This window comes from Lethenteron reissneri, chromosome 55 (assembly GCF_015708825.2).
Source record: "Lethenteron reissneri isolate LAM-NWPU_2019-01 chromosome 55, ASM1570882v1, whole genome shotgun sequence".
NCBI lineage: Eukaryota > Metazoa > Chordata > Hyperoartia > Petromyzontiformes > Petromyzontidae > Lethenteron > Lethenteron reissneri.
In genome coordinates this window covers 3,408,641-3,480,729 of record NC_083833.1, presented here as the reverse complement: position 1 = coordinate 3,480,729, position 72,089 = coordinate 3,408,641, and positions in this window count along the sequence as shown.

The following is a 72,089-nucleotide window of genomic DNA, read 5'->3' as shown; positions in this document are numbered from 1 at the left end:
CAAAGTCTCGAGATCGAGCCCAAGTCTGCTGGCGTGTGGCACCCCGATGTTTATCATCTGAATTCAATGTTTGAATTCACGTTTCTAGTCTCGCATCTGCGGCGTCCTTTCACGATTGTTCGCGACGGCTGTTGTGTTACCTCTGAGTGTTGTTTACGGGGTGAAGAGGATACGTGTTTACAGGCCACGGAGGGTAAAGTCAGTACTTTATTGTTGTTGTTGTTGTTTTTTGCTTCAGAGATTTAAGGGCACATTTTATTTTATTTTCACTTCAAGCGAGCTGCTTCCCAAGGGGAACACATTTACGTATTTTAATTTTACCTTTTAACAGTTTAACGTGGGCAATCAACAGGACATTGTCTACTCTTGTCAAACGCTAATTTCCCAATCCAGCTTATTATTCCACAACATATGATGATCTCACTTCCCAATTAATTGGCCTTGATGGAATTCCGCAGTGTAAGAGATACTGTGGTGAATATGACTTTTATTTTAAATTTTTTTTATATTAAGTTCACTTGCTTGCTTGCTTGCTTGCGCGCTTACGACCATGCAAATCTTTCGGTCGTTTTGTAACCCACTTCCCGTGATCCAATCGAGCTGACATTTTGCACGCAGACTCATTGTGAGTGACAATTTATTTTCGTGCAAATTTTAAAAAAAAAATTCCACTTTTTAGGAAAAAAAAAATTTCATATTTAATTTAAAATACCAATGTGATAAAAATGAAACTCTTACTCAAGAAAAACAAAAATGAATAATAAAATTAAACCGATGCCACGCATATAAAGGATTTATAGTGAAAAACTTTGTTTTTACGGGTTAATTTTTTACACGTCAAGTATGAGAAGCAGCCCATTTTACACATTGCGAGCAGTGGAAATAGGTTGCGGCAATTGCCATTGGTGCGATTCTACCATGCTCCCACTCCTAAAACTCCCACCTTCACCAACCCACGCCGACTAGCTGACCAGCGTAAGGCCAAATAATCCTCACAAGCCGCACGGCGCTGGGAGGCTGTCATCCAGCAGCGGAGTGGCAGGAGGTCTTGTGCATGCACACACATTACATTGGCACTCATCGCATTCACGACAAGGACACTCCTGACAATTCACCGTCTCTCCGGGTGTGGCGGTGCCACACCTCGAAGCCATCACTTTAGAGTTGTCGTGGGTGGGCCGTGCGGGGATGCTCACTTGTAGGGTTACAAGATGACCTGAGGCAGTACAGCAAGTAGGCGTTTTGACCTGTCAAATTTAGACTTGGCGTGTTATTCCCCAATATGCATGCGATTTGTGGAGGCGAACTTATGATATGTCTTTTGATATAAAGTCCACGATTAATAGTGTCTGTTGCAGAGGCCAGTTTATACACAGAGGAACTACTAGTTGATGAGTTGACAACAAGTAACAATTAATCAGTAAAAAAAAATATTCTAAAACTATGATATTAAACATGCATTGAATCATGTTTGAGAGACTCAGTTAACTACAATTTATCAAAACTATTTCCAGCTAATATCACATTTTGGCTGAGAGAGCAAGAAGCAGCAACCTACAAAGTGCACGGGAAAAAAATATACAAACGAGACCGAAAATTTGATTTAAAAAATAGTTCGTTGTATCAAATAATTCGACCAAACTATTAGAATTCATCAATTCACTGGGGAAGGCTGGTGGGAGGTGGGTTGGTGAAGAGATGACAGGTCGATTGTCGAATTCCGACGAAGCAGTCGTCGTTTATTATCACAGCAGCGTTGATGACGATGAGCTGAAATCGACCCCGGGCTAAGCTTTGAACTATCAACCTTGCAATTGTTAGTTGAGCTCCGTGGCTCTGCAACACTTAACCACCGTCTAAGGCCGCAATAGGCAATGTCGGAGCTCTCGGGGACACCTTGCGTCGAACGGGAGAAGTTTTCCAAGCGGATACAAAGAAAGCTCGCGGCTGCGCGCTGGTTGTGGCGAGGAAAACGGAAAGCATTTATCTCAAACCCTAAGCCAGAGCCTCGAGAGAAATGCCCTTTCAATTAGTCGCACTGGTTGTTCTGCAGTGGGCCGTGTGCGTTTGTTTGGCTGCCAGCCAGCCAAACGCCAATCGCAACGACGCCCTCCTGTCCACAACAAACGCACGCGCATTAAGCGCCAGGCTCGACCCGTTTTTGCCGACAAAATATTCTTAGGTTTTTTTCGGTAAAGTCACGTAGGTAAAAAATTAAAATTAATAAAAGTAAAATAAAAATAAAATAAAAATCACGACGTTTCGGAGGCAACACAAGCTTCCGTCTTCAGGTGGAACCGTCCCAGCACGACTGCTGCATCAAGTAAGAGAAATTCCAAGAAAACAGTCCTTGTATATATACTGGTTGAGGGTGGGAGGAGCCATTGTGAGGTTCGGTGCGGCTGAAGCACGCTGCAAGGAATGAGCCTTTGTTGTGTAGACTGGTTGAAATGGTAGGTTCCAAGAGTTAAGGTGCGGCTGATGTAAAGGTGCGGATGCTGTAAATGGGACACTCTAGCTAAGGCACTTCTGCAGCGGTGGCATGAGCACGTGACTGGACGGCTGCCCGTTCAATCTTTGTCTTTGCTGTACACAATACATTATAAAAGCATTCGTGGATGTAATCTCAGAGCAGTTTCATGGTGCAGAGCATCTTTTTATCAAATAGCAGGTGCACGGCATTACTGCAGGCAGTGACATTCTGGCTACAGGTCACAGTGGCCTAGTTTTGCACAGTGCCGAGTGGAATGATGATGATGATTGCGATGATCAACATGCCCACACACACACACAAGCGACGGGAAACAGAACGTGCTGTCCAAATTAGGCCGATGTTTGCAATGCGTCGCAAACTGCACAAACATCCAGACCGGGGGATTCGTTTTTTTTCCTCCAATAATCGCACAAGTTGGAAACTTCAGGGTGAATGCCATGCTGCTAAAGCGACAGCTGCATGCTCGCTCTCTCCATAAAGCGGTGCCCCAGAGACAATCACAGATGGGAAGGAGTTGGACGTCCACTGACATATACCACTTACAGATTTTGACCTCCAACTCAACCGGATGTGCCCTTGTCACGAGGTCGATATGGTGAGCCTCAATAATGAATAACTCCACACTTGGGCACATCGGTTTGCTGTGATTACCATTTACAACAATTAATTATTACAATTTTCATCGGATAGCCACCGTTTAAACCAAGCAAGCGCTCACCGTGACGTTAACTTGTTTTTGCAAGGCCATTTTGTGGGGTAATTTTATGAATTAAACAAAAGCTTTCCCGCACGGTGATTTTGAAAGTTGGGTACTGATCCTGCAAAAAAATCCACTTTCGTATGGCAGGGACCAGTCTCTCCATGAGGTCACCCACCGCAGATTTCCATTTGGAACTAATTTAAACCCCCAGGGGGGATTTGAACGTATAGCTTTCTTCTTGCGATTCAAGCGCTCTTAACCACAGGAACAATGGGCAGCCAGACTCAATAACATAATAATAATAATAATCTGAGAAATTTAATGCAAACTGTGCAATATTCAGTGTCTCAAAGTGTTTATCGATTTTAATCCTATTGCAGCGTGCATGAGCGTTTGGAGTCTCCGCAAGCGTCTCAAAGATAATTGTGTTTTCTGCTTTTTGATCATTAAACACAGCTCCGGTTTTATGTCGGCCAATAGAATCTAAACGCATTTGCACAGACGTTTTGGACGTTTACTGTATTAGCGTAGAGATCCGTCCATATGAAAATGCCGTGCGGCAAGGTTAATTGTTTTAAATGGTTCCACCGAGTCAATATTAAAATTCATAACGCACCTGCAAAGAAATGCTATAAAAATCAATAGGCAATTATCTTACGAATTTGATTCTTATTACATTAGATAAATGCTGTCCATTAAAAGATGATGATTTAGGGGAGAGCACTCCTGAGTTTTATTGCATTCTAACGTATTAACCTTTTACTTTTGGTATATTGCAATAAATATGCAGTCTGTGGCATACCATATATGTGAAAGTGTGCACGGATGAACCATGAAAGATATACAGAGCGCGTAACTTTTCACATGACATTGGTCAAACGGTAATGTCCCGTGCTGTGTGTCGTGGATATTACACGGACACACAAACGGCGTGCAGTCGCGTTTCACTAAATTGCACACATCATCTCAATAACAATAATACTCATCATCATCGTCGTACTCACAGAAATGTGCAACACAAACACCAAGACAACAACAGTCGGATTGAGAAAACTTCAAGGGGTAAGGGGGGGTCAGGCAGTCTGAGAAATGTCAAGCTTGTTAAAGAGGGCCCTGCATTCATTCAACGATAATATGCAACGCTTCTCTTTGATAAGTATCAATACAATACCTATACTTGGGGTCTCAAAGGGGGGGGGGGGGAGCAATTACCACAATTGCACCCCCCACCCCACCACGCTTTGGATCCACCACCAGATAAGACTACCTTACTGCACATTGCGTGACGATGGGGGGCCAAGCAGAGCAGTTGGTGGTGGTAATGTCAGCGCCATGCAAGCCTGGGCCGCCATTGTCTCCCCAACTCCAGTTGCTCATTCAAAAACTTGAGTCAACTTCGGGGAAATGGGGGGGGGGGGGGGGGGATTTGGACAGGCTCAGGTTGCACACAGACATCTCCACCGACAGCCACGCACAGAATGTTGCGGAAAGTGACGTTCCTGGGCACCGCCTGTGAAGGCCACGGTGGTGTGGCCAACACCACGCTGAGTCCACCTCATGAAGGCTCGTTCCCCGCACACACACACACAGACACCACCCCCCTTCCCCACAGCACACATTCAGATACCACTTTTGCCACCGATCGTTACCCACGGCCGGGTACACAAGCCACTGCACCATTTGCTCGCACCACGCACAGGCAACGTACGCGCCCGTCTATACGGAAGAGATGCAGCACCCGAAAGCATCATCCTGATACAGAATGTAAAAAAAAAAGGCTGGAATACTTAAGTGGTGAATAATGTTTACTTATATAATTAATTAACCTATCATGAATAAAATAATAATGCTGAAGCAACATCAAGTTAAATCGGATACAGTTATAATTATATCAGACCTCTGCATCATGACGAATGTCAAACATTGTTTCCAATTGGCATAAATTGCCAACGCTTAGCAATTAGTGTTTGTCGCAGGAACATTTACACTCAAGTGCCCAGAGACTCTTGACAATTTAACAACACATCAGCAGGCCCCATGCTCGTGTGTGGTGTATCGGGAGCGTGATTTGTCAACAATGGCTTCCTCAAAGTTATCTTGATTCAGGGGGCATTATGAAACCCATTAAAGAGTGACTCTTCTGTCTTTTTATTTGGCAAATGCGTTAGACATTTGAAAAATACATGTTAGTTTGCGATGATAATCTTTTGGGAGACAAGTGTGCGTGATATAATGTGTACTTGTTTGCATGTTTATTATGATGGTAAACATGGGATCTTGCTTTTACGATAAAACGTAAAAACATTTATTACAGTATTTAAACACCACCAAACGTGAAAATATACCGTTTTAATTTTATTCCAGTGAATATTATAGTAATGTGTTCATATATTTGTTTGCAATTGTTTTCATTTTACAGCCTATGTGGCCAGTTAGAATATGGCCATGCAAATCAAACCATAGACCATGGGTCGTAAAAGGCTGTGGTTATGTGCTCCTTCAAAAGGAGGAGGAATAGAAAAGCTCCAAAAAAACTCTCTTTACCAAACTCTTTGGTTCTTTCGGTAAAGTCACGTAGGTATAAAAATAAAATAAAATAAATCACGACATTTCGGGCGCAACACAAGCGTCCGTCATCAGGTGGGAAAGCATGGCCTGCTGCTGATACAGACTGTTTTAAAGGTTTTCCCTTTCGTCGCTAGCAGACATCAACATTGGCATTTACCCACCGCACGTGTTGCTGCCATACGAGAAAAAATATCGAATAGCATTTTTTGCGAATCTTTTTTTTTATCAAGAAACATATTTGACGTGTCTCGAACATTGGCGATGCTAAATGGCTTAAAAGTGGCTTAATAAATAAATTGACTGCACACGTGCAATACCAAGCAAGTGGCTGCGACTTCACATCCTGGTTGGGGGGGTTGACTCAACCATTTAGAGTTATTCAGCTCGCTTTGTTCCAAGCGGCCTACAGCCTCTCACCGCAGCCGTCGTTAGGGTGGAGAGGATCCCAGCCAGCAGCCAGCCTGGAAGCTCGAGGCAAAGATGTTTTTTTTTGCAGGAGCACGATTCAAAACACCAATTTAAAAACCAAAACAAATTTGCACAATCAGTCAAGAGGTGATTACGGCCGATGCTCTTTTGTGCCACAAACGTTTTCACTTCTTGCCTTTTACCAAAACTAAACAATGCAATTGCAATAAATGTTGTATTCACAAAGCATCAAACTGTAACCACATCTACATATGCTGCAGAGAAAGAGTGGGAATATTTATGTAATGGAGAGAGGCAGTCAGTCATAGGCAGAGCGAAAGAGAAAAACAAAGGAAGGCCTTGACCCTGGACTAAATAGGGGCAGGAAGCCGACAGCACGAACGACTGGGGGAAGGCAGTGTCAGTGATTGGGGCAGCGAAGAAGAATAGGCAACCTTCCGCTGAGCTAATGTTGACCGCCAGTTTAGACAAAAAAAAACGTCTTGGGTGCCGGGAGAAGAGAGTGCATGGAGGGGAGCAGAGTCAGATGAAAGGGGAGAGGTGGGCAGGGGGAAAGTCCATTAAGGCTCTTGAAGACGATGAGAGTGACCTTTGAAATTGATCCGTGGTTTGGATTGGGAGCTGGCGGAGTGAGTGGGGCCTTGGGGCGATGTCGTCTCATGCACGGGTATGAAGTCTGGCACATTCGTCGTGGAGAATCTGAATGTGGAGCCTGCAGAGGAGAAGAGTTACAGGATTCGAGTCGGGAAGCAACCAAGTCATGGATGATGAGAGTCTCGTCTGAAGCTGCGGATGGACGGGGGAGGGGGGGGAGAGGTCAGGAATTGACAGGTGAGAAAGATGTTTCGCAGACGGAGGAACGACGTTCTGCTGAGTTGAGACATGTGGGAAAATATAAAGAGTTCAGGATCAATGACAACTCCAATGCGTCATACACCATTTGCCAGTGTGATTTGAGAGTTAACAAAACTCCAATCTCTGGCTTTACGTACCTTTTTGGAATACCACTCCATTTATGAGTAATGCTTTTACAAATGGTTCAACTCTAGTGCAATGACACGATCTATAAATATGATGTTTTTTTGTTTTTGTTTCGGAACACATTAGCTGCATGAGAAACATCAAAGAGCTCAATCTGAACACAAGGTCAGAGTCATAAAATTCTGTGTTTGAGAAATTGTGCAATGGTGGATGCAACATTTATAAATATATAAAAAAACACACAACATGAAAGTACTAAAGAATAAAAAAATATTCCCACATGTAACATGGCAATGTTTTGAAATCAGTTCAAATTAGCCACAAACACAAGCAATGTGCAATTGCGCATACCAAAACCAATTCATTCTGTCTTATTAGGCCCCGACCTTAGATTAAAATGTACATCTTGGGCAATTTCAATTAATCTTTAAAATTCTAAAAGGGAGAGAGACCTTATGGGATACGATATTCTAAGGGTGCCTTGGCAAGCTTTGCGCTCACAGCTAAGATCCACAAAGGACCCAAGAACTCATTTATACCCCCAATTACTTCGTCCAAGGCAAATAAAAGGCACGCGTGTTGTGGAACCGCATGCGAACCTCTCTGGGTAATGACTTCTCATGCCCGAGCAGCTGACAAGGGATTGCTTTCATTTGTGCGGTGATACATTATTAGTTAATTCTTTCAGCATCAGCTAATGTATTATTTACATCGACCTTTAGCTTCTTGTGTTTAAAAGCCCGTGTGTGTACACATGTCAACGTGTCCATTCATCAGTGGCATTACCGCGATTTTGTTTAGTTTCACCAATCGCGCGCTGCTGCCGCTCCACGTGAAACGCCGTAATATTAATGCACATTCTGGAAAGTGCCTTTTGATATATACCGGTGAACTATAATAGTTTGGCGTCGTTGTTTTTGGCTATTATCATTCATTAAAATACGATCTTAATTTGGGTTCTCACCATTCGTGGAGGCTGCTGGAGTTTAATGTCTAGCACACTCGTAGCTCGATCTCCCGGGTGTCCCTGTGTTTGGCAGACGGGAAAAAAATTTGGGCAGGATTCTTGAATATCCCCCCACTGCTTCTCTGTCCACACGGTAACGTGGACGAGTTCACCACATCTTCTTGGTTCTTTCGGTAAAGTCACAGTGACATCGTTCGGCAGATCTTGTGTGGTGGGGATGAAGTGTAGGTACTCCCCTCGGCCAAATACTTCGTGAGAAGAGCTCCAGAGGAGGTCCCTTCTGCTCAAAGTGGCACGAGCAAGGAAATTGCAGGGCCTGCACCTTAACCTTTAAATGTGTTTTTAAAATACCATCGTGGAGGTCTTCTCATAGCAAAAGAGGCTGATTGAAAACACACACAAAAAACTCCATTAAATCTAATTATGGTAAGGGCAACGCATAATTACGAGCAATATCCCGTACTTCTATCACAATGGGCTATAAAAAAATGACAACAAGCAAGATTTAGGTTTTTTTTAAATATAATTGCTTTGACAGAGACCTGCCATTGTAATTGTGGAGAATGTAGGTGGGGGGGGGGGGTCTTCACTAAATGTGCCGATTGTGTATGCATCAAGAGCCTGGAGGGTTATGATTAATTACCGTCATCCACCCACAACGTATATGAAAGGGGACCTGAATTGATGTGCAAGACACCTGCAAAAATAAAGATAAGGAGCTCTCCGCCCCGAGAACGCGTCCTGCATTATTTACAATCGCAGCTCTTCTGTGCGTGAGGAGGTGGATGGGTGGCTGGCTGGCTGGCGAACTCGCAACAACAGCAACTAAACACCGGGGTAGCATTTAACCCAGAGGTACACAGATCAACAACAACAGCAACGCATACACGGCCAACGACAACTGCAGGTCGGTGACATTTAAATACTGCCCAACAGTTGCCCCTTTTGGTTGACTTGGGAAATATAAATATGTGGGTGGTGGGGGGGTTAGATTGGAGGGTGGTTGCCAGGTTTAAACAAGAAATGCTGATAAAGGAAAACACTAATTTAGTATGAAACCTGATATCTCTTGCTTAGCGATGAAGAGGGGAATACGCATCGCGTTTTTTGTTTTTTATAGCGACAGTGATCGGTTTTCTTGCCGGCACGTTTGCGGGTACAAAGTGCGTGGGGGCACACAGACCTTCTGCGAGCGAGGAGCAGCAACGAATAATGCAATAATGGACCGAGCGAACGTGGCTTAAAAAAAAATGTTTAATTTTTTACGAGCACAGCCAATCTGCAACCCGGGTTATCCGTCAGAACATAATCGAGAGTTAATTGCGAGGCATTATCGTCACGGTCGTGTCATTTATTTCGGGTATGACAGCTGTAGGGAACAGATATAGTGCAGTTGTCAATCTCCACACGCGCTGACAATGTTCATCTTCACTAGACAATGAAGGGAGACGATAGGACTGATGCATTTTTTTTTCCATGGGAAAATTGGCCCAATCCATATTTTTTGCAGACAGCGCCGCTGATTTTTTGCCGTGGGATTTGGCGCGAATCGGCCAACAAAACTTGCACAGTCATTTGGAGCAATTCATCGCCTTGGCAGAATTTCTACTTACCGGGCAGAATTGTCCGCAAAACACGCCAAAGCAAATCCAATACGAATATAACCCACATATTTCACAATAAGTACAGCTCTTATTTTAGTGCGTGCCTGAAAAAACACATTAACGCCGATTTTACAATACGAATGCGGGGGGTGGGGGGGGGTAAACCTCGACTCATTCCTATCCGAGGCCCACTCCACATTCCTCTAGCCACTCTCACCTTGGTGCTTCCACGTATATCGCATTTCTGTTGTTGCCGTGGGATTCCTCTCTTTTCCAGGCATAAACACAGCCAATCTGCACCGACGTTCTTCCCTTTAATTGCATGAGTCAGACCAGGAGAGACACGCTTTTTTCCAAAGTTATTTGCAGCGAAATTGAATTTTTCCCCCCACAATATTGGATGGGAGAAAGAGAAGCTTCACTACGTATGGGGACAACACGAGGGGTCTCAAGATTATCTGAGGACGCTGTAATTATTGCCTCGACAACTTGGCACTTCGTATTGAGTCGACGCACCCAAAAGGGGATTTGAACTGGCAACCTTCCGATCGCAAGCAGTATACAAAACTCAATAAATTGATGGTTCTTAAATAAAACCCAGCGGCATGATTACAGAAACCTAATTAACACATGCTCTGTCACAAATTGATTTGTGTGAAGACACTTTTCAGAGGTGCTGAACGTATACCGAGAGTACTTAAAAATAGTGACAAATTATGTCTTATGGTGACCCTGTGTTGATTGACACACCTCTCATTTTTCACCAATGATGTTAGTTTTTTAGCTAGCCATTGAATAAAGATGGTTAATGCACCGTGCGCTTTCAGATGCACTTTTGCAGCCGTCTGGACCGCTCTTCCTTCCAATATTAGGAAGCTACTGGAGCTATGTGCATCACAAACAAGTATAACCCGTAAAAACAACGTTTTTCACTATAAATCCTTTATATGCGTGGCGGCTAGAGTTCTCTCGTTTTCTGGCTTGAGATGGCTGCCACCTATGGGTCAGATGATTGCATTGCACCATTAAGCAATTGGTAATTAAATATAATATTTTTGTCCTATAAAGTGTAAAAAAAATTAACAAATTTTTCACGAACATTAATTGTCACGCACAACGAGTCTGTGGAAAATGTCAGCTCGATTGGATCCCGGGAAGTGGGTTAAAAAACGACCGAAAGATTTGCACGGTTGTAAGCAAGCAAGCGAACTTAATATAAAGGATTTAAAAAAGGAATGAATTTACCTTGACCCGATGTGAACCCTGCTATTTGCCGTGACTTATCAGGGTACCCTACCTGGTATGTTTAACTTCTTTTGCACTGTACGTAACCAACCGTAATAATTATCAGGTGTGGGGGAAGGACAACAAACTAAACACAAAAAGCAGTTCTAAAGAAATTAGTTTTAAACCTCGATTCAAAAGTCCATAGCTCCAGTGGCTTCCTAATATCGGAAGGAAGAGCGTTCCAGACGGCTGCAGAAGTGCATCTGAAAGCGCGCGGTGCATTGGCCATCTTTATTCAATGGCTAGCTAAAAAAAAATAACTACCATCATTGGTGAAAACTGAAAGGTGTGCAAGGAAGCATGCTTGCAATTCTACTGAGAGGGAAAGAAGAACACGTGGATTAGAGAACACACTTAGAACAAGGATGGAATTCAATATGTTGATGAAAGTAAGTGAGCATGGGCCAAATGTGTCGTTAGAAGAGATGATGATGGCCGATGGAACAGAATATTAATGGAGTGGCAGCCAAGGAACGGTTCCTGTCCGAGAGGATGTCCAGTGGGAAGATGAAACAATTAAATAAGTTTATATGCAGGTGCTAGGTGGATTGTTGTATCACACGATTCTGAATGGCGGTGGCGGATTTAGGGAAGCCTTCATCCAGCAGCAGATTGACCATGATCGATAATGATGATGATCCAGATAAATGGCCGGGATTATAACAGTAATGGTTGTTGTGAGAAACTGGGAAATTTATATTGTGACGATGTTCTATCGTCTAAGTTTATATCGCATCGCAAAACAATTTATTTCCTGGTATGTTACCTATTCGTGAAGGATGGTGTTTCAAGCCAAATGTTATATATCATTTAGAAATGTTATATATATAATTGTTAAATTATTATAATGTTGCTTCAACTAACTGGAGAGTTGCTGCAATGATAATAATAATCAGCCGTGTCGTGAAACGCTTCAGCAAGTGACAATTTTATTCGTTAGAACGTGTCGAGTGGTGGAGGGATTCACGACAAAAAAATGTGTTCAGATCGCTAAATTGACCTAAAAAAACCTTCCCACTGCCACATGAATGTAGAATTTCACCAGTGGTTCAAGGCCACCAAATGTAGGCGATCACCACCCCGTCGGTGATTGAGCGGGGAGAGACACCCTCACCGATTTTGACTTTGCGTCATTCAAAACGATAAAGCATTCACACACGCACGTTTTTTTTGTTGCATACACATCTGCGGCCACAGATGGGAATATTTTTCCTGCAACACGTGTGTGAATTCTGTAAATATGCCATGGTGCCTTTTAACACCGGTAGGATTGCATGCGGCAAATAACAAAAAATTACCCTTTCGTATTGGCTGCCAAGTTTTCTCCCGAGAAAATAAAAAGTGCATTAAAAAGGTGGCCTTAATTTAACCGGCACTGCGTCTCCTTCTTCCGTTTTGGTGGCTGACATCGGCTCCGGCACCGCGAAGCATCCTCCTGTCAAGAAGTCTCATCCTCTCCTGAGCCCAGAGCGCACAGCTTTGTCGTGCCTCGGGCAGGAAAATGCCCACGAATATTTACTTCCACACACGCCTGGCTCGTTCTAGTTGGCAAACAGATTGGAGCGCGCATAAGGTGGGATGAATTACTCATAGCTTCCAAAAAAAAATGTGCGTTCGTGCGCGCGCGCGCGCGTGGCGGCTGCCTAGTGGATGGCTCACTACGCCGAGATCCCGACAAGCGACTCGCAACCAACATCGCTGACGAACATCTGAACCGATCAAGTTCAAGTTCATTTATTAGATATAGCCATGTGAGCCATTCGGCTCTTTAATCGGGTGCAACCGCAACAAACAAAAAACAAAAACACGAACAAAAAACATCTTAAAGTGAACATGTGACCTGGGCCTTTCCTCGGTCAACTCGGACTTAAATGAGTACCTGCTGTGGTGTGTAAACATCGTTATTGGGGGCGGGGGGGGGGGAGACAAATACGGCCTGGCATTGTGCTTGGCGCAGGCACCCACTACCTCGTGTACCGTGCCAGCGTTAATCTGTGCTCGTTACCAGCACTTGCCCCGAAAGTTTGTTAAAGACTATACCGGTGATCTTTGTCTTTGAGTGTGCCTGTCTATGCGTGCGGTCATTCACGTGTGTGTAAATATACGTGTTATTTTTGAGTCGGTGAATGTGTGTATCTGTGCATTCCTGTTTGCCTTTAAGCACGCGTGTACACATGTGAGTGTGTGTAAGTTGTATGTGCATGCCTTCGTGTGTGTGTGTGCGTGTCTTGTGTGTGCATATGTCCTGGGCCTCCCCTAGGTCGACTCAGCCTCAAATGAGTACCTGGTGCAGTGTGTAAACATCGCCACTAGGGAGACAAAGGCGGTCGGGCGTGGTGCTGGCCACCCACCCCCTTGTGTACCTGCTCCGGCCTTCATAGGTGCCCGCTAACAGCACTTGCCCCTACAGTCTGTTAAGGCTATATCGGGGATCGTTGTCTTTATCTTTGTGTGCATATGTATACCTGGGTGTGAGCAAGGGTGTGCGCACGTGTAGTTTGTGGGTGTAAGAGGCAGGTGTGTGTGTGTACCTGTGCATGCAAGACTGTGTGTCTGTATATGTGGCGTGTGCAGCGTTTGCGTCAGTGTTTTGAGTTTGCCCGGAAATGCGTGGGCCGACAGGCCAACATTTGACTTGCAATGCTTGAGATTGACACCACGATATTTCTTATGCAGCGTTGAAAAATGCTGGCGATGTTTATTTATTTCTTTTATTTCAAAAGAAGGGATGGAAGAGTGGAGGAACGGTGGGTGGGTTCGGGGACCAGGTGGCTCTCAGCGTTTGTGAAAGTGAGAAATCTCTGTGGCACTGACTTATAGGTGGCAGATGGGCCAAGCTTACCCTCACATTTATTCCTACAGTTGAAAAAATATGTTAATGACTACGGTGGGAAAGCTATTGCCGCCTGTAAATAAACCTGTAATGGTAGACTCTATATAGATGCACATATATATATATACAATGCTCAGACTGTGCATTATAAAATACCCTATTTTTTAATCTGTCTGGCTGTGCTTTGTATTACTGTAATCTGAAATGTATTGTTATATAGATATCATTATTGTTCGAGAGCCTCAAAGAACACGCATTTACATTTATGGATCTAACCCAAAAACCTCTTTTGGATCGCAAATTTACTTCTGGCATTACCTTAATCGGCCTCTCATACACGATACTTGTCCTTTCAGGATGGCAGGTTGGTGCAGTGGTAACACTTGTGTCAACATGTATGCATGTGGAACTTATTTCGCACCGTACGTAGCCATACATAGCTAACAGCACTAAATGTATAACGTGGCATAAGGTCCTGGATTCGATTACTGACTGAGGGACCTCTTTGCGTGGGGTTTGTATGTTCCCTTCCTGTTCTACGTGGGTTTCTTCTGGATTTTCCAGGTCCTCAAAGAGCTAAGAAACCTTACACAATGTAAGTGGAATTGGCCAAACATCCCAAAGATGAAAATAAATCGTGAGCATTATGCAATTTGTAATACCCAGCAGCAACATCACCACCAACTACTGTGAGAAACCTTTGCAGGCCCCTTCCTGAAATAGAGTTGAGACTCTGAGGTTTTCCTGTGCAAATAAACACAATGAGAACAAATTTCGATTTAAAGTTTTCGTGACTGCATGGATTCATATTCTTGGTTCTTTTGGTAGTCACATAGAAGGAACATAATAAAATAAAGTAAATACAAATAAAATAAATTATTTTATTATTTCCCTTATACGTGACTTTACCGAAAGAACCAAGAATACAATGAGAATTAAATAAAAAACAATAATATAAAAAAAATGTTTTACGTAATATATCGCAGCATGTCAGTCACCTCATGTGTTTAGACATTTGTCCCCAGAGCTGTATAAATGCTAAATTAATTGAAACCATACTTTCGAAAGATGATGGGTAGTCCTTTGTGACCAGGCCGAGAACAACCTATTACAGAAAACATGGCTCAGTTGTTTTGAGATGGCATAACCCCCACCCTGAACTAACTATGCCTGGTCATCTTCATAATTTTGCAAATACTGCATTGGCAGTGGTGCACACTTCTAGATTTGAAGCTTTCGTGACTGCAAGGATTCATACTCTTAGGTTTTTTCGCTAAAGTCACGTAGGTAAAATAATAAAAAAATTAAAATAACTAAATTAAATCACGACGTTTCGGAGGCAACACAAGTCTCCGTCTTCAGGTGTGACCGTCACAGCCAAATTTACACACGTGCACACGTAACAAAAAAATCACATTCGTCAAAAACACTGCCTTAAAAAGTAAAACAATAATTGAACAGGTGACATTTCGGGCAATGGGCATTGTTCGAAATTAATAAAAAAAGAGCGGCCAGAGAGTGGCGAATAGTTGGAGGCTGGCACCCTACACAACGGGCGCCTTGACAATAATTACGTTAAAAAAATGTGTCCAGACGAGCATCTTTGAACTGACCTTGTAAATGCGAATAGTTACCCATGGTCCGACGTCTCGCTTTCCATGTGCGCCTGGCCACATCTTTCCCCAGCCCTACACTGTGCTCCACCATTGCCTCAACTTTCCATGTGCACCTGGCCACATCTTTCCCCAGCCCTACACTGTGCTCCACCATTGCCTCAACTTTCCATGTGCACCTGGCCACATCTCTCCCCAACCCTACACTGTGCTCTTCCATTGGGCCAACTTTCCATGTGCACCTGGCCACATCTCTCCCCAGCCCTACACTGTGCTCCTCCATTGGCTAAACTTTCCATGTGCACCTGGCCACATCTCTCCCCCAGCCCTACGCTGTGCTCCTCCATTGGTTCAACTTTCCATGTGCACCTGGCCACATCTCTCCCCCAGCCCTACGCTGTGCCCCTCCATTGGTTCAACTTTCCATGTGCACCTGGCCACATCTCTCCCCCAGCCCTACGCTGTGCCCCTCCATTGGTTCAACTTTCCATGTGCACCTTGCCACATCTCTCCCCAGCCCTACACTGTGCTCCTCCATTGGCTAAACTTTCCATGTGCACCTTGCCACATCTCTCCCCCAGCCCTACGCTGTGCCCCTCCATTGGTTCAACTTTCCATGTGCACCTTGCCACATCTCTCCCCAGCCCTACGCTGTGCTCCTCCATTGGTTCAACTTTCCATGTGCACCTGGCCACATCTCTCCCCCAGCCCTACGCTGTGCCCCTCCATTGGCTCAACTTTCCGGCCACCACACCGCTGCTCCTACCAGCCTCCACCTACCTATCCTCATCCATGCCCATTTTACCACTTCCCACACGTGCCCCATACCCCACTGACTCTCATTCCACGTTGCACCCATCAGACACCCTCACTCACCATCACACTCCACCTTATTCTGCCTTACCTAAACCAGCAACATCAGCTCCATTACCCCCCATCCATGCCATCGCCTTCCTCACTGAAGACCACCGTATTGCATCTTAAAGCACCCTGGAAATGGCGCTGTACAATTTCGAAATAGAATAGAATAGAATCTGTTTATCGCGAAACTCCTTTTAAAATGTTATTCTAACGAGGGCTGCACGGTGCAAAGTGCAGTCTCCAATTATTGTACACTATTTCCATGGCCTCTATTTGCTGTGAAGAATGGTCACTGCTCGAAATAGCACCTATCATACAAACTCTTTTGTCTCCCACAAGGCAGTTGTATTTATTAATGTAGACAGTTCCAATTAAAACCCTGGTGGGAGATTTGCTAATTATTCAAGGAAACTTAGTGAGATTGTTTTGAATGTGGGCCGCCACAACTTCAAATGCATCCAAATATTGCTTCTTTCTGAAGGTTAAGTTCTGCCATATGCCGTCTGATGGGATTTTAATTTAACGGTTATGCTTTGCTCTAAATCAACCACACAGATGGCTCTATGGCCAGACAGCATGTAGTACTGGTATGTCTGGATGTAGAAAAAAAAATAAACCCGTTTGTCCAATTAAACAATTAAACTTCACTTGTCCGTGGGATAACACATTCCTGCGGAGGGAGCTGGTAGGAACGTTGGGTTACTCGGTCAATGGCCAGGGTCAACGGCGGCGTGGTGTATTCCGCAAATATGGCCGACTGAGGGCGGGCACAAGCCGGCGTGAGTAGGTTCAACGTTGAGTTTTTTAAGGGCACCACGGGGTGACCAACCCCTCCCCACCCAGCCCCACCCTCCTACCCCCCACCCAGCCCCACCCTCCCCACCCAGCCCCTCCCCACCCAACCCTCCCAACCCCCCCCCACCCCCACCCAGCCCCTCCCCTCCCTCTCCACCCAGCCCCTCCCCAGCCCCTCCCCACCCTCCCCCCTCCATCCAGACCCACCCCTCCCATTTTTGGATGCACGACCGACGGACGGACACAATAATCCCCTGTGGTCTGGTGTAACCAGGAGGTTCCTACCAGTAAATTTACGGATGAATTGTTGATGATTGGAGTCATTTGCCGTGCGACTCACCTCACCCGTTAAAACACGTGCACATAATTGGAAGTTGCTCCGCGAATGAACTCTGGGAAATTCTGCGAATGGTAGCAGACGAGTGGAAGATCGGGGCCCGCTGACAGGCAACAGGAGATTCCCGACGGCGACCGTGGATAATGAAAGTCGCCGATAATAGGGTGACAGACATATGCGACGATGAAAAACAAGAATAGGCTTACTCTTTGGTTCTTTCGGTAAAGTCACGTATAAAGATAAAATAATAAATTATATAATAGCTATTAAATAATAAATTATATAATAGCTATTATATAATAAATTATATAATAATTATATAATAAATTATATTATAGCTATTATATGATTTTTTATTTTATCTTTATACGTGACTTTACCGAAAGAACCAAAGAGTAATTCCTGCAGTCACGAAAGCTCCAAATTAAGAATAGGCTTTACCGTTTATGGCAATACATCAGGAGGTGTAAAAATGTTCAAACGCCAAACAGGTGCCACCAATGTAAGGCATCGGGTCTGCATTAACCACACATACCTGTTCATAATCAACGTTTTTGGGTTTAGATGGCCTTATTTATAAATGTGTCGTAACCCTCCACCACCCGACACGGCAAATCAGTAAAAAAGTGTCACGTTGACAAAAGACAAATAGTTCACTGCTTTAGCCCACCGGTGTGTTGAAGCGTGAAACCACAACATTTACAATTTGAGTACGACGTTTCGCTGGTAATTGCATCCAGCATCATCGGGCAATTCGCCAGAATGGTGAGGCTATGCTGTGTCTCCCGTTCTTATATATGCTCAGCTAAGATATGCATTGTCTTTGAAACCGATTGGCCTATACAAAAGATATCCTTCTTCGTGGCCTCGTCTAACCAGTGCCAGACAGTGAAGGCCAAAAGGCGAACACAGTGTAAAGGCAATGCAAGTTTCAAAACATTTAATAGCTCGTGTTGAGCAGTTCTGTCTGTGGCAACAAGGTCCCATTGATACGAGCAGTTCTCCGGCAAACATTGAAAATGCACTTGGAGTTACATTCTTGAAACGAAGAGGCGAGTTGTCACACGGTACAGGTACCGGTGAATGTTCGTGGAATTTTCCAATCCATAATTGCACTCGTCTCATCACCGTCACAAATTTACATTTTCGCTCAAGCTGTCACTTTGCGAAGGAACGTAGTCAATAAAGCTTCCATAAATACGCAATAAAAATGGCTAAGAAATTTTTACTAATGTAAACAAATCCCACTGGAACCTAATCGCAGGCGCTGTCATTGTATCACGCATTTATTTATTTTTTGCTACGTTGCAGTCAACCGCTTTTGAATTGCCATGTTGCTCGGAGGGAAGGATGTGTGAATTTTCAAAATTCTGTTTAAACATTTTTTTTTGTGCCCCAAGTACTCACCCTTACACCTCGCGAAAAGCACTTTACACGTGTCAACACTCAACAATATTTTAACTTTCAAAGTCATATTCACGTTATTGGTTGCCAATGAGTCACGTGACCCTCAGCCCCGTGTATCTGTGTTTACGCAACGTATTCAACAGTTGAATGGCATAGCATTGAATGCAGAACACGAAGAATAATACTGGTAGGAACCTCCTGGTTACACCAGCCCACAGAGGTTTATTGTGTCCGTCCGTCGTGCAGGGAGGGGCTGGGTGGGGAGGGGCTGGGTGGGGAGGGTGGAGAGGGGCTGGGTGGGGAGGGTGGGGCTGTGTGGGGGGTGGGAGGGGTGGGGCTGGGTGGGGAGGGGCTGGTCACCCCGTGGTGCCCTTATAAAACTCAACATTTAACCTACTCACGCCGGCTTGTGCCCACCCTCACAGTCGGGCATATTTGCGGAATACACCACGCCGCCGTTGACCCTAGCCATTGACCGAGCAACCCAACGTTCCTACCAGCTCCTTCCGCAGGAATGTGTTAATGAAGATAGAGCCAGGCTTTGAGTTAAATAAGAAGACAACTGTGCTTCAATGAAATGCAGGTAAATGTTAAAATATTGGCCCCAAAAGATGCACGAGGCGAAATTATTACTTGCATCACGTACGCATGATGCATTGGATTCGTGGAATAATATTTTACATTTGTGCTACATTTAAAATCTACTGTTGATGAAATTTCATTTCACAGATTGAATCAATATTTGGAAGTTATTATTGTAAATGTTACCTACCGAATAGACACGCAAGATAAATAGATTTATCAATCAAGAATCGATCCTCATGCTCATGATACGTGCACCAAATCACGAGCGTGGGAATCAAGCCACTCATTTGTCTTTGATCTCAATCGCTATACCGGTGTCAAGACAAAAATAATAATCATTTTGGAACTCTTTCAGGTTCAGTGGAACCCTTCACGTTTCAATAACGGCCCGTGGAGAGAGATAATCAGAAGTAACTTTTTTTTATTGATCTTAGCAGGTAAGGCCCACTGAGCTATACATCTATTTTTCAGAAGCGACCTGGCCACAAATGATAGCTCAATGAAAGGGCTTATCATGTATAAATGTATAGCAGTCAAATACTCTTGAAGCATGTTGATTATAAATGTGAAGCCAAAACCCGGAGGACCCGGAAAAAAAATCCACGCGACCACGGAGAGAACACGCAAACTCCCAATATACATGATGGCAGGGTCGGGATCGAACCCACGACCTTCTGCATACCAGGCGAGGTAGAGTTAACATCTCACCACCTTGGCAAGTGACCTATTATCTACACAGTAACGGGCAGCACTTCCCCAATGCCCTGCAATAGAGTAAGTATTGTCACATGACAGGAATTCTCAGAGCGGAATTTTGACCAAATTAAGTGCAAAGAACGAATAAACTATGCTGGTTTGTTGCTGTATTTTGGTGTGACCATCTACTCGCTACACTCGAGAACCCAGTTTAAAATCACAAATGCTTTCTTTCCAGATGTGAATCCATGATCTCAGCAGTGCCAGCTCACGCTCAGACTTCTGAGCCGAACTGGGCCCACCTGCTGGCATTATTATTTGCCAATGATGATTAAGGTTTTTTGGGTTAAACCGCGTAAGCATAGATGTGTCGTAACCCTCCACCACCCGACACAAGGTTTGTCACGTAAACAAAACGTGCCAATTAGATACTACTTCAGCCCACCGGTGTGTTGGAGAGTAAATCCACGACATTTACAATTTGAGTAGTACGACTGTTTCGCTGGTAATGACATCAACCAGCATCATCTGGCGATTTTCCACAATGGTGAAGCAATCTACCTTGCTTCTCGTCTTAAATAGAGCAAGAGGACGTCATCACCGTGACCCAAACATGTGCGGAGAGCAGAGGAGAGAGGAGGGGGTTATGGTAATTATATAACAATAGATTGTTCATCACAGTTTATTAGCATGTGATGCTTTTACAAGGAATACAATTGTAACGTGTATTAACAATACGCTTCCAGGCCGCACTGACCCTGTACTTCTTTCAATTTCAATAGATTATCGAATTAATATTGCGGACAACAGTACGTGCTTTGGATGTAAAGCAGCGAATGAGATTTAAAAGGAAAAAAAAAGAATAAAGATCATAAAATGTCAAAAGGCAAAAACATTGAATCGAATCATCACCTCCGATTCGCGACAGCTCATTACATTGTTGATGGGAGTGCATTTCCATTGCCCTCTCGCCAGCATGCATATCCATCTACCTACCTACAGACATTTGGGGCAAGGGCAAGTGCTGATAACGAGCACCTATGAATGCCGGCATGGCACACGGGGATGGGGGCAGCACCACGCCTGACCGCCTTTGTCTCCCTGGCAGAGGTCGCAAACGGGTTTTTATTCCTTACACGTACCCGTACCCGGCCGCACCAGGGTCGCAATCGGGTACCCGTACCCTACCCTATACCCGGCTACCCGTACCCGGCCGGGTATCGGGTAGGGTACGGGTACCCGATTGTGACCTCTGGGATGAAGCCATGTTGCAGGCGCGGGTGGGTTGATTCTAGGAACTTGAATTGTGAGAAGAGACAAGACGTTGGGAAATGAGTGACAAACGTTGACTCACCAGTGACTCACGGCCTACCCGTACCCGGACCCGGCCGCACCAGGGTCGCAAACGGCTTCCCGTACCCAGCCGGGTACGGGTAGCCAGATATCGGGTAGGGTACGGGTATCGGGTACCCGATTGCGACCTCTGCTCCCTGGTGGTGGTGTTTCCACACAGCACCAGGTACTCGATTGAGGCCGAGTCGGCGTACGGTAGGGGCACGGGACCGGTTCAAATAATCGCCACTGGCGATGGCCGTGAGTGGGAATTGAACTCGTGTCTCCGGGGTTAGCAGTGCAGCGCTAACCCACGACCTCTCCCCGGCTCATCACATCTGTCTCCCTACCCAACAACCTACACAACGCACCCATGAAGTGCACGTGTAGTGCTTTGTCCCAGAATCCCAGATAATACGCTCGCTTTCCTTCCACATTGTCCTTCGCCTGTGCTGGTGTGGCATTGGACGTGTGATGCAAAGAAGCAATGTGCCCTTGTGCATTGCTCTAATGGCAACAGACGGTGATTTTGCTACGATGAAATACGCGCGTGCGCTCTCTCCCACACACACTCCCTCGCTGCTAAAGTTGTTTTTACCCACAGCTGGCTTTTTTCTTTGCAGTTGAACACTTCACCGTGAGCGCTTGATTTGATTCCAGCTACGTTAGATCACGTGAGCGGATATAAAGAAAAACAATTGTTAAAATAACATTTACAACAACAATGTCATACAGGCAAAGACATGGAGCTCACTTTTTTATTTGCATGATGGGTATAATAAAAAAAAAAACATTTTTTTCAAATAATCACATTCGATGTTAGCAGCAAAGCCAGATTGCACACGTGAATTGTTATGGGGCGATGCATTTGCTCATTCATGCGAATCACATTCATTTCCCTGTACAGAGAAATGGCAGTGTGTCGTCTCTTCTCCCCACTGGAAAGGGAGTTGCTCATTGCGGTCACGAGGACGTGTGTGTGTGTGTGTGCGCGTGTGTGGGGAGCAATAGTTCAGCGGTTAGTGTGCTGCTCTACATATGCATGTATATGTAGGCAGTCGGGTGTGGTGCTAGCCACCCACCCCCTGAGTGTGCCGTTCTAGCCGAGGTGGCCGCGAACGTGTGCTCCGCTAACAGCACTTGTCCCAAAAGTCTACTAAGGCTATACGGGGAATCTTTGTCTTTGTGTGCATATGTGGTCCAGTACGTCTGTGCATGGCTCACACCGCTACTGCGCTACAAACGCAGCCTACTGCCAGGTGAAATCCTTGGGAACGCATAACACACACGTGGCAATTTGAATCCAACTGCGGCAAGCGACTCCTCTGAGGTCAACTCGGCCTGCAATGAGTGGCTGGCACATTGTCGTCGTCGTCATCAACAACAACAACACTGGGTGAGATAAAGGCGCCGCAATCAACGAAATCATTTCACCAAAAGCGCCTCCGATTATCACGCATGGCTGTGTACGGCGCGAAAGAAGCTCAACATACGTACTTACAAAATATGTTTTTACCGTTTCAGTGTGTTCGTATTAAACCACGTGGCTGATGGGAGGTGTTAAAAAACATAATGCTGACGGATATACAAGGGATGGAGAGATATTGTTAGATTGTTTTTATTTTGTCACATACTGCATTCTCCATAAAGACGCTAATTATTATTTTGTGTTATGCATCACTGCCACGCGTGCTTCGCCAGTTTTAATAAATGCTTAATAACAGCCATAGTCTTAGCAGTCAACAAATGCTTTGCAATGTTAGTCAAATCAACTAATTTATTTTAAAACTGCCTTTTGTGTTCCGTTCATTGTCCTACACCCCCGCACCTCCGAGCTGCACGGTCGGCTACGTACGGTGCGAAAGAACTTCAACGCACATACGTGCCCTGCTCAAACATGCAACTGAGGAGGTTGGGCATCGTCTCTTTACAGCCCTGAGCCAGTGGTGAAAATGTCCACATTCCTGTGGCGAGGATAAGTATACCCATAGGACGCAACCGTTGTGGACTTGAAACGTGGTGAATGCACATTTTGAACGTCGAAATCCATTCTTCCATCCGCGTGTCTGTCCACGTGTCCGAGCGAGCGGTGATTGGCTAAGAAGAACGACGATTGTCTACCTCAGCCAATGGGTTCATTCGATGAGCGAAGCGATCTGTGCCGTGCTCCCAGAGCCACGCTTGCACGGCTCTACGGATGACGCAGACGAACACAGACGAAGCTTCCCCCCGCCATGTACATTTTGACTAAAAACTTTCGTGACTGCAGGAATTCATATTCTTGGTTTTTTCGGTAAAGTCGCGTAGATAAAAAGTAAAAATAAAAATGATAAAATTAAATCTAAAATAATAAATTGATAATAAAAGCAAAACACCCACGACCTTTCGATCGCAACACAAACGGTCTTCATCAGACCGCTTGTGTTGCGATCGAAACGTCGTGGGTTTTTTGCTTTTATTATTTTTAATGTATTGTTAATTTTATTTTAATGTAAAAAGATGTATTTTTATCGTGTTTTTTTTTGCTTTTATTATTTTCAATTTCTAATTTTCAATGTATTATTTTTATTTTACATTTTTATCATCTACGTGACTTTACCGAAAAAAAACTAAAGAATATGACTTGCCCATATAGCCTACGTAGATTGTTGGTTGCAGAGCTAAGAGCAGTTGAGCTGCTGCTATGTGATGCCATTTTAGTTTTCTATCCAAACGTGAGGTCTCATCTCTGAGAGATGCAAAGTAACTTTAACATGTAAGCCTCCGCGGATAGTTTAATTATTATTATTAATCATTTTTTGTTAAGGCCATGTAAATATTCAACTTACCGCTGAGCTGAAACAATAATAAATGACACGCTAAACACTTGCAATCGTGAATATTTAGTTTACGTGCTTGCTTGAATCAGTGTAAAAGTACTACTATGAAATAATAAAACGAAAAATAATTAAAAAGTATGTTAATTAAACTAAAGAATGGCACCAGATCGAGGTGTGTAAATATGCCGGGAAACAAAGGAAGATTGGTAAATTTGGCATTGATAGAGGAATGAGAGGGGAGGATGTAAATTAACTTTCTCAGCAAGCAGAAAGGTTATGCAGAATACGACACCTTTCTCAAATAGAGGGTGCAGAAAAAATTGAGGAAACCAAAATTGAGAAATTAGAAATGTAATTGACATAACGAAAACCTCGGATTGCCAGAGATGCCTCTGCCATCAGCAAATTCACCACTGGAATGGATCCTCAGGACGGTGCAATGCGAGTTACGTTGCCGAGGAGAGAACTAACCCAAATAATCTCAGGCAAGAAAATTAGAAAGAAACATAAACATGCAAAAATCGCAACAACAAAATTTATCTGGAGGAGTTTAAAAAAGTTTAGACCGGTTCTAAGCAAAAGATGCAGGTCCCGCTCGCTATAGTTGAATACGTCTGTATGCACGCGCGTTGAACTTCTTTCGCACCGTACGCAGCCAACCGTGCGAATCGGAGGTGCGCGGGAAGGACAGCCAAAATACGCGGAGTAGCATCGGCCAGTGCCGGTCAGCCGCCTTCGACTTTACGAGTTCTCACCGGCAGTCGTCGATCCGTGCCAGTCAGTTGTAGTTTGGGGACCCCCCCTCCCCCTCCAACCGGCACACGCGCCTGCCTTTGCACATTTATTCGTTTGTGGGTTTATTTATCCGCATTGCTCGGGCGCGTGACGGGTGCGGTGATTGACGCTCGATGTCGACAGCGCCGCTCCGCCAGAAGCCACCGGGGGCGCGTTGCGGAGGGTGGCGCGCGCGAGCATTGAAGAGGACGTGGTGGGGGGAGGCGAAATTAAATATCAGAAAGGAAATAAAAAATTAACCCGTAAAAACAAAGTTTTTCACTATAAATCCTTTATATGCGTGGCATCGGTTTTATTTTATTATTCATTTCTGTTTTTCTTGAGTAAGAGTTTCATTTTTATCACATTGGTATTTTAAATTAAACATGACATTTTTTTTCCTAAAAACTGTAAAATTTAGGAGAAAAAAATTTCACGAAAATAAATTGTCACGCACAACGAGTCTGTGTGCAAAATGTCAGCTCGATTGGATCACGGGAAGTGGGTTTAAAAAACGACCGAAAGATTTGCACGGTCGTAAGCGCGCAAGCAAGCAAGCAAGTGAACTTAATATACAGGATTTAAAAATACGAGAAAGGGGCATATGAACAATGGCGATAATCCTCGCCACTGCGTCTTGAAAGATAAGCGGGTGTGTGTCTCTCTGTGCGGGAAGAATTAAAGGAAAAATAATAATACTAATTTTAATTTGTCGCTACTGCGATGGTTAGAAGTTGAAATGAAAAACAGATGGAGGAGAGACCCTCGAGACGTGAGCCTTGGAAGCAGCATCAGCAGCAAGGGGTAGGGGGTTGGTGGGGGCAGATCGAGTCACTGTCTGCGTTGAGATGCTGAGAGCAGGTCCTTACTAGAGGGCTCCCCTGCCTCAACAGCTGTTGCCCACACACAAAGCGCTTCCTTCTGTTCCACGTGTGAACCACAGCGTGACCTTTGCACGAGCAAAAGGATATCACGGAGTTCACCGTCTCTGGGATTTGTGATTGATGTCCAACATTTCTGCACACTACTTTTTTTTCTCACCCCTTCCCCCCCTCCCCGATGTTGAGAACCAAAGGGTTCCCTTGCTCAGTACGAGCCTGCAGGCATTGCTCATCCCAGCGGGAAGGCTCGGGCCAGTGGTGGAAGTTCCACATTCATATTGCAGAAGCTCGTGCTGGTATTGTCCTCAAAGTGGCCACTGTTTACTACAACACGATGCACATTTCAGAGTCTGTCTTCTCGACAGTCCTCAGGTGAAGAACAGGTCTGTCGATAAGACAGACTCTGTTCACTCTGTCTTCTCGACAGACCTGTTCTTCACCTGAGGACGGCTGCTTGCGTTGTGGCCGAAACGTCGTGAGAATTATTTTATCTTGTCTTATTTTTATGATTTTATTATTTCCATTCTACGTGACTTTACCGAAAGAACCAAGAAGATGAATCCCTGCAGTCACGAAAGCTTTAAATCGAGACTACAGCGATGAAGACAATTTTAATCGGGGCAACAACTAAACTCACCGAATAAATCTAAATGTTGCACGAACATAAATCGTTGCTACACAATAAAATCCCCGGAACATGAGTTTTTTTCGGGAAGATTACGTTGTAGACTAATCATAATACACTCACAACATTGGGTTACAGAAACTTAAACATATATGTAGGGTTACCATCATACTATTATGTAATAAGTTGGTCTTTAAAACAGGTAGCCAACCAAACTGTGGAGATATATTTTTAAGATTGTATCCCCTTCGATATAATATATATAAATGTAATTAGCAAAACAAAACCAATCTGGAACGGAATAAAAAACTATACATTTTACGATTTAAGTTATAACCTTTCTGGGCGAATAATTATTATGATTAACATTGATATTGCAAGCTATATTTTCACTCTTTGCTTCTTACTCAATTTGGGTGTTTTTTGCTTTGGTCCCATTTTTTTCTTTATTTTAATTTTACTTTGCTTGGTAGGAGGATTTTAATTTGCTTGGTAGTGGCTGTATATGGGATTTGGTCCTAATATACAATTAATGTACATGGTTGTGGGATTCTATTAGCATGAATGACGCTCTATAAAATGAAAGTATTATTATTTTGTATTAATTTCATTTTCTTTCTCCAGGCTGCACAGGCTCGAGTGTTTTTTTCACAGGAGCTCAGGCACCATCTGTGTAAAAAGTTTCCCTCTTCTCCTTTGGACCTCCCCTCTCCTTCACTTCAATCGCCATCTGTTACAAATCTGCAAACAGCTCAACAGTCGGCCATGGCTTAGCTGGGGGCAACTACATTTTTTTATCTTACTTTTTTTAACTGTTGTTTTTATTCTGCCAAAATCCCTTTGAGAGCATATATCTATCATTTGCACTGCTGGCACTTGTGAATTTATTCACGTAAGTACTAATAACGTGACTTGGGCTGGATTGCAGTTGAGAAATCAGAGATGTATGCAACAACAGGTGTGTATTCTGGGGAATTCATGTTCCCCCAGTGATCCAAGAAAGCTTCAGCCGAGTCTCAAACCATATTTTTAGGGAGGTTCTGTTTGAGATCTTCAGCCAATTTCATGGCGTTGTATTTGCCTTTTGAAGGAAGCTGTAGTTCCCAGAGAAAGCCCTTTAAAACGAGGGGCTAACATACACTTGGCACAGATAGCACAGCTAGTACCTCTACTAGATTGCTTTCTACAGGTCACACATTGTGGCTCTCTGTGGGATATCCTGACCCCACTTCCAAAGCTGTGGATTGCAAACACGTGCAACCATCACACGGCGAATGAGTCCGTGCGCTGGGTTATGGGGGAAGAGGTGCAGACAGATTGAGTCACTCTCAATGTGGTCCTGTCGACCGTCCAATTTACTTGTTTACCCAGGAAAGCCAGACACCCCTTTCTCTGCTTGCATTCTCCCATCATTTATTTACCCTTCTCTCTCTTCCCACGTGAACGTCATCAGGTTTCCTATTATTTTGTTTGATGACAAACGGGAACAGTGGATTATGCGCCCATGTTTGCCGATCTCCCACTGTCTGTCCAAGTCGGTCCTGCACTGCGCTTGAAAAGCATACATATTTTATTCCTTTCTAAAAAAATAGACCGAGGTCACTTCCCAATGTGGAACACTTTCAACTGACCTTGGCTCGTCTGATAAACCTTGAATTCTCAGGTGGATAATTTATTTTTTTCTTGGAAAATTACCCATCGAGGCCGTGTCGGGTTTCAAACTTGTATCATCAATTAGACAATTGCTCACAGAATATCACTTTACGCGTTCGCCTACTATAAAAGCATACTTTGCACAATAACAGAGACGAAAGCGTCTGAATTGGAAACCACAAAAACCACTGAACTCTAGGGGCCCAAATCGTGCTGCTATTTTGACCATCATCCCACCACTGTTTTGGACAAAAACATGGTTGTTTTCATAGACAGTCGGAACCATTCCACATTTAAGTTCACACGTGGACAGTTCACCACAGAAAAAAACCATTCGCCCGCTACTCATTGCACAAGTGAGGTAGGGCCCATATTGGGTGGGGGTTAGGACAGGATGTCAATGGAGAGACGCCGATGACATAAAAACTTTCTGCAAATATTAGGAAACACTCCGCCTTCAAGCAAGATTGCATCAATTGTGACTTTGGCTTGTGCACTGAGAATGTTTTGTTGGCCCATTCCCCATAGGCTCTCACATGCACGTTTGGTGCCTCCATTTTTCGCTTCTCTGTAATATTTAGAGCCACTTTTTACCGCTCTAAATTTTGCCGCGAGCTCACATGGACAAGACGATGGGGGCAATTGATCAAAACTGAGAAGACAACGATGAGGGTAATGATGACGGCAACAACGACTTTGATGATTGTGACAATTATTTTATAATATCTGCCGATAACCATGATGTAACAGAGGAAGTGCTCCCAGGAAAACCTCACTCCACTGATTCCTAAGACGTTTTGTAAGTGGCCAGTGAGAGGAAACTGAATTATCTGGAGAAAATCCACAGCTGTATGGAATAAAAATTACATCTTTTTTCAAAACTGTTTTACTTGTACGTTAAATATACTTTCCAATCCACCCTCAAAGTGAAATATTACATTGGGGCAAAATACAGTGTAGTGAAAATGTTTCCAGAATATTACATGTATTCCTTTTTCATTCACAAAACATGGTCACTTTTTGCGGTATTTAAAAGTCTAAGAAATGATTACATATGTACAATGTGTATACCACAAAATCAAATTATAAATGTATTTTCTTTACACCATGAACACTGGAATTCACATGACCCAGTAAACATGCAACCCACGCGAAATTATTTAGCTCCTGAACATGCTGTTACAATATACCTGATGAAGATTGCTTGTGTATTCTATTATTTAACTTATTTTTTTCTACGTGACTTTACCGAAAGAACCAAATATAATTAAAATATAATTTGGTGATGCTCTGCTGACAACGGTGCACAAGCACGAAGAACAAACTTAACACATTGGTGAGTAACACTGCTTCAAAAAGAAAATGTATAATAGGCAACATTCTGGGACAAGTGTCGTTTTTTCACAGCACAGCAAGGGCAGATGCATATTAATCTCAAAGTTTACATATATCAACCATACACGTAAAATGAGCTTAATACTTTACAACATGTAAACACAAGAACATATTTTTGCATTTCCATTGTGTAGACAATGCAATATGGTTAGATGGAAAACGACTTATAAATGTAAGATTAAGTATATATATTAACTACGTGTGCGTCTCGCCGTTGTGTCTATGAAAATATGCATTGCACTGGGGGGCGATCAAGGGAGGTGTTTTAATGCCCATACATTAGCATTGGAGTGGAGATTTGAAAGAGTGGGGTTTCTTTTGTTTTTACCATGAATGGCAACTGCTTTCTTCATGGGTGAAGCTTCCTTCTTGACTCTTAAAGATTTATGATTCAGGAATAAATGTGTGAAATGTGTACCTTTATCCACTTTAGCTTGAGAGTTAGATCAGCAGTCTTACAATTGGGATTATACATCACAAACACGACACATTTGTCAAAAACATCACTTCCGGAAAAGAAAACAACACGTAGATAATAGGCGACGTTATGGACTATGGCTCTCCTTGTTAAAATGTGTTTGGTTCGTAGCAAAATGCAAGTGTAAAAAAAAGTGTGGTTTTGGCGATAATTGGTTTCCAAGGAAAACTTGCACATGTGCTCCAATGTTTAGTTGAGTGAAGTGTTACAAAGTAACTACGTGTTACTGTACTACATAGTCCCGAGTGCTCAGGCAAGTTGCCAATGTCAATTGACTAGTAATTCAGTTAATATCCGTATAGACGTTTTTGTTTAATACGAAAAAAACTACTGTATACATAAGGTTTTTTAAGGTTAGATCGCGTAATAATTTGTCGTTAAACTTACCACCACGCAATACAGCTAACTAGTAAGGTTTGTCACGTAAACAGAACGTGGCCAATTCGTCAGCAGTACAGCACTAGTGTATAGTGTAGTGTATAGTGTATTGTAGTATACTAGGACAGCACTAGTGTATAATGTATTGTGTATAGTAGTGTATTGTGTATAGTAGTGTATTGTGTATAGTAGTATATTGTATAGTGTAGTATATAGTGTAGTGTATAGTGTAGTGTATAGTGTAGTGTATAGTAGTATATTGTATAGTGTAGTGTATAGTAGTTTAGTGTATAGTGTAGTGTATAGTAGTGTAGTATATAGTGTAGTATACTAGTACAGCGCACCGGTGTGTTGGAGAGCCAAGCCACAACATTTACAATCTGAGTACGACGTGTCGCCAGTAATTACAACTAGCTTTTTCAGGCGACAGCCAGATTTGTGGAGAAATCCTCCGGTTCGTTCCTTAAACAGGGGGGTAGATATGATGGCATCACTGGGTGTCCATTGCCAGTTGGGTTATTTATATGGTAATTCATCAACGTGCATTATTGTAAACTTGAAAGTAACTTGTTTAGCGGCAGAGATTACGTCTTTGTATCTGTAACGATACATTGTATAAAATTATCCTTTCGAGTCGTGCCCCCCACACTTCACTCAACGTTATTTTGGTACAGCTTGCACAAAAAAAACTTTCATCCATTCCATAACTTCACCTCCATCTTCCTCATTCTGTAGTCCTCATCGCCAGCCTTACTATAATACTTAGCTGACAAACTGATTTTAATAGAACAATAAAAAGTTTTACTTCCTTGTTTAACTCACTCACCGGTCAATATTTAACTTAAATTATTACTGCACCCGATTCGGCCTCTATCACCACACCCTCGTCAGTCGCAGAAATTCAAATGGCCACATGACCAACATAGCAAACGAGATTTACCTTATGAGCTTCAAGAGATGCGGAGTAAGTGGAAGAAATCTTTGAGGTGAATGTTGATGGTTAAGACGGCATATTGTCAATATCATCATTTTCTTGTAGGTTTGCCACTTTTCTCCCTCCTTCTGAACAACAACAAAAAAAACATGTTTTTCTCCATCAATACGATGTGAAATGAAGAGACCAATCATGTCCACTGCCACTCCACCACTGTGCTCCCCACACAAGTCACGTGGCAAATAGTAATTGTCACGATTCTGGAAAAGACGAAACATTGCCACTGCCGCTCGGCACAGCATAAACTCTGCCCTAACCCCACCTATGTTGAGCAATTCCACCTGTGTGGAATGAGTAGTGGTGGAACCAGCTCTTTGAAAGTGTAGAATCAACCCATACATATTCTTGGTTCTTTCAGTAAAGTCACGTAGAAGGGAAGTAATAAAATAATAAAAATAAAACATAATAAAATAATTCTCACGACGTTTCGGCCACAACGCAAGCAGCCGTCCTCAGGTGAAGACCACGTCTGTCGGGGAGACATTCAGACGCTGCTTGCGTTGTGGCCGAAACGTCGTGAGAATTATTTTATCATGTTTTATTTTTATTATTTTATTACTTCCCTTCTACGTGACTTTACCGAAAGAACCAAGAAGATGAATCTCTGCAGTCACGAAAGCTTTAAATCGAAATTCAACCCATACATCATTGGATCAACGGTGGCCAAATTGGTTAATTGGTTGAGTCGTTAAGTCTTCGCCTCCTCAAACAACTAATTTACTGTCACGAGAAAAGTGTTTTTTTTCTTCCCATTATTAATGTTTAACTGTTGAACAGGTGGAAGGCAATTTGACCCACGTGTGATGAGTACGGGTGGGGCGATGTGGGGGTTGTGCACAATTTTGTTTTCAACTGCAACCATTTTTCTCCATTTCACATTCCACATGATTGTTAAACATCGACGCATATTTGCTTTCAAAAACGTGTTGCACAAACTCACTTTAAAAATTCACCGTTTTTTTTGCAATAGCATCACTCATATGTCAGGCAAATTATGTTTTATTACTACTTATAACTTTGAATGTCTTTATTGATTTACTGTATGCAGTTCACTGCATATACAATACAAATATGTTACTTAAGTGAATAAAGAAATGCAGCTTCAATCCCCTTTGTACAGTGCATGCCTACTCTATGCGAAATTTCGTTTCATCTGTCAGAAATACACTTTTTTTCCGAAATGACTCGCGATGCAGTTTTTATTTGCTTGCATCTAAGAGGAGAACTTTCAGTGCTTCTGGAGATGATGTCTGTCATTCAGTTATTCATATATTGAAGAACCGCTTAAAAAAACGGCAAAAAGTGACAGCAGGAAGCTGACCTTTGGGTATAAATGTATAATACTTTGTCTGTGCCTTGCCTTCGAATGCGTTTTCAAATACCCATGAATTATAGGGCATGGGGAAATTCATTTCTTCAAGACCTGTGTTTCATTTTGAAAGTCACATTCAGGAAGATGCGATTCATGGTTATATGACAGAGTGGTAGAATGTAATAAATGAGTAGCTAAATGCATGGACAGGAAAATCAATACTTCAGCGCACAATATTGTGACTTTGCGTTCAAATCAAAAGTCAGCGCCTTCGTGTTCACATGGTGGCATTATACAAATGTTATGAATTCCAAATTCCTCTGGCCGGGGTTAGTAAATCCAAAGTAACACAGAACTTCGCACAGATGAGCATACACACACTCGACACATGCAAAGCTTAATAACTTTCGATTTAAAGTTATCATGACTGCAGGGATTCATCTTCTTGGTTCTTTCGGTAAAGTCACGTAGAATGGAAATAATAAAATAATAAAAATAACAAAAATTCTCACGACGTTTCGGCCACACGCTGTCTTTCTGACAGACCTGTTCTTCACCTGAGGACGGCTGCTTGCGTTGTGGCCGAAACGTCGTGAGAATTTTCAATAATTTTTGTATTATTTTATTATTTCCATTCTACGTGACTTTACCGAAAGAACCAAGAAGCTTAATAACTCTTTTAGGAATGTATCTAGTGAGACAGTACGGTACACAGATCAGTTGTGTGACAGCACTCTGTACACCATTTGGTTTCCCAGTGCTGATGTTTGCGTGCAGCACAAGTATATTACAGTCTTGATTTAAAGCTTTCGTGACTGCAGGGATTCATATTCTTAGTTATTTTAGTAAAGTCACGTAGAAGGGAAATAAAAAAATGATACAACTTTTATTTTATTTTATTATTTCCTTTCTACGTGACTTTACCGAAAGATAATTTATCATTTATTATTTTATTATTTCCCTTCTACGTGACTTTACCGAAAGAACCAAGAATATATATTACAGTCGTCATTTTATACAAATTAAACCTAGGGAGGGCCCCTGATAGGTCTATATAAAACTTGTCACTGACGTTGTACATGTCCAGGAATTAAACGCAGGTTGCTTGAATCATAGCGCAGAGATTAAGCGAGTTTGCCCACTTCTTTCCACACTACAGGATGGTCCAGATGTCTTGTAACCCCCAATGAATTGACTCCGAACATATTTTTCCCCTTTGCATATTCATTTATGTTTTAAATAAACTTTACTTAGAACAAATATTACGTTTCAGTGAATTAAATGGGGGTCACAAGACATGCGGAAGACCCTGTACATATACAGCACATTATACACATAATCAGCTCACGACTATACTGGGCTAACTGTCGATTAAGGATTTGGAGCAATGCACATCTACTCGTGTGCAGGCGCTGGGTGGAAGTTTGCATTACAGGACAGCGAGAGATGGTAGCAGCTTTGGGAGACTTTCATCTAGCAGTGGATTGACCATGGCCAATGATGACGATGACAATTTAACACATTCTGTTTAGACTCACAGGTACATGCATGTATTCTAGATTTGAAGCTTTCGTGACTGCAAGGATCCATACTCTTAGGTTTTTTCGGTAAAGTCACGTAGGTAAAAATTTTAAATTAATAAAATTTACTTGATACAGCTGTCGTGGCTGTGACGGTTCATCCTGAAGACGGAGGCTTGTGTTGCTTCCGAAACGTCGTGAATTTTTTAATTTGTTTTATTTTCATTTTATTAGTTTAAATTTTTTACCTACGTGACTTTACCGAAAAAACCTAAGAACATGCATGTATGTTGAGCTTCTTTCGCAGCATATGTAGCCAACCGTGCTAATCCGAGGTGCGGGGCTAAGGACAAAAATCTAAACTCAAAAAGCAGTTGTCAAGAAATACATTTTCTTTTCGATTTAAAGCTTTCGTGACTGCAGGGATTCATCTTCTTGGTTCTTTCGGTAAAGTCACGTAGAAGGGAAATACAAAAATAATAAAAAATAATAAAAGTAAAACATAATAAAATAAAAATAATTATGTTTTATTTTTATTATTTTATTACTTCCCTTCTACGTGACTTTACCGAAAGAACCAAGAAAATAAATTTCAATCTAGATTTAGAAGTGCATTGCTTACTAATATCAGAAGGGAGAGTGTTCCACAGGGCCGCAGAGGCGCATCCTAAAGGAATACGATGCAATTGATCATTTTTGTTCGATGGCCAGCCAAAAGCCGCTGCAAGGAGGACCAGACCGATAAATAAGGGGCCGTCCATAAATGACGTCACGCACCTAGGGAGGGGGGGGGGGGGTCAGACATTTGTGACGATGTGTGACGAGGGGGAGGCGTTTGAGAAATTTGACGTCACATCAAAATGCACAACTTTTAATATATATAGACAACACGTTCTCCTTAATTAAATATACTTTTTAATAAATGTTTTCTCCTACAACATCAGAGTGCAGCGCCACATTAAATACGCACTACAATGACAATAGTTTAAAGCGATTTTAAGAATGTTTTTTTTGGGAGGGGGGGGGGCAGAGCTTTGTGACGTCATATTTGCGAGGGGGTCTGAATTTTTGTGACGCCGTGTGAGGAGGTGGGGGTCAAAATATCGTCCAAAATCGCGTGACGTCATTTATGGACGGCCCCAAATATCATGCTAACAAATTTGGAAATGTGGATTTTCATGTTTTCCTATGACGACGTGGGTGCAGCAGTGGCTTGACTTTGTTGACTGCCTCCAACTGTAGCCTATTGCAAACAATCCTCATGTCATCACACCTTTGGGGAGGACTAGGAGGTGCTCTGAGATACACAATAGCACCCAATGCAGAGCGCCCAGCTGATATCCACAGCATGTGCGCATTATGCAAAAGATTTTAAACTTCAGAGGAATAAAAAAAAACCACCCTGAGCACAAGACGTCTTGCTTTATGAGCTTGGCGTACCAACACGAGCATTAAAATTTCATTTTCTGTTGTGCGTAATAACAAGCAGCGGTGTTTGCTGTGCAATTACTTGGTAATTGCCGGAAAACAATGTGCAATTATACAATTAGAAGGTAATTGCACAACAACGGCGCACCAATTATCCGGTCACAATCGAGCATACGTACAAGCGGGGAGCTACCTGGTGCGTTATAAAAACAAGCGATAATGTGTAATTTCGTAAATATTTACCAGTAACCAGCCGTAATCACCATTGAATCAAATTATAATAAAAATATTGGTGTTTGAGCTGACGTTGTAGACTTTGGCTTAGTTAAAAAGATTCTAGCCGTTATTGCCACTTTAACCTCCTCTTGATCTGAAGCCACCCAAAATTGTCAGCCACCTGTTTATTGCCCCCACTTTGAATATTGTGCGATGGCAAAACTTTTTAAACGAATGTACGTTAAGGTTAGGTTGAATTGCCGTGCAAAGGTGCGTCTCAAAAATTACTGGGCCTATCAAACGCTAACATTAGAATCCCTACTGGGCAATAAGGTAATGGCAAAAAAAATGTAGCACAGCAAAGAGGTTTTGGCAGACTCTGCACGTAGAATTCCAATGTAAAATTACGTCTATGAAATAAAATACAACATTGTATTTTCAAGTATAAAAAAAAACATCTGAAGAAATTGATGAAACATCCCAAGCTGGGCCCGTCTGAAAATATTATATAAAGCGCATTGCTGGTGCTTTTCTGGACAAATGTTTACATTTGATAACCTCTCCAAGTCGCATGACGCGCAAGCGAGATGTTAACTCCCTCGCCTGATATGCAGGAGATTGTGGGTTTAATCCTGACCCTGACGCCTGTATGTCTGGAGTTTGCATGTTCTCCCCGTGGTCGCGTGGATTTTGGCTGCGATAGTCCACTTGGTTGAGCTAACAATTCTGGTCCGGTCGCTTCTGAAAACGGTCTATATAGCTTAGTGAGCCTTACCTGTTAAAGTAAAAATAAAATAGTTTAGGACGTGTCTTGCCAAGTTTACTCATGATCATAATTAAGTAATTTGTGGGTAACTGATCAAGTTTGAACTGTGACCCCGGCACACTCTTTGACATACACGACAAAGCAGATGGCAAGTATGTAAAAAAAGAAAATACACCCACGGCCACTGGATTTAAACCGTGAACCGTTGCAACAAGTGGCGAATGTGCTACCGCCATGTCATGTCACCGCCCAGAGCCACCTTTGAAGGGATCTCTGAGGAAGTTCTATGATATCCCCTTCCGGGGGCCATTCTCTTAACATGAAGTGTTGCACTGCTCGGCATAACGCTGATGGCACAATCGGGATTAAATTGTGGAAAATTATTCCCAACAAATATAAGAGTCCATAATAGAGGTTGTTTTGGGTTAGATCGCGTAAATATATAAATGTGTCGTTAAAACCCACCACCACCCGACACAGCCAACTAGTAAGGGTTGTCACATAAACAGAACGTGGCCAATTCGTCACTAGTACAACACTAGTGTATAGTGTAGTCTATAGTGTAGTGTATAGTAGTGTAGTGTATAGTGTAGTGTAGTGTATAGTGTAGTGTATAGTAGTGTAGTGTATAGTGTAGTGTATAGTAGTATATTATATAGTGTAGTGTATAGTAGTGTAGTATATAGTGTAGTATACTAGTACAGCACACCGGTGTGTTGGAGAGCCAACATTTACAATCTGAGTACGACGTTTCGCCAGTAATTACAACCAGCTTCATCAGGCGACTGCCAGATGAAGTCTGTTTCGTTGTAACAAGGTATACCGCTTTCTCAGGCCAGCCATTGTGTCTTCGCAGCGGTGAGATGTCCGCACTCTTGTATTCGTACAGAGCAGGTGTTGCATTGTGTCGTGATATTCGTATTATCCTGACGGGTCGATCGGCTGTGTATGTTGAGCGGGGCGTAGAGGAGGAGCGGAAGGAACGGCTCGAACGCTTTATTTATCTAACCGCTGTTCGCGCGTGTGAATCTCGCGAACAACAACGCGGGCGTGAGTCCGTGAAATGCAATGGCATGCGGCAGGCAGCCATCCAACCGTGCGTGGCGATTACAGCAAAGCGTGGCTAAATACCCGTGCGGAAAAAGGCTCGTGAACTCTAAACATGCTACTTGGCTCAGGGCAGATACTAGATAATCTGTAATGTCATTATAGATAATAATCTCAGTATGTAATCCCGCTTTAATATTGATCCCCCACCTTCTCTCTGAAACCAACATTTCCAACAGAGAGGCATTCTTCCATGACTGTGCCTATTAAGCCACGGGGGGAAGAAAAAAAATTCTCAACATATTTTTTTAACAATGTTAAAGCGCAGCGTGTAACATCAAGAAATGTGCACAGCAAGTTAATTCATCAATTTCATGATGTTGAGATGTTTAAGTTGCTGTGATGTAATTAATCACTGGCCAAAGGGCTTTGTGGCACATTTTACACCAATTACCGCCATTAATTACATGAAATAGACTCTCATAAACACATTCCATTTCATTGCACAGTACATCAATATGCTTATTAGCGGTGATACTACAGCGACATGGCTTGTCAACATGACGAGTTAGGTTTCTAGCCCATTTAGGAAAGCAATTCAGGGTACATCAAGCATAATGCAGGCTGGGATATCACTTGAATGCAGCGACCAATGCACCCTTGGGTTATAGAAACATGTTTACTCTCGCTCACAGTCACAGATCCAGACATATGGCACCATGGCTGCAAAGCTTGAACTGTGATTGATTGACAACGGGAAGGCATCTGGGCTATATTCAGCTTATTGTCCCTCTATGGTTGATAAAATGAGCATCAATTTACGGAATGTTAATTGCGGCCATCCCATGTGACCTGAATATGAATGCCCTTTCAATTAGCCACGCTGCTTGTGTTGCAATGGGCCATGCGTTTGTTTGACGCAATCCAAACGCCACTCCCACAGATGTCCTCCTGTCCACAACAAATGCGCACCCCCAGCGCCAGGCGACAGCTGACAAAAGCCCACCGCACAGCGCCTGCCGATAACGGGCCAAGAAGCATCGCCCCACGAAATCGATTTGCGGATGTTTAGACAATAGTAAACAATAATAAGCAATAAAGATGTAGCCTTGCGTAATGGCTTTGCTATACAGAGGTTGTCCATTCAATCTCCTGGTGTGGATGTTGAAACAATTGTGCAATATTATAAAATGCCCCTGGCCTCTGTCTACACCACAGGATAAATGGGTACAACACTGTCATTTGATCGGCAGGCATGCATTGGGGTAATAGTCTCAATGCAGACATGGGGAACTTGAATTACAGATGTCAATAAAAAAAAAATTCTCACCAAGTTGACCCTAATTTTTAATATGAATGTATTAATGGATACTTGCTACATTTGTCTTTCCACATTACAATTTTTATAATTAGTATGTTTTACACAACCCATCAACCGCATAGCCTTCTGGGGTTGCACGCAGTGGCGGCTCCTGCAAAATCTCTCAGGGGGGGCAAATGTCTGGATGATTGATAAGGATAAGGTCCACCCATGCAATGGATAAATTAACAGCTTAAGCATCTAAAGGCAACTTCACTTCTTTAATATTAATGAAAAATAAAGTGACTCTTACAATACATCTCCTTGTTTGTTTCTATACTCACTATTAAAACAAACCACTCAAGTTTCTTTTATAAAAAATTCCACTAGATGGCGAACATTATATTGTTGGATGAAACGTGCTTACGTATGATGACGTAAGCACGTATGATGACGTAAGCACGTTAGGGCGAGCCCTCCCAGAAGCCATAGAGAATGCATTGCAGCGCCCCCCGGTCGAAAAAAAACATGTTTGAATGTAAGTCTATGGGGCCACTCGGGGCGATTCTCAGCCGGAGTGAAATCGCCCAAAAAGAGGCGGTACTCCGCAGAACGTGACATGACGCTGATTGGACTATATCCAGAGGCACAGTGACGGCTAGCGTGACTCTGTGGTTGAATGACATTGGTGGTGCGTCGCCCAATCGCCCTAATGAAGAAACCGCCCCTGGTTGCACGTCATTATACATGTACGCATCGATGGGAAATAAGCAAACTCTGGGCCGTTTTCAACATTCACTGAATGTGTAAAATTTCATAATGTTTTTGTATGCGGATATGCATTGCTTATTGCTTTGGTTATTGACATTCTCCACAACGAAGGCCTTGTGATTGTTTTGCGATACTGTTCCAATTGCAATCGATGAGACACAAAAATTCGAGCCGCAATATTTAGTCAGAATGCGAATTAAAACAATGCACACCATGCACACATATCACTAGAGCATTATTATTATTCCGTGATCTAAACAGATTCAAGTAATATCAAAACTCCGAGAACCGTTGTGTGACCCAGATTGCACTGCATTCCCAAAGTGTGTTCTCTTTTTAACATTTTATTGAGGCTCAATATTGGTTTTATAAATTTTTTAAAAGGTATCCACGAGTTCATAACCTGAATTTTATTGTGGGATGCCACTTAAAAGGAAAACATTTCCATAATAATGTATACAGTACATATAGAGGAAAAACACGTGCGTGTCTGAAGCGTTATTTACGTTTAACTCTCAGGGGTCATTAAAACAGGTAACACGTTGTGCGCAAGTCAACAGCAGTCTAACTATTATTGCACTTCCAGACTGTTGAGTTAGCGTTCAGTCTGGTGGCTGCACACCTATTTTATTAATATTTACATCTTCAATGCCCTTGTGTGGTACAAAGAAAGCAACTGCGTTGGCCCGCGGTGATTTCAACAGAATGGGGAGCTTCATTTGCACCTACCGATGAGTTTCCACCACCGACGCAGCGCTGTGAATATGAAACGGGCATCGCCAACACATTCCTGCGGAGGGAGCTGGTAGGAACGTTGGGTGGCTCGGTCAATGGCCAGGGTCAACGGCGGCGTGGTGTATTCCACAAATATGCCCGACTATGAGGGCGGTCACAAGCCGGCGTGAGTAGGTTAAACGTTGAGTTTTATAAGGGCACCACGGGGTGACCAGCCCCTCCCCACCCAGCCCCACCCCTCCCACCCCCTACCCAGCCCCTCCCCACCCTGCCCTCCCCACCCAGCCCCTCCCTCCCCACCAAGCCCCTCCCTGCACGACGGATGGACGGACACAATAATCCCATGTGGGCTGGTGGAACCAGGCGGTTCCTATCAGTATAATGCTCATTTGAGCGGGAAATCGCTTTGACTCAATTTGACAACCGCTCCTAATCTAGATGGAGGCAAGAGCAGACAATGGTGGGCGGTGCAACCTCAAGGTAAACACAAGTTGAGCTTGATTTGAAGCATTCGTGACTGCAGGAATCCATACTCTTTGGTTCTTTCGGTAAAGTCACGTAGGTATAAAATCAAATCAAATAAATCACGGCGTTTCGATCGCAAACACAAACTGCTGAACTAGCTGGTTCAGCAGTTCCACTGCTGCATTATATTTTTTCCGCGTGAGGACGACCGCTCGTGTTGCGATCGAAACTTCGTGATTTTTTTTCTATTTTATACCTGCGTGACTTTACCGAAAGAACCAAAGAGTATGCATACACGTTTAGCTTTTCAATGAGTTTGTATTGCATTGGGTTTTACCGACAAATCTTCCCAGTGAATGTCACTCGGCTTTTCCAACGCAGAAACTTTCTGTGGAAGATTTTTTTTTCCGTTCCAACGTGCAACCATTGTTTGTTGCCTAATTCTGTTTGGGGCAAACACGATATGAAACGTACTAAGATGCACACTTCTCAAACAACGGAAGGCAAAGGCAATATACGTGAAGATTGTAGTTTTGGTATCAAAATGAAATATGTATAACTCATCTCGATTCAATGAGATGAGAGTAGGAGAGAGGCACGCTATCATTTTTGTGTGTGTTTGTGAAGAAGGAGCAATTTTTAAAAATATTTTTTCATGAATAAAGAATGAATGCAATTACGTATCGGCCAGTGCGAGGGGGCGCGAAATAGGCGTTGAGTTTTTAAGTTCAAATGGAGAAATGTTTTGACGACGCGAAGAGCGTTTTTCCAATATACCGTTGTCGATGCGCGAAACACACAGCCATCGTCAGCGCTCGGGCGCAGACGCAGCACAACGGAGTCCTGCCAGCACGTGGTGGACAGGGATGAGGGCGGAGAAGCCTGTTGGATGGTTGATTAAATAGCGCTTTCAATGTGGACTTTTCTTTTTTTTACTCAGCAAGACGTTTTTCGCATTCAATGCTACGATTCGTCACTTATTTTTTGGAGTTGGGCCTCGTCATAATTTCGCTAGGTTTGTGTCGTTAAGGCCCTCCACCAGCCAACGCGCTTTCAATGTGGACTTTTATTTTTTTTACTCAGCAAGTCGTTTTTCGCATTCAATGTTACGATTCGTCACTTCTTTTTTGGAGTTGGGCCTCGTCATGATTTCACTAGGTTTGTGTCGTTAAGGCCCTCCACCAGCCAACGCGCTTTCAATGTGGACTTTTATTTTTTTTACTCAGCAAGTCGTTTTTCGCATTCAATGTTACGATTCGTCACTTCTTTTGAGGAGTTGGGCCTCGTCATGATTTCACTATGTTTGTGTCGAACAAATGAAATAGTCACGCAGTGCACAAGCTTTGAAGAACACGCAGATTGATATCGTTTCAACGGTGAGTTGAAGAGCAATTCTCACCACCGCGTGACGAAATTTTGCCATTAGGTACAGAATATAATGCGTACCTTTGCTTGTGGAATGGTAATAATGTCTGCACGTCGTTACGTCGCTTGCGCACGTGACAATGCATTTGTTAGGACGTGGAGGATGGTGGCCTAAACCAAAAAATAAACTACACATCTTAATGTTGGCTGTAAGGACCGACATGATCCGTTAGACCATTTTATTGCCATTTTATTGAGGGACTGTGTGTTGTCTTGGTGCGCTCTGGGACTATTGTTGTTGTTGTTTTTGTTGCCTTGCCCAAGCTTGATAAATCGGACAAATACAAACAATATATTTATTTACATTTAGTGACTTGCCTGCCTTTTTTTCTATTTTGCACTCCTATCGTTTGTATTGTTTGCCCATACTGGACATGTGTGAAAGGGATCTTCATTACTTATCGGATTCCTCCAGTCTAAACAAAGATTCCGATTCCGATAGACCTCCTGAGTTCGGCGAGTGGGACAAGCGAGTGCGAACTCCGTAAAACTCTTTCACTTTTGTGCTGAAAGCCCGTGCGTGAATTCACGAAATTCGATGTTTTACCAAAACGTTCCGCTATTGTGCAGCCAATCTTCCTCGTGACACTTAAATAGATGAAGATTTATTAATTGCCCCGGAGCCAGTGCGATCGCAGAGTGAGATTCATTCCCGTGCGTTCCGAAGAGTGACCGGGATATTTTCTGTTGTTATTTCCTCCACAACATAATTAGTCCCCGGCCAGCACTGAGTGCTAACAAGATCGGGAGGAACCTTGAGGGAAACAAATAAAGTTACGATCGCTATCAGCACCTCGTATTTATTTATTTACGTGTAAAGAGGCAATTTTTAGATTTGCTACTTTCTAGTCATTCAATTGATGGAGAATATTAGTATGTAATAGCTGTGGACCGCAGTGACGTTGATCGTAATGAAGATGATAATGATAATGGAGTATGCGTGCTGGATGGTGCTATAATGGGAGCGCATAACTCACAAATAGGATGTCATAGTTCAAATCCCGGTCGCGATAGTCATATTTTATTGAAGGGGCAAGCACTATTAGCTAGTCAATTATTGAGGATGCCATGTCACATGAACGGGTGGTGTGGCTAACACAATGCCCTTTCACCTTTCGCTCCCCATTGGCAGATGTTCACAATGCACCGGGCACTCGTATGAGGCTAAATAACTTAGAGGAAATCCCAGGACAGACACGGTGCCGAGAATCGAACCCAGGCCTCCTTGGTTATACCGCAACGCACAACCCACCGAGACGTTTCTCGCGAATGAACGCGACCGCCAAATGCGAGGACGCACACGAAGGGCAGGTGCGTTAGAAAGTAAATACACAAGGCTTTTCGGAGGGGAGGGTGATGGGGAGTGGGCTCTGAGCTAATGTGCCTGAAACCAATGCACAAATTACCCTCCCGAGCAATACCACGACTCTCAATCGCTCGCGGGAGGCAGCCGAGCCCTAGGCTTCCGTGCGCGTAATGAAGAGAGCGCAGGAAATGGGTATCACAAAGAGAATGGGCGATGAAACCTGCGTGTTCGTGAAAATCTTACAGAGCCAGGCCTTGAATTATTCACCATCATATGTGACACCGTGGCACGCGTCCCTGTTTCTGCGGTGTAACCTTGGCTTGTGTTGATTTGCTTTAGGGAGTGAGGGTCTGTTGACTTCTTATCACCACATAACAAGGTTATACAGAGAGTGGCTGTCTCTGTGGAGTGCTACCACATTGTCCAACCTTTGGAATCACAGGTCATACGTTGACTGAAATCAACAAATGTTAGCACAAGCCATGACAGACAATGTTTTAGGTTCTAGATTTGAAGCTTTCGTGACTGCAAGGATTCGTATTCTTTTTTTTCCCTGTAAAGTCACGTAGGTAAAAAATTTAATAAATGAAAACAACTAAATTAAATCACGACGTTTCAGGCGCAACACAAGCGTCCTTCTTCAGGTGGGGACAACGTAGCGAAAGCACAACCGAAATATCGTGATTTAATTTGGTTCATTTATTTTATTTTATTTTTTACCTACGTGACTTTACCGGAAAAAAAAACCAAAGAGAATGTTTTAGGTCTTTGTCCCGTTGAATATTAATGGTCGTCCACTCTCTCCTGATGGGACACGGATAAGTCCAAATCTGGTCCAGTGTTTGCTGTGTTTAAAACGCGAAAACATTTGCTGGAAAACGTTGCTTCAGGAGGCCAGTTGATTGACGGAATTCAAGTTTGGATTTATTTTTTAAGATGTCCATTTTTAATGTTATTTTTTATCACCTGGATGCGCAATGATTTTATGGTGCGCTGGTAATTATTTAATTCAGTACTTTGCATGACCTGTTAAATTGGTTTTGGCTGTGAGTAGTTCATCATTTTGCAAAAACAACACTACTTATCTAATGCCATGGAGGCCTATTGTCAATTTTTCTTGAGAAGATAAAATTAATTATAATATCAACCATAGCATGAATACTAACGTTTTGTTCAGCTTTTTACGATGTTTAATTTACATATTCTTCTTTTTGTGATCTCAATTCAACGTTCAAATTTCATTTGAAAATGTTGCAAAAATACATATTCTTCTTTTTGTGATCTCAATTCAACGTTCAAATTTCATTTGAAAATGTTGCAAAAAATATTGCGTATCTTACATTTGCTAATTTTTGATAATCAAGTTTACATTAATAAAATTATATTTTACAAAAGCTTAAGCATTAAGTGATTAGGTCGGTTGGACGACTGCTGATGATGACTGCTTGTGTTGCGATCGAAACGTTGTGATTTGTTTCATTCGATTTTATTTCTACCTACGTGACTTTACCGAAAGAACCAAAGAATATGGATTCATGCAGTCACGAAAGCTTCAAATCAAGATTGTCTAACCCCTATTTAGTAATTTACAGGCACTTCTTCAGCTTTGGGACGTTTGGCTAATACCAGTTGCATATTGTATGTTTTGTTGTTGTTAGCTAAGCGAGAAAAGTGGAGAGCACAGAAGAAACCCATCTCGAAACAAGGGGGAGATCTCGCGATCGAACTCAGGCCCTATTTGCTGGGAGACGCAAGTGTCAGCACCACACCACCAGCTGCAACAGAAGGGCTTGCCTACCGCACTTTACCCCACCACACAGAGGTCGCAAACGGGTTAAGATTCCTTACCCGTACCCGGCCGCACCAGGGTCGCAAACGGGTACCCGTACCCGGCCCTACCCGTACCCTACCCGTACCCGGCCGGGTACGGGTAGGGTACGGGTATCGGGTACCTGATTGCGATCTCTGGGATGAAGCCATGTTGCAGGTGCGGGTGGGTTGATTCTAGGAACTTGAATTGTGAGAAGAGACAGGACGTTGGGAAATGAGTGACAAACAGTTACTCACCAGTGACTCACGGCCTACCCGTACCCGTACCCGGCCGCACCAGGGTCGCAAACGGGTACCTGTATCCGGCCGGGTACGGGTAGCCGGGTATCGGGTAGGGTACGGGTATCGGGTACCCGGTTGCGACCTCTGCCCACCACACACGACCTGCTGATCCACTGACTGTGGTGTGCCCATAAGTACCGGTAGGATGGAGGTGAGGTGGGTGGGGGTTAAGAAGCCGGCACCGCTTTAACTGCCACACCGAGAGATTGAGTTTAAGTGGCGACCTCTGCATTGCAATTTCTGCGGTGCTACCCATGATACCGCTGTGGCAGACTCCTCGTCTTAATGACACGTGTGCAACGTATTGCGTGCACAATTGGCGATGCAGACTTGTTTTGGTTTAATGCGCAGCACGACAAGACACAACAACGGACGTGAGAATTCAGGTTGTTTTTTTTATTTTTTACTACCAAAGATGTGACTCGAACTTATTTAACAAATGGATAGCATGCTGGTGATGCCTGTGTGTGTATTTTTTTTTAATAAAGCAGTAGATTAGTAGGAGGGCTTCACCGAGAACCAGTTGGAGGTGTGCTCCTGACACGACCCGTGAAAACACAAGGGGACATCGCTGCCTCGAATTTCTTTAATTGTCCAATCCTATTATGCGGTCAGAGAGCAACCCTCGCCGATTCAATGGCAACGTTTCTCAAGAAGAAATGGATTCTGTCGTGTGTGATACCTATCATTCCGCGCACATCAAAATTCGCCGCACAAAAAAAAAATGTCTTTGGTCGCATACAGTACCGTCGGATATCAAAGGAGAGAAAAGGGGGGGGCAGGGGTGGAGCGGTGGGGGGGGGGGGGCAAAAAAAAGCTCGTTACGCTGTACTGAGCCGCATTCTGTCCTCATTCTAAAAGGAAAAAAAAAACTAATCTCCTCTGCCATTTAAACGGCTGGCTCTTCCACCCAAAGCACATCTCCTCAACATGCAAATGAGTCTCCTCTCTCTGCCAGGGATTTAAAAGCCACTGCTTGAATATGAACTCAAGATTACACGTTGAAGGTTCTCAAAATGGTGGAGACCCAACTTACCACGCCTTTATTCCATGCGGCATAATAGCCAGATAATAGCTTACTTTTTTTTTCTTCACTGTGGGCAATTCCCACGAATTTGACATTTCAACGTGTTACATAATGCAGTGTACATATCGCCTATGTATATACAAACGTGTGTTGCGGTGTTCAAAACGTTTCGTACTTTCCATGAAAATTGCGTGTTCCCATTTCAAAAGTGCATTCAGTCATTGCGCTGTTAATATATTTCGGTCAGAGAGACAGACTGACGGGCAGAGAATCAGACAGGCAGACAGGCCAGGCACACACAGATCGCCGCAATCCAGAACACTGAAAGGTTCGTCATCGATTCATTTAATTATCGCTGTTTCTCATGCAGAGTAAACATTCAGCTGGTCGTGGGATTCTTTGTCAACGAACGTTTAAATTGGAGGACTCAATTATCTTACTAATGATAAACGGTAAATAATGAAGAGGTGCAGTCCCTGCAATTTATTTCTCATGCCACTGCTGGCCAAAGGGCCTCCACTCTAAGGGAGTTCCAGACAGCCCCTCCAGAGGGCATTTGGCCTCCTCTTCCACCCTGGCAAGACATCTTGCAAGAGATGACCTGCCCATCGACTTTTGTATGCATGCTGAACCTTTCGCACCATATGTGGCCAACCGTGCTAACCGAAGGTGCGGACTGACTGTGGTGTGCCCATAAATACCGGTAGGGCAGAGGCGAGGTGTGGGGCAGAGGGTCAAGAAGCTTACACTGTTTGAACTGCCGCACCGAGAGATCGAATCGAACCGGTGACCTCTGAATTGCAATTCCCAGGGCGCTATCCGTTACACCACTGTGGCAGTTTGCTCGTCTTAATCACAATCGCACAGCGTTTTGCGTGCACAATTTGCGACGTAGAGTTTGTGGGTTTAAAGTGCCGCATGACAAACCAGAACGGCTGAAATGAGAGATAGTGGTTTTTTCTGCATGTGTTTTACTCACTGGAGTGAATAGTATTATGCAGGGCGCTCTTTCTCTCTCTCGCTGCCCCTCACGCTCACAAACACCGAGAAACACACACACACACGCGCGGTTTCTCATAACAGAGAAATCGGGTTAAACCAATAATGAATGGCGGTCACGGATATGTGTTGTATGACACCACAAGAAACCTATAACATCGCAATTTCGGAGAACCGAGGGGAAGAGAGAAAAAAATGGGCAACCCATAACACAAATAATTAATTCACTGAAGCTGTGACGCCCTTTATGAAGGAAATGAGAAATTATGTTCCAGTGGTTTCAAGAAGACCAAAAGTGCAAGCATTTATATCAACTGAGGGCCTTTGTGTGACAGCAGCAGCAATAAGAATTCCTAGCAAACTGCTCTCTCTCTCACCAGCCGTGCCCCTGGTTCCCCTGCCTTTGACACGGCGCTGATGAAAATTGATGCAGCAAGAGGGCTTTGCATTTGGAAAGATCTGGGTTTTAACTGCATTCCAGCCAGTCAACCCCAAAAACGATTCATCGCGTTCAACAAATTGTGCTTTCATACTGCGTTCACCAGTGGCGCATACGCACAAACAAGCACGAATACAAAAAATGCAACTCAACATATTCATCATTAACAATTCCCTAAAATGAAAACAATATATAAGATGTGATATTTTGGGTCATGGTGGTTCTTCATAGCACCATAGCATTGGATCCATCGTTGTACATAGTCTCACGTGACCCCGATTTAAATAGGCATTTGTACATACAGTATTGGCTTCTTTGAGTAATTAAAACCACGTGTGTGTGTGTGTTCTATTTGATTTTACGTCAATAAATCCGGAGTGAATTTTACGCAACTTGGTGTATTTTAAGGGGAACGATTTTGGCAGGAAATCACTGCGAACGTCAACGCCCCACACGCGCTCAAACGACACCGGCTAGTTGCTTAAAAGGCACGACTTTGCAGCACCATGACACAAATCTTCCTTCGCGAAAAAAGCACTCAGCCTTTGAAATTATTTGTAAGGTTAAAGTGAAAGGCGCAGCCCTTCAATTACCCCGCCTCACGACACTGGTGGCGGAAAGGGCACCACTCAAGGGGCCTCCAGAGGGGCTCTCTAGAGGCTAGTTTGGCCTGGCCTGGCCTTGCATGCCTGCCAGACAAATCTGAGAGCATTGTACACGCAATGTAAGCTATACACGAAAACTATATATATTCTAGATTTGAAGCTTTCGTGACTGCAAAAATTCATATTCTTAGGTTTTTTCGGTAAAGTCACGTAGGTAAAACATTAAAATTAATAAAATAAAATAAAATAAAAATCACGACGTTTCGGAGGCAACACAAGCTTCCGTCTTCAGGTGGAACCGTCACAGCCACGACAGCTGTATCAAGTAAATGAGAGATTGCAAGAGCTACCACTCCGTATATGTAATGGTTGGAGAGGGGGGAAGGGCCAAGTACGGTACACTTTTTATCTTACCAGGTAAGGCGCACTAAGCTATATAGCTCTTTGTCAGAAGCGACCTGGGCCACAAATGATTGCTCAACGAAGTTGTTTATGCGGAAATGTATAGTAGCCAAATACTGAAAACGTATGTTGAGGGAAAACCCGGATGACCCAGAGAAAAATCTAGCGACCATGGAGAGAACATGTAAACTGACAATATACAGCAGGCGTCGGGGTCGGGATCGAACCCACGACCTCCTGTACACCAGGCGAGTTAGTTAACATCTCGCCGCTGTGGCGCTCCTGCAGTGCAGTGGTGCTATGACATGTGTGCACGGCATTATGGGAGCTGTGCCTTTGTAAGGTTTGCGAGCAGCACATATTTTCCTATTGCTATATGTACTCGCCAGACGCACTGCAGCAGTTGGGAGCACCCAGCCTTTATCCCAAGCACACGCGACCTGTCGATGCAGAGGCTTCTTTTTTTATCCTTTATATTAAGTTCACTTGCTTGCTTGCGCGCTTACGATCGTGCAAATCTTTCGGTCGTTTTTTAACCCACTTCCCGTGATCCAATCGAGCTGACATTTTGCACACAGACTCGTTGTGCGTGACAATTAATTTTCGTGAATTTTTTTTCCAAAATTTTACACTTTTTAGGGATTTTTTTAAAATTTTATTACCAATTGCTTAATGCTGGCAGACAATCATCTGACCCATAGGTGGCAGCCATCTCAAGCCAGAGGACGAGAGGACTCTAGCCGCCACGCATATAAAGGATTTAGAGTGAAAAACTTTGTTTTTACGGGTTAATTTTTTACGTGTGTGACCCATTTGTACGCTGCTGTGGTGTGCATGTACCCAACGGGAAGAAGAAAAAGAACACGACGGGTACGGTGCGAGTGGGGAAACACAAGAACACTCGCTTTCGATGCCGCTCACGTAACGAGCTGTTAATAGGCTCGGAAGGAGAGAGAGAGAGAGGCAGGTAATGATGGGACACAAATCACACGTGACGCTCTCTAGTTAAGGGGGCTCCGTTGGCCGCAATCTCAGCGAGGAGGTGGAACAGCGCTCCAACACGGGTATAATTCCATAAAACCCCACCAGCTGCAATTTAACGGAACATGCGGATTTCACATTTAACCGCTGGCTACGTGGAACTTTGCATTTTCACGACCGGTAGGAAGGAAATGGATTCACGATCTACTCACGTGGAGAAGAGCGCCTAAAATAATAATTGCAGAAACAAAGTTTAGCTGGTTTGATTTATTTTTATTTCCCCATAACTCAAATGTTCTAAAGTGCTAAGTTATTGGCGGTGGTTCTAAGTATCACTTTAAGGTGGCAGATGTTGGGATAATTAATGTTGCATGCAAATTGTCAAATACATGCATCGGCAATTACATCGTTAAAAAGTGGCTTATAAGATGGCAATGATATATTTAAAAAAATATGATATATACATTACAATAAGAGCATTCTGTTTGCTTGTTGTAGAGCTGGGCTATATGATATTTGAGTAATTGATTACTAGACTGATTATCGGTTCAATTACTCAAGTAATTGGGTAACATATAAAATGTAGCTGCTGTAAATGACTAACATATGATGATATAAGTCACTTTGATGAGCTAATATGTAGGGCCAGGTCAACCCTGAAAAAGAGCTAATTGCTCATTGGGCTTTACCTGGTAAGATAAAATAGTTTATGTGTAAATCTCTGCATCATTTTTCAGAATATGTCTCTCCACAGGCTACCCACTGCTGATATCCCATGAATTGTTTTCAATTGTATAAACCAAGAAGAGATAATTACCACGAATCAACTCCCTACTAGCATTTTTAATGCTTCAACCACAGCAGGTGCCAGCTAAAATTATAAATCTGATTACATAACCTAATGATACTATAATAATAACGGTAGTGCCCTTTGTTCAGGGAAGCCTCGCTGAGTCTCAGACTTTACATTCAGAAGGATTTCTGGGGATGCCTTGTCCAATTCTACGAATGAGCAATCAACATTTGATTTTAAATCAGATTACTTGGAGATAATAAAAAACGCACACACAAAGGAAGGACACTCAAATTTCTGCACAGATAGATTCAAGCATCTGTAGCAAAACTGCCATCTCCTGGTTACATTCCAGCCCAAGCCTAGAACACTCGATATTCCCACAAAAGTTCTGCCCAGGCTTAACCCTGCTTAGCTTCTGAGATGCAAGAAGATGGAGCACATTTAGGGTGAAATGGACATAGATGCTGTTTCTATGCTCTATGTAATTTGTTGTCGCAGTTGGTGACGGTTTGTGGAGCAAACAAGCAGTTTTGCTAGGTCACACAGACTTTATGTTTTAATTGGTATGAGCAGATGGCACCGTGGGTGACTTTACTACGGCACAAAAAAACCTCAGAAAGTGCATTTGATGCTGCGTAGTAGTAAACAACTCAAATGAAGATATTTCGAAAATGGTCATTGAAATAGCTTAACAATTTCAGAATAAGCAGTTATATCATCTGTAGGATAATTGGTTTTTTTACCCTTTTATCTGGCAATAAAACTGACACATTTTTTACAAGGAGTCATGTTTGCATAGACCACAATACCTGCAGTCATAATGTATGCACTGTCCTTGAAGTCGATTGGTCCACACCCGAGACAGCTTTCATTAGAGCCTAGTCTCACATGGTGTTGGACCAGATGACGCCAAAAGGACAGTGCATACATTATCAGTTATGTTTTTTGTTTGCATTATGACTGCAGGTATTGTGGTCTATGCAAACATGACTCCTTGTAAAAAAGGTGTCAGTTTTGTTGCCAGATAAAAGGGTAAAAAACCAATTATCATATTTTTTACTGGCAAATGAGGTTCCAATGGTGTAAACATCTGTAGCATTAGAGTTACTTAAACATACGTTGGCGAATACCCTCTGCACATAGAGACGAGCGTGGCAGAGTTGGCGACTGGTGTAGGATTGAAGGACGATCGAAGAGGAATCAATATTAAGTCTACGAATCTTTATTTATCACGCGAGAATTTCTAAACCAAATGTGTGTCTTGTAGAATTATGATTTGGGCCCCTGAAATTTTGGCCTGGAAGTTTCACTTCTAATTAAGGCCCCAGCCTAAACTTCTAATTTTTTAATGTCATATATTAAAAACTTGTAAATATATATAAGCCCCATGATCAGTGCTACCAAGTAATTCACCTTCCATGGAGTATGATTCCCAAGCTGATAAAAACATTTTGATATTTTTTCAGATATATTTTTAGCCCCATTTCCGATTTGCATTACATTTTTTGTACTGAAATTTATTAAACTAATATCATTTGGCATTTCGTTAAACGTGTAAAACAGTAACTTTAACGTAATCATTGTAGTAATTGAATTAATTATTTGAGCAAAAGCACATCATTTGTGCCATTGCATGATGGTATGGAACGACGCATGGAGGTGATGTCATGGATGCGACACCACTTGTGTTGTCAAATTTTCTGATCAATCTAAAGATTTTTTTTCAAGTCATCCGAAATGTCACATTTAGGCCTAATTTTTTCCATAAATATTTTTCAGTGTGTATATGTTTACGTATTAGAATTATACAACTGCACGGTCTTATTATTGAAAATAGTTGCTAATGCATCATACAATCACAAATATCCAGTTAGTAAAAGAACGTTTAAATCAGATGCTGTGGATAAACACCTTACTTTCAATCTAAAGTTAGGCAGTTCAAATGCTAATTTGAGGATACATTTAACCAATCATCCCTCTGGGGTTGATAGAATGAGCACCAATTCAAATGTGGACATTCTACTGCATCTCATGATCGCAAACTTGGACGTTGGCACTCTCTCTTTCCGTTAGAGCTCATCATGCCAAACAATTACGATCTACTAACCCATACCAAACACACCATGACCCAACTAAAATAATAAAAAAAAAACTCCTTTTCAGGTGGGACATGCATTTTATAATATTTAGCCAATTCCTTACCGGGTCTTATTTTTTTACGTGGAAGCAGCTGGCCTTCCTGGGCAAAAAACAGACCGTGCACACGACATGGCAACGCTCCAAATGCGCACCGAATCGAAACCCACGTGCGGTATTGCTCTCTATTTGGCCACCTCCGTCACCCACGCAGTTTGCGGTGATCGCATCGCACGAAAAATCCCAGTGTAAGCCACCGATTTCACTTCCATTGCCAATTAACATCAAGTTGACAAATCGGTTTTTGTTGCATTTCGAACTGAATAAGCAATGTCAATGCGAAACCATGCGCGTCGTTTATATGCATGTGCGTATACAAAGACAAAGATCGCCCGTATATAGCCTTAACATACTGTATGGTGCAAGTGCTGTTAGCGAGCACCTATAAAAGGCCGGCACGGCACACGAGGGGGCGGGTGACCAACACCACACCCGGTTGCCTTTGTCTCCCTAGTGGCGATGTTTACACACCGCACCGGGTACTCATTTGAGGCCGAGTCGACCTAGGGGAGGCCCAGGACCGGTTCAGATAATCGTCACCAGCGTTGGCCGTGAGCGGGAATTGAACCCGGGTCACCAGGTTCATAGCGCAGCGCGCTAACCGCTACACTACCGCTCCCCACGTATACACGCATACGTATACACGCATACATATACACGCGCGCACAATTCACACGAGATGCCTCCGTCGTGCAGCGAGACAATTGAATAATGTATAACGACTGTCACGCGTGCCAGACCAAAGAAAAAACATGAGCACGTGTAGCAAGCCCCTTGCATTGCGGGCAGGGCACCGCTGTTTAATTATACACACGCACCGCTCCTGTGTGCTGTCGAGTAGCCAGTTTAACTTGGCCACCTTTGTTGACGAGCTACGTCGAAAACAACAACAACAACACACTTCGGCGAGAACTGAAATCAAATGCCCTCGCGGCTTCGAGCGAGAGGTGAACGACCTCCGTGTTTCGGCGAGAGGGGGAAAACATTTGAATGACTGCGCCGTTTGAAATGCAAATGCGGGAGGCGACGGGGTCAAATTTCGCCTCGGGGCGGGTTGTGTGGCGAAGCAATTGCTAAAAGGCTCCTCGCAACAATTCTAAAGGGACCACGGCTCTGAGCAATGGGAGTGGAACAACAGTTTGTGTTCCCTCCTCCTCCTCCGTACGTGGTGGTGTGGAGCATCGGGCTCGCGATCTGTGGACGAGACCTCGAGTCGCGCATCGTACGGTGGAGGTGGAGGGAGGGGGGCTGGGTCTTGGGGAGGAGAGACATTTTCACAGCACTAGCAGTAAATTACTTGGAGGTGTGCATCGTTCACAAAATCTAATTTTCAACCATTGGGTAAGTGTCTCTCCCACTGCCCCCCGCCCCCCCTGGATCCAGTGGTAGAAGATGAAGATGATGAAGGAGTATAAGAAGTGAGCGGAGCGGGCCGTCTCGTTATTTAGAAGGCGGGATGCTTCGTCAAGTAAAATGTGATTATCTATTTGCCGCGGTAATGTGTTTTCAGCTTTGAGTGTACGAAGAAGATGTCCCAGTCTCCCGAAGACAGCGGAAGGGATGTGTCAGTGTTCGGTGTCGAGGGAGGGCTGTGTTAGTGTTAGGAGTGTATGGGGGTAGAGCATTGTTAGTTGTAGTGGTTGAGGTCGTACTGTGTTGGTGTTATGAGTAGAGAGAGGGCTGCATTAGTGGTAGGGGTAGAGTAAAGTTCTGTATTCTAGCCTCTCTTCTGCCCATTGACATGCAATTTTAAAACACTGGCATATAGGTGGCATTGTTGTCAGGCAGTAACAGTAATTACTTTTTCTGATCTGCCTGTTTATAATTTTAGCATCCTTCCCTTGTGTGTGTGTAGGTGGGGGAGGGGTATTTTTCAGGCATCCTGGTTTGCTCCCAAATGCAAAACAAAATTGGGAATCCAAGCAGGGCTATCCTCGCGATGAGCCTTGAGGCTGTTCATCGTAAATGAAGGATTTGTTATAATATATTTTTTGATATCAGTCAGCAGGAAAACGCAAGCCCATCATCGCAATAGGACCAATAAAAAGCACCACTTTTTTGTAATTCAACAGTCGATATTCTGTAGAAAACGGAACCCTGCCACACGAATGTGGAATTGTCCACCACTGGATCGAGTCTGCGAATGTAAATGAGCAGATATAACGCTTCGCGTTTTTTTAAAGGCATTCAACATTGTTTTACCTTTTTAATACACGTCACATATAAATGCTGCTTGTGTAGAAAATCTCGTGGGAAATTAACAGTTATTATCATGAGCCGTGGTCAATCTACTGCTGGATGAAGGTTTCCCCAAAGCTGCCGCCACCTCTCACGATCCTGCGATGTGACAATCTACTTGGGCACCTGCACACGAACTGATTTCGCCGGTGGATGCACTCTCGCTTGGCCGAGGCCTTGCGTGTTGCTGCTTTGTTTTTATTAATATTATTGTCATTGCTGACCACCAAACGACAAAGCGTGACACAGCGTGACACAGCGTGTCGTTCCGTGTTGTTTTTGTTTCAGATGAAGCCTACGCGTTGGCCCTTGATGAGGCTAATGGCAAGACGAACACTGTATCGGGCGAAAAAAAAATGCTTGATAATGGTCATTATTTCTAGGCGAGGCTGTGCAGGTAAACAGCAGAGGGTTTTATTCCCTGCGGAACCCATCAAGACAGCACTACATCCCGACCACACAGCGGACCCCCCATTGGGAATAACAGCTGTAGCACCAGCGATGTGTATGCAGATATTCATTTGAGAGGACCTGTTTAATGCACTCTGAGAATGAGATTTTAATAAAGATATTCAGGGTTATTGTATGCAAACGCCGTTGTTATTATTAACTGTATTTGCATTCATCAGCGGAGAGAAGTCGATCACATTGGCTCAAATTTATTTTGATGGTTCCCTCCAACAAGCCGGGCCACAATGCCATTCTGCAGGAACTGCTGATGGTTTTTATTTATTGCATAACGCAACAGAAGCATTGCTCTTTTTTACATATTCTCGTGCCTTGCTTGAAACTTTCGGGATTCCAGCCTGCGCTATTGTTTGTGTAACGATGGGCTTTTTTGGTCATCGGTAACAGATTTAATTTTCATCTTCTTGGTTTTTTCGGTAACGTCACAAGGCTGCTTGTGTTGTGGCCGAAACGTCGTGAGAATTGTATTTTATTATGTTTTATTTTTTATTATTTTATTATTTCCCTTCTACGTGACTTTACCGAAAGAACCAAGAATACGAATCCCCGCAGTCACGAAAGCTTTAAATCGAGATTTAATTTTGCGGACAGCGACAAGTGAAACAAGTATAACCCGTAAAAACAAAGTTTTTCACTATAAATCCTTTATATGCTTGGCGGCTAGAGTCCTCTCGTCCTCTGGCTTGAGATGGCTGCCACCTATGGGTCAGACGATTGTCTGGCAGCATTAAACAATTGGTAATTAAATATTTAAACATTTTTCCCTAAACAGTGTAAAATTTTGGAAAAAAAATTTCACGAAAATTAATTGTCACGCACAACGAGTCTGTGTGCAAAATGTCAGCTCGATTGGATCACGGCAAGTGGGTTAAGAAACGACCGAAAGATTTGCACGGTCGTAAGCACGCAAGCAAGCAAGCGAACTTAATATAAAGGATTTAAAAAGAGCAACAGAATGCCATGCAATCATCTGACCCATAGGTGGCAGCCATCTCAAGCCAGAGGACGAGAGGACTCTAGCCGCCACGCATATAAAGGATTTATAGTGAAAAACTTTGTTTTTACGGGTTATACTTTTCACGTACTACAAATTCACGAGCCTCAGCCAAGAAAGCCTCAGTAAGCCTCAAGGATATGTTCAAGAGGGGCGTGCTAGTCATTGAGCATTTGACGTCCTGCGGGAGAGAAAACCGCAGAGCTTGGAGAAATCCCACGACTCGTACGGAGGGGGGAGGGGGTAACACTCAGCAATGCCACCTCACAGCCCCACACACCGACAACACCATGCAAGCCCTGGTGCTCTTTCATGCAAGTCCCCCAATGCTTAATGCCGCAAACCTTCTGAAAACAGAACTGGCAAAATTGGTACATCTTCTTGGTTCTTTCGGTAAAGTCACGTAGAGAGGAAATAATAAAATAATAAAAATAAAACATAATAAAATAATTCTCACGACGTTTCAGACGCTGTCTTTTAGACGCTGTCTTTCCGACAGACCTGTTCTTCACCTGAGGACTGCTGCTTGCGTTGTGGCCGAAACGTCGTGAGAATTATTTTATTATGTTTTATTTTTATTGTTATTTTATTATTTCCCTTCTACGTGACTTTACCGAAAGAACCAAGAAGATGAATCCCTGCAGTCACGAAAGCTTTAAATCGAAAAGATTGGTACATTTACGGTAAGGTGGTTTCTCAGTGTGTTTCCCTCGTAAATTTCATCCCTTACATGAAAAAAAACGTTCTTTATAATTTTACGAACTCTTTAATTTAAAAACTCCATGTAATGCGCATTGAAGCGGTGTGTAAATCCACACATCACGCTTCATGGTGATGTACAGCATTATATGCTGCCTCAAAGTGGGTCGCGGAGCTGAACATAACCGCTAGAATAAATGACCTCATAGGTGCACGCAAGAGGATGCTGATAATTCATTGGCAGGATAGGGAATGCAAGTTGTACATTTGGATTGTAACATGGCAATGAAAAGTGTTGTAGATGTCGTCAGTAAGAGGAAGTTGTGGTGGGTGGGAGACGTGTGCAGGGTGGAGGAGAGCATGGCATACTGGTTAATATTTGAAACGGTCCTGGGCCACAACATTCACCAAAATGCACACTGACCAGCGTGGTGAAGATGGCGAATCTTCATCGTGGGGATTGAATTGACGCCCAGAGGTCAGTGGCAATGGGGGAGGCAGATCTTCGTTGTTGGGTGTCCATGTGCAACAGCGAATGAGTATAACAGAGGAAAGGAAGCAATGGCGATGTGTAGTTGCACAAACAGCATTGACCATGGTGACCTCCGGAACTTCACATCGGATGGTTGCGGGCAATAAAATAAACGAAGAAGCAGGCGAGAGGGTATCTAATTTACTTAAATCAAATAACGTTGAATAATTCCCGACCAATGTGTTTGGGGTTTGCCTTGCTGATTAAGTTCAAACCAGTCTCGAAATTTGTCTTCTTATATTTTTGGCGTAAAAAATATATATATACTAGGTGTTGTAAAAAGATGGACCCAATTTCAAAGCAGTATACATTGAAATTGGGTCCATCTTTTTAAAACACCTTGTAGATAAATTCTGCAATGCATAACTTTGAAAAACTCAACTATTGAGGCTTAAACATCAAATTCATACATATCTTCTTTGAATTTTCAATTTAGGGACAATTAGCAACCTGGGTGGACCCATCCAGTAAGTGACCCTCCATTTATATTCACCAAGTCTATATGATAATTATATGTGAGGTTACACAGATCCGTTCATTATGAATATTTCTTATTAAGTTGTCTCAATATTTATTTCAATTAGCCAAATATTGTTTTTAATATTCTGTGTATACTTTAATAAGTCATGAGTTGAAGTGGCTAAAGTGATTTTTTGTCATTGCAAATTAGGAGTGCGTTAATCCATACCCTGCTAATCCTGGCTGAAGCTTAATTTAAACTTAATCTGAAAGCAGATAATAGCTATGCGTCACTGGGACCCCCCCAAAAAAAATCGTATTTCACGATTACACAACACAGCCCTCTATATAGATACTCACGTGGTAATGTTGCTAAATGTACAAAGGCGGTGGGTTGGAGTGAAAATTTACACAAATAATTATCAGTATATGAAGCTGTTAAGACGGCGGCAGCGTTGTTCATTGTTTCAGTCCGAACAAAGCCCAAATCCTTCTTCTTTTGTACCAATAATATCGAGCATCAATTGGTGGTTGGTTGGCCACTCGCTGAATTGTGTCATCCCGCGGATTGTTTCATGCCGGGCGGAGCGAGTCGCCAATGTGTACCATTGTCTGGTCTGGCTTGGTGACCACATTCGAAAACAGGATGATCCTTGATTTCCCATCTGGGCACGCGGTGTCCACATCTTCCATGGCCTCACCGCTTCACCGCGCTAGCACGGTCCGTCGCCTCCATGGGAGGCTGAAACCGATTGATTTTAATTGATTGTAATCAGAACACAATTCCAGATTCAATGAAGAATGGAGCAAGTCTCGCACAAACACAAGAGGCCTGCGTAGCCTTATGGACATGTTGTTGTTGTTGCAATTTCAGTTAGCGAGCAAACTATTCAGGCCGGAATTGCACACAGGGGGAGTGGTGTAGCCAGAACCAAGGCCAGCCACCTGTCCGAATTGGCAATTTTGATTTAAAGCTTTCGTGACTGCAGGGATTAATGTTCTTGGTTCTTTCGGTAAAGTCACGTAGAAGGGAAGTAATAAAATAATAAAAATAAAACATAATAAAATTATTATCACGACGTTTCGGCCACAACGCAAGCAGCCGTCCTCAGGTGAAAACCAGGTCCGTCGAGGCGACAGAGTCTGTCGCCTCGTGACTTTACCGAAAGAACCAAGAAGACGAATTGGCAATGTTTACAAACGACACCAGGTACTAATTTCAGGGATCATTTGGCCACATAAAGACCCAGGATGGGTTTAAATACCAGGTGCCCATATGATGTCCATAGCTAGGGATCTAACCCAGGTGACCACGATCGCAGCACAGTGTGCCAGACGCTGTGTGATTGCTCTCAAATACACACACACATACACACATCTACCAAATGGGCATTCATGCGTTATGCAGTTCCTTGCAGAAGAGTGCTTAAAAATCATATCGTCAAGACTGTTGACCTGGGTGCACGCCTCTAGATAGACACGTGGAAATTCTATTTTTTGCCCGACTCACCGAGGAATTGAGTGCAGATAATGAGACAGGAGGTTTTGTTCTTTTAGGATAATTAATGTCGATATCTCATTTGCAGTTTGATACTCGCTCACAGCCACCCTCTTATGCCATCGATCCACTTAAAATAACGATGCTTCATTCGCCCCCGGCCAGGTGTTAAACTCATGACTTTAAGGTTGTCGACCAAGTGCTCTGCTATCGTGCTACATAGCTGAATCGATTGCACTCGAAGTACAACTGGACAGGCGTTAGGGTCGAGATCGAGACCCACGACCTCCTGCATACCAGGCGAGGCAGATAACATCTCGTCGCAGGCGCACTGGTGTCTTGTACAATATGTCGAGGGCAACGTCGCATATCCCACTCACAACGAACACAGCTTCAAACGCGTGCCCACTGTTTCCGTACCATCTCTTTAGTCGTCCTAATACAGTTTATATTCTTGGTTCTTTCGGTAAAGTCACGTAGAAGGGAAATTGTATTTTAATTTAAAATTTTATTTTATTTTTATTTTAATTTCATTTTAGTATTATTATTATTTTACTTATTTTATTATGTTAATTTTAATTATTTTATTATTTCCCTTCTCCGTGACTTTACCGAAAGAACCAAGAATATGAATCCCTGCAGTCACGAAAGAAGCTTTAAATCGAAACGTAATACAATTGTAAAGTTCACAAATTTCGCCAAACGGACGAATCGCCGTTCTCTCGCGAAACTCGGAGGCGCCGAGTGCGGCCTCATCCCTCCCCGAGAGTCACTCTGGACGAGCGAGTCGCCTCCAGCTGGTTCCTGAAGTTTCAACCCTTTCGCACGCGGAGCGAGGGAGTACCAGGTGATCGGAGTAGCCACGGAGAAAGGCAGCTCGATGTTTCGGTTTCATTTATTAGGTATAGTCCTTGTGAGCCATGCGGCTCTTGACTCGGGTGCAACCGCAACAAAACAAAAACATGAACAAGAAACGTCTTAAAGTGACTACACGCAACAGAAAAATCCTGGAAAAAAACAGCAAAGACTTCCAGAAAAAAACACACCGCATTTCAACGATGTATTAATGCGTATGGTATTTTTTGTCTTACCTGTACCATGTTTTTTTTTTCATGTACCGTCGTTCATACATTATTGCATCTTTTGTATCATCTTGTCGGTATTATACGCTGTCTGTCTGTCTGCCCGTGCTGCGGAGAGGGGACGTGGGAGGATGTGTGGGCATGGGGTGGGGTGCTTTGCTGGGGGTCGGCCACTGAACGTCACGGTGGGGAGAGTTTGCCCGGTTTCCAGCTCGCGAACAGGAGTGACGTTTCTCTCCTTTGCTACCGTTCTGAAATTACAGCGGCGAGCTCGGCACGTCACCGTGCCGTGGGGGCACCGCTTGCAAGGCACTTGGCGTGAGGGGCAGAGATGTCCTCGCAAATGATACCCAGGGCGTCAGGGCAGTGGCATGCCGAGGTGGCACTTGGGGGGATTGAGTTATTCTCCCTTAAAATACCCACCGAACAAGCTTGCATTTTTACGGAAACCCAGGAATAAAATAGTTGGGTGCGTTTTGTTGATTTCCGCAGTGTAATGAAACGTTACATTTTAATCAAACGCCATCGTGATGTTGCATTATAGTTTTCAAAGCTTAATTTACTGCCGTGTTTACTCTTATAAATATGACATCAATGGAAAATCAAAGATCTAAAGTTGGATACAAATTAATAATAAGTTTAAACAAAAACGAGCACAATTAGAGAAGCGATCCCGCCTGGTAAATAATTTGTATATTTATAGAATTGCATCGTTCATAAAATAATGAACCCAAATTAATTATATGGAAATTATCCAGACTTGTGTGGAAGACACACACACACACACACGCACGAGAAATGCAATTAGGTTGCAAGCTTACTATATATCACGGAGGTTCTTCCACCGGCAGTGATGCGAGCAAGCAGTTACAGGGATGCACCTTTACCATTAGCGCCAACAAATGTAAAGTATGCAAAAATGGATATCTGTTACATATTCTTAGGTTTTTTCGGTAAAGTCACGTAGGTAAAACATCAAAATTAATAAAAAAATAAAATAAAGATCACGACGTTTCGGAGGCAACACAAGTCTCCGTCATCAGGTGGGACCGTCACAGCCAGATTAGCTGCATCAAGTGAGGTAATGATTCAAGATGTAATCCCTTAAAAGCGAGTTGAGGGGGGAGGAGAGGGGGGGAGCTCATCAGAATGTGGTAGCCAATGAATGCCAATGAATGGAACGTATCGGGAGGGAGGGGGAGGTTGTCAGATGCGCATCTCTATCAAACGAAGGAACCTCACGCAGCAACAGACTGTAGTCACAAACACACACTTAGCGAGCCCTTATTCAATGCGATATAGCACGTGTGATCGGGTGATGCAAGCCTCCATTGTGCATAGCCAGCCACGTTTGTTCCCAACACGCAGATTCGGAGATGCTGCTGCGTCGTTTACGAACGCAAGGGCCGAGTCGACCTAGGGGAAGTCCACAGCAGTCTCAGGTGTTGCGCATCACAGCCAGGAATCGAACCTCGATCACAAGAATTCTATTAATCGGACTCATAGAACGCCGCTCTTCACTCACTTAATGCGGAAAGGCAATGCAAAAATGTGGTGGAGGCGAGGTGGAGGGGGGATAACCCCCCACATTTGTGAAAGAATGAAAGAACTGAGCTTCTGGCCATCAGGCCTTGATGGTCAATATTTCCCATTCCGTATCAAGTGGTAGCTTGACCGCAGGGGTTTGGTTTTGACTTTGCACTTGACAAGATAATCTTCCTTACACTCTTTCACTTGCCTCACATCTTCATCACTTGTACCGAGTGCCGGGGTCCACGAGGCAGTCCCGGGCCCATGAGGCTGGCTCTGGGGACATCGTCTGGGTTCTTCAACCTTGACCTTGGCTCCGGCGCCATGACCTTGTTCCCAGCATTTGGTTTAGCGACACACTGGCCCTGACGCTGGCCTTAGCCAATGGGATCTGGCCTTGACTGGCCCAGACAATGTTTTCAGCCTTGTAGGTCTGGCATTGACTGGCCCTGACACTAACCTCAGCCTAGGGGATCTGGGCTTGACTGGCCCTGACACTGACCTCAGCCTAAGGGATCGGGACTTGACTGACCCTGACACTGACCTCAGTCAAGGGGATCAGGTCTTGACTGGCCCTGACAGTCAAGGCCCTGACACTGACCTCAGCCTAGGGGATCTGGCCTTGACTGGCCCTGACACTGACCTCAGCCTAGGGGATCTGGCGTTGACTGGCCCTGACACTGACCTCAGCCTATGGGATCTGGGCTTGACTGGCCCTGACACTGACCTCAGCCTATGGGATCTGGCCTTGACTGGCCCTGACACTGACCTCAGCCTAAGGGATCTGGATTGACTGGCCCTGACACTGACCTCAGCCTATGGGATCTGGCCTTGACTTGCCCTGACACTGACCTCAGCCTAGGGGATCTGGCCTTGACTGGCCCTGACACTGACCTCAACCTAGAGGATCTGGGCTTGACTGGCCCTGACACTGACCTCAGTCAAGGGGATCAGGTCTTGACTGGCCCTGACAGTCAAGGCCCTGACACTGACCTCAGCCTATGGGATCTGGGCTTGACTGGCCGTGACACTGATCTCAGCCTATGGGATCTGGCCTTGACTGGCCCTGACACTGACCTCAGCCTATGGGATCTGGTCTTGACTGGCCCTGACACTGACCTCAGCCTATGGGATCTGGCCTTGACTGGCCCTGACACTGACCTCAGCCTAGGGGATCTGGCCTTGACTGGCCCTGACACTGACCTCAGCCTATGGGATCTGGCCTTGACTGGCCCTGACACTGACCTCAGCCTAGGGGATCTGGGCTTGACTGGCACTGACACTGACCTCAGCCTAGGGGATTTGGCATTGACTGGCCCTGAAACTGACCTCAGCCTAGGGGATCTGGGCTTGACTAGCCTTGGCACTGGCCTCGACTTGAGAGAGCTCCTGGCCTTGGCCACACCTTGATGTTATGGGTAGGTGGTCACCCGCCCTCGTTTCCGCAGGGTCATCCTCTTTTTGAGGCAGTCATCCAGGGAAATTTGATAAGTCTTCTCTGGATATGAAGAAAATTCCCATTTTTTGTCAGTTTTAAAATGTCGCTTCACTCAAGATAAATAATTTAAATATCGTTCTCCCCTCTTCTGGCATTGTGATACAATCGTCTTCATCCCGTGATAGTCTTGGGCTTTGTTGTACCTGAGAGACTTGATTCACGTCTATTTCCACATCCTCCCTTACTCCACACGCACCCTCTGCTTGCCTCTCCCTCCTGCAGCAATATCGATCGGTCTGTGTCTTCATTAGCAAATAAGCCAAAAAGTCAAAATGACCCGCTGATAAAATGACGCACGGGATCACGCTCATCTCTCCATTGGCTTCCTCGAGCCAGTGGTGGAAATGTAAATGCCGAGAGTGAATTTCACGATCGCTCATTTCATCATGAGTGCCGAGCCGCAGGGTTACCATTTTTCATGATACAATACGATATAAAATGTACACCTATGCCAATTATCGTGATATCCCTTTCCTATAACTTTTGAAATCGTATTTCACATGTCTATTGGATTGTTTATGTGATTTTTATTTTGCACTTCTATTCCAAATACTGATGACAAATAAGTGATACTGATGTTCAATAAACATATGCAGGAATAAAGTATTTCAAATCGTTCTAACTTATAACGTTTATAATGCACATGCTGTCAGTTACACCAAATACATACATTAATGAGTTGTATAAGGGCACCACGGGGTGACCAGCCCCTCCCCACCAAGCCCCACCCAGCCCTACCCTCCCTATCCAGCCCTGTCCCACCCTACCCTCCCCTCTCCACCCAGCCCCACCCCTCCCATTTTTGGATGCACGACGGACGGACGGATACAATAATCCCCTGTGGGCTGGTGTAACCAGGAGGTTCCTACCAGTAATATTTTTTAAAATTAAATTTGCATGCAAATAAGCGTCAGTTCATCGATTAAAATATGTCTTCGGCTCACGGCACAAGCATCCCATAATTTGCGTGAGAATGAATGTGTTTTCGTCAAGGGTGTTATTTGACTATACTTCACCATGCTGGTCACTGTAGGTTGCTGGAAGGTGGTACAACAATGGATACATTCTCAGAATGTGCATATTAGTTTAGGTCAGTGGTTCTTAACCTTCAATGCAGCCTGCACCCGTTTAGTTCTCATTCGTTAAACATTTTTTTTATAATGTGAATAAATACAAAGGGTTTGATGAAACAGAGTAGTTGTGCTTACATGCCCGTGCATAATTTGTATTTCGATTATTTACCTCCTAAAGAAACATCTGGCATGTCTGGCACCCCCAGAAAGTGCATCTGGCGCCTTCAGGGGTGCCTACACCCCAGGTTAAAAACCACTGGTTTAGGATAATCAAGTGAATATGTAAATAATCAGTTTAACACGTAGGCTTTCGCGACCAATATGATTCATGATCAACGTTTTTTGGTTAAGATCGCGTTATTTATAAATGTGTCGTAACCCTCCACCACCCGACACGGCCAATCAGTAAAAAAGTGTCACGTTGACAAAAGACAAATTAGTTCACTGCTTTAGCCCACCGGTGTGTTGAAGCGCGAAACCACAACATTTACAATTTGAGTACGACGTTTCGCTGGCAATTGCATCCAGCATCATCGGGCAATTCGCCAGAATGGTGAGGCTCTGCTGTGTCTCCCGTTACATAAATAACGACATATATTGATTCTTGAATTGTAACCTCATAAAAAAATGTGAGCATGTAGTGAATTGCTAGGGTGAATCATTACATGGCTTTAATTGTATATATAGACGACAAACATATCACTGCTTTAACTTTAACAAGCTGTTAGGGGCAAGTGTTGTTAGCGAGCGCCTATTGGAGGCCAGAACAGCGTACAACAGCACCACGCCTTGTCGTCTTTGTCTCCTGGATGCTGTAGTTTACACGCAGCACCATTTACTCATTCTTAAGGCTGCGTCGACCTAGAGGAGGCCCAGGACTGGTTTAGATATTCGCCACCGATGTTGGCCGTGAGCGGGATTTTGAAATCGGGTTGCATGGTGCACTCTCGCTACCCACTAATTAAAATATATTTTATGTACACAGACACACCTAAACATATACAATAATATAAATGCAATAACTAGCGTTGCTAAGTGTTGCAGTTTCTGTTATAACAAATCTGCAAATGTCTAAAGGTAAAATCAGAAATAACCGTTCGTCTTTTACCACCATTAAGTACGGGTTCCAGCTGTCAATCTCACTCGAGCATTCAATTTCACATTTACCAAGAAGCCATACTTACCATGAAACTAAAGGACCTTATCACTTGTCAGAAATGACATTCGCATATATACCTGATAATGGAAAATAAGAGTGGCATGGCTGTTGTACAATTTATATCATTTTCAGGGCGTGCCTTTCTATTGGGTATATGTTAAGAAGTGCCTACAATCTGGAGGGAAATGTATTTATCTCCGTCGATGGCAGAAGAGTTGGCCTAAGTGCCGATACACACCGGTGTAAATCCGTCACTTAAAATATCGAGACAGATGCTATTCTATTCTGTATGTATAAAGCGCCTTTCACCAAGGCGCTTATGACGATATCTTCTGGCAGATCAAATACCAAGGTGGCAAATTTGATCATCATCAACAATGCCATAATCATCATCATCATCATAAATCATCAAACCTGCTTGTTTGTCAGTTTTCACATTCTCTTTCTTCTCCCTGGTGTTTCTCCCACTCACGTGGGTGGGCTCTGCCTTCCTGGTCCTCTTTCTCTCTCCACTCATCCCTCCCACTGGCCATCATCTCCACGTCTGCTCTACTGAAATTCACGTCCCTGCTCACCACTTAACGCCAACTCTGTCTGGGACCGCCTCTCGGCCTCCTTCTTGGCGCTTCCCCTGTGAGTTTCCTCCCCTCTTGTTAAATGATTCTAGCCAACTGAGCCGACTTTCAACTTTTTGCCATCAAGGAGCATGAACTGTTACGCGAACTCTGGTCATCCTCGCAATGGCATTTGGCTAAGCCATCGAACAAAGAGGGTCACCGCATCGAGCGCTTTCGGAAGCGCTTCTGCGGCCGTCTGGAACGCTCTTCCTTCCGATATTAGGAAGCCACCGGAGCTATGCACTTTTGAATATAGATCGAAAACGAATTTCTTCAGAACTGCTTGTTTGTGTTTAGTTTGTTTTCCTTCCCATGCACCTCCGATTCGCAGGGTTGGCTATGTAGGTGTGAAAGAAGTTCAACATACATAATATGTTTACCGGGCTGCTGCATGTGAGTAAAATGTGTTCTCAAGTTCAACAAGTTGATGGTCTCAGCCTGGTCACAAATGACGGCAGATGAATGTTTCTTCTGCATTTCGTTTAGATACATTCCATCTCACTGCGAATCCCCACGAAGAATATCCCATTCACCATCACGCAACGAACTTTACTGTCATTTGCAGAGCGTGGTCACGAAATCACTTGAAGGCATCTCAGAGCGAGCTCTTGTGATATCCGCTTCTGTGGGATGCTCTCGAACGCAAAGGGGTTGGACTGCACAAAGTGAGAGAGATCTGAATGGATCCATTATCTCGCTGCAACGATGCTGACAAGACAATTGGGATAAATTCAGGTTGGGGGAAAGGTACAATCCCCCCCCCCCCACCCCGAAAAGATGATGGCTAAGCCTCGTTGCTAGAGTTTAGGTGAGCGCGTTACACAATCTGCACGTAGCTTAATGAAAGCGTTGTCCAAGGGCGTTTGTGGACCAGAGCCAGGTAGCAATTTGGGGAGGGGGGGGGGCAGGTGTGATCACTAAGCTCGATTCAATTTGTGAGAAGTGGAGTTCGGCCAAAAGAATGAGCGAGCAAACGCGCCGTGACTGATTGGACTAACGCGCTCAGCTCAGAGCACAAACAGTGGGCAGCGAAGCGAACAGATCAGGTCTCACATTATCATTAAGTGCCGGGATCTTGTTTTGATTGTGAGCTTTAAAAGGGAGGCTTCTGGGCCGCTAATGCATCACACGTTCTAACATCGGCCGACCGTAGCGGATAGCCTCCAAAACACGAGCGGGCTTCCAGTCCACGCAAAGCAGACCCATTGCGCTTGATTCAAATGCGAGATAGACCGACTTTAACATCAATGGGATACTTTCTTGTTTTTATATTTTGTATTGCTTTTATTGCTATTAAATCAGTTCTCAGAATGTGCACTTTGAATGCAGTTCTATGTCCATTAACGAGGTGCAGTTAGACTATTTAAGAAAATGTTTATTTTATTTAACGGATTCACCATTAACCCTTGCTCACTGCTTCAGTGTTCTTGTTTAATACTTTATAAAACATTAAGACCCCTCTGTGCGCTTCTACCTCGACGTAAACAGCGCATTAAAGTTAACCACATTCACCGCTCGCTCGCTCTCTCTTTACGATGGCGAGCAGTCAAAAGTCACCGAGTTTCCCATCACTCGCGCGGGCCACTTTACACGAACGAACGCCGCCCTCCTCGCAAATGCTGTCGACATGCGCACGCGAAATGGATATGGGGCCGTCCATAAATGACGTCACGCACCTAGGGGGGGGGGTCAGACATTTGTGACGATGGGGGTGGGGGTTTGAGAAATGTCACGTCACGTAAAAATGCGCAACTTTAAAAAATATAGACAACACGTTCTACTTAATAAAATATACTTTTTAATAAATGTTTTCTCCTACAACATCAGAGTGCAGCGCCACATTAAATACGCACTACAATGACAATAGTTTAAAGCGATTTGAAGCATGTTTTATATTTTTTTTGGAGGGGGGCAGATACGAAGGGGTCAAAAATGGTCAAAATCGCGTGACTTTACCGAAAGAACCAAGAATATGAATCCCTGCAGCCACGAAAGCTTTAAATCGAAACACAGAGGGCATGTTTTGGGAATTGACGCCAGTCTAGACAACAATGCAGAGTACAATGATTACCATGGTATTTGTTTTCTTTATGATAAGTGGCTGTTAGTGGGAAACGTTTTTCGTGGGGTGACGCTGAAAAAGGGACATTTATCCATGCTTCTTTGCACACGTTTCAAACTTTGCTCTCCGTGTCCTCGCTTCTGATCCATGCACATTGTGAGTTATCGCACAGAATTAAAACGTCCTTCTGTAGGTAAATCCGGTATACTGCTTTTCGTTTTCGAATTCAGTTTTTCTCCATCCTCTTGTTCACCTGTTTATTTCATAATTTGTATTCCTCCCTACCTTCAATAACTGCCTCAGATAATTCGAGATTTGAAGCTTTCGTGACTGCAAGGATTCATACTCTTAGGGTTTTTTCGGTAAAGTCACGTAGGTAAAAAATAAAAAAATAATATAAATAATAATAGAAATAAAATAAAAATCACGACGTTTCGGAGGCAACACAAGTATCCGTCATCAGGTGGAGACAGTAAATCTAGCTGTGACGGTCCCACCTGATGACGGAGACTTGTATTGCCTCCGAAACGTCGTGATTTATTATTTTATTTCTATTATTATTTATATTATTTATTATTATTTATTTTCTCCCCTCGTGACTTTACCGAAAAAACCTAAGAGTATGTCCCAGATAAATGTGTTCTGCTGTGTCTTATAGGAGCATCCATTCGATAATTGTATTCTCTTCCGTTTAGCAAAAAATGTTGGACGTGAATTGAGTTTAATTCATGTTTATCTTGAGCCAAACTTAGCGGTCTTCTTTCTTTTTGTTTTCACAATACAATTCTAGAGTTCATTCGCATTGGCTGTTATAATGACCGTGTTGTGAGAAACACCGAGGTGGTGAATAATTTATGTTCCCTCCGTTTTACGTACAACATTAGTTTTACAAAGAAAGCAACAGAGACATACAGAGTCGGGCAAGGAGACAACGCTCTCACCAAGGGATATTCACGGCAACATTTCGAAGGCATTTAAAACAAAAATTGCACACTTTCCGAAGCGTCCAATTTTAACACAGCTCATTATATGGGGGTTATATCTTCAACATGAGGAACCTGTGCAATGACGCTCGTAATACACGTGAAAAAAATATAACGAAGTCCATTCTGAAGGAAAAACAAGACGGTTTGAAACCGCAATTCCCTGTTCGCATCAATCAGTCCACGTCGCTCATTATGCAGAATACTCACTTCGAAACCGCCTTAAACCACATTGCAGCCACCACCACCACCACCACCGAAAATCAAGCAACGAGCATCTCCACTCATTTTTCCTCGTTAAAATTCGCTTGGCTGTCATTTATTATTTATTTTAAAACATTCATATGAACGTGTGTCCTCGTGCAGGCAAGTCAACGGACGTGAAAGGCAAAAACTCCGGTCGAGGTGTTTTATTTTTTTAAATCCTTTATATTAAGTTCACTTGCTTGCTTGCTTGCGTGCTTACGACCGTGCAAATCTTTCTGTCGTTTTTTAACCCACTTCCCGTGATCCAATCGAGCTGACATTTTGCACACAGACTCGTTGTGCGTGACAATGTATTTTCGTGAAAAATCTTTTCCAAAATTTTACACTTTTTAGGATTTTTTTTTTATATTTAATTACCAATTGCTTAATGGTGGCAGGCAATCATCTGACCCATAGGTGGCAGCCATCTCAATCCAGAGGACGAGAGGACTCTAGCCGCCACGCATATAAAGGATTTATAGTGAAAAACTTTGTTTTTACGGGTTAATTTTTTGTAGAGTGACACATCAATCGAACACGGAGCTCAAGACAAGCGGAGAGAGAGAGAGAGAGAAAGCGAGACTTAAGCTTTAATGAAGCGGTATTCGATATGTAAGCAGTGTCGTCAGCATGCAGTGTTTGTCTTGTGGTTAAAGATCTCTAATGAGTATTGGCAGCATTCTTGTGCCTTTCAATTGATGATCATATTTCAGCTGGTATATTTTCCACCCCCCCCCCCCTCTTTTCTCATTAGGAACTTGAATTATAGAGCTCTCAAACGCGTCATCTCTCATTTTGACCACGCTATTGAATTAGCATAAAAAGACTAGCACTTTCTCCGGTTAATTAGACCCAAGATTTCTTTTTAGCTAATCTAAGAGAGGGAATAATGAATATGGGTATCAATTCTCGTGTTGGGAATATTACAAGTCCCCGAGTTAATGTGCGTGATATTTTCATAAAATATTGGCTCATTTGCTAATAAGTTTATGAGCATGGAAATGACTGGGGATGGAACATTAGTAGATGCAAGCAATTATACATTCTTGTAAAGTTTGATGAAAATGTTTATATTAGTTTACATGCATAGTTGTGTTATAGTATTATATATATGTGTGTGTTGTTGATCATGGTGTGCCAGGTAATAAGCTAAACTGGTATGAGTTGAAGTATGTTCTTCTCTTCCTGGATATAAACATATTTGTTGTATATTTTTATTGTCATGATTATCACGACTGCATTTGCTCGTGAATGATTCCTTTATTATTGTTGAACAAAATCGGTCCGATTTCATGCATATACAACCGACTTATGAATAGATTTGAAGCTTTCGTGACTGCAAAGATTCATATTCTTAGGTTTTTTCGGTAAAGTCACGTAGGTAAAAACATTAAAAAGTAAAATAAAATAAAAATCACGACGTTTCGGAGGCAACGGAAGCTTGTGTTGCCTCCGAAACGTCGTGATTTTTATTTTATTTTACTTTTTAATGTTTTTACCTACGTGACTTTACCGAAACAACCTAAGAATATGACTTATGAACACTGAACAAAAACACAGGTTCACGTGAATCGTTCGTTGCTTACTTAGGGACAGTTCACAGAATCTTACTACTTG